The sequence below is a fragment of the Coenobita brevimanus genome, chromosome 47, assembly GCF_032717465.1.
Source record: "Coenobita brevimanus isolate Jiangsu-jjx chromosome 47, ASM3271746v2, whole genome shotgun sequence".
Taxonomy (NCBI): Eukaryota; Metazoa; Arthropoda; class Malacostraca; order Decapoda; family Coenobitidae; genus Coenobita; species Coenobita brevimanus.
Window position 1 is genome coordinate 8,475,738 of NC_137000.1, and position 72,089 is coordinate 8,547,826.

The following is a 72,089-nucleotide window of genomic DNA, read 5'->3' on the forward strand; positions in this document are numbered from 1 at the left end:
ATACGGTAGTGCTAATCCGTTGTTACACCTGAGCATTCAAGATGGAGAGCTGTCAATTTTAGGCCACGTTAATGTAAGACGGATATAGTAACCAAACAGACTTAAAAAGGCTCATCGCAGTTCATTCACCCACAAAGTAGTACTCAGGTTGTGGAAGTGACCCAGTGCCGTCAGTTGAAGACAAACCGACAGCAATTAAGCAGAAGGAAATCACTTGTGTTAGCAAGATTAAAATATATGTCAGCGTACGGAAGGGGTTAAGTGAGGAGACAGATAATACAATTTTCATTATGTTCTTTCTCGTCCAAAATTAGTGGTTTAAAAAAAAAAAAAAAAAAAATCTGGTTGGCTCATAGGATTCCCTGGCACCTCTTCCATGGCAAAAAATTTTACTTAATACATTTTTTTTCTTTTTTTCTTCACTTTTTTATATCATGCTAGGAACCTCTGGACGATATTATTCAGCACAAGAAGAGCCCTGAGAATGAACGTGTTATAGACAATCTCCACCAACCCCTTCATTACGGTAACCAAATTTCTGTCATATATTTGGTGTCGCTATACGATTTTATTCAACTCAAAAAGCGATTATCGTAAGGAAAGTATTATTATTATTATTATTATTATTATTATTATTATTATTATTATCATCATCATCATCATCATCATCATTATTATTATTATTATTATACTCTGATTGGCCTGTGTTAATTTTTTTTAAATATCGATAATTATGCGTGAATAATATAATGGTGATTAATACTGTGTCATATACGGCAATAAACTAATATAGGAAAGGTGCCGGGGAGCCTCCTAGTGCCACGAGAGTACGGCAGCAAGTTTGATTAGGGACAGAGTACAGCTGACCCAGTTATCACACACACACACACACACACACACACACACACACACACACACACACACACACACACTTAACTCCTTGTACCTAGTGAAAGGGTCTTTGTCAGTATTAAATAACATGCTTTCCAGCCACTTTGATACACCCACCCCACCTCACCCACCACCTCCACCACTATCACCCACTCCCTAGACGCGCCACCCGCTGCCATCCACCTAATCTACCTCTTCACGCCTGTCTCTCACTGGCTCACACCCATTCCCTTATCTCCTACACATTGACCCACCACATCGGGTAGGCAACATAAACCCACCCACACCACAGCCCACACACCCACATACACCACTTCAGTTTAGTCCACCTCTTCCACTCGTGTCTCTCATACACCCACACCCTCACGCACCTTCTCCACTTCATCCATCACTTAGGCTACATACACTTATCTAACCATCCACATCACTCACTTAGAGGTCTTCCATTTCCTCACATGCTTAGAGTTCCACCACTTCAATCCCTTTCACTATCCTTCACTTCATTCATCAGTTCCACCGTCCACCTCCACCGTCCACCTCACCCATCCTTTCATCCTCCTTCTCCATCCACCACCCTAGAATATACCCACCTTCCACACACACCACTTATTTACACTCCTTTTAGAACCACTTTGACTACACTCTTCCTCTCTTAACTTTTTTTTTTTTTTTCCAAGCGTTGGTTAGCCCTTGAGTGTCATTCATTTCACCCCGGTATTTACGCTCGTCATTTACTAATTGGGCTTCAGCTTTCTGTATTTCCTGCATACTAATTTGTACACGCCCACTTACTGTACACCATCCACATCTTCCACTCAATAAACCACGTACACCATCCACATCACCCGCCCCCTCACCCACACACACTCATCATCCCTATCCACCACCTAGACACACACACACCTACACTTATACCTATCCATCACCTTGACACACCCACCTACACTTATACCTGTCCACCACCTAGACACACCCACCTACACTTATACCTGTCCACCACCTAGACACACCCACCTACACTTACACCTATCCACCACCTAGACACACCCACCTACACTTATACCTATCCACCAACCAGACACACCCACCTACACTTACACCTATCCACCACCTAGACACACCCACCTACACTTATACCTGTCCACCACCTAGACACACCCACCTACACTTACACCTATCCACCACCTAGGCACACCCACCTACACTTACACCTATCCACCACCTAGACACACCCACCTACACTTACACCTATCCACCACCTAGACACACCCACCTACACTTACACCTATCCACCACCCACCTACACCTATACCTGTCCACCTCCCGCTGTTTCAGTTTCCATTGTCATCACTTTTCTTACTGTTTTTCACATCGTATATTTAATCATTTCCCCCGAACCCTTCTACTGTCGTCATATAGTCTTATTATGGCGTGGTGTTGGTTCTTCATCATTCTATCCTTCCTTCCTTCACTTACAGCACCTTCCACATACACTATCCTTCCACTCCACATTAGCTTCATCCATCCATCCACCTCACCCTCCACCCACCTACTTCCCTCTAAACCCCCTACCACAACACTCATTTTAAACTCAGTGAAAACCTGACTTCCCCCTCCCCCTTCCTTTCACAACACAACCCCCCTCCTCCCCCGCCTCCAGACTCCCCTCCTTCACCCCCTCCTCCCTCGCCTCCAGACTCCCTCCTTCACCCCCTCCTTCGGGCCCTTCTTCAGGAAAGCCTTCTCGTGTCCCATAAAGCTTGTTCCATTATACAGGGGGGTGTGGGGAATGATTTATACATCTTTCAGGGGTGGTCTGATGGATGGCGGCTAAGGTGGGTGTGGGAGTGTGGGGGTATGGTAATGGTGCTGTGGGAGGGAGAGAGAGAGTTTGGGAAGGAAAAGGTAAACGAGGGAAAAACGGATAGTTGGAGTGAAGGAAAGTCATAGCAACCTACCTTGGAGAGAGACAGACAGACAGAGAAAGGGAGGGTAACAAAGAAAAGTCGTACAATGAAACAGAGAGGGTTTGTACCAGTAGCTTGTTTTTTTTAGTTACACACACACACACACACACACACACACACACACACACACACACACACACACACACACACACACACACACAGCACAATTTGAGAGAGAGAGAGAGAGAGAGAGAGAGAGAGCACCAGGTATAAAGGCACAAAGAAACACGAAAAAGAGAGAATTGTGCGGCAGTAATTTGGTGTATTTTCTCCCTTCATGGTACTAGCAATTGTGTGTGTGTGTGTGTGTGTGTGTGTGTGTGTGTGTGTGTGTGTGTGTGTGTGAGAGAGAGAGATAGAGAGAGAGAGAGAGACAGAATCATATTGGCTGGTTATTGTCGTGGCATTACCTTCAGCAATTTGGAACGTGGTTGTTGTTTGGACCTTACTGATTTTGGTAGCTGGTGGTGGCGATGGTGGTTGAGTCGCCCAAGATTGTGGTAGCAGTAGTCTTAAATTGTGGTGGTAGTGGTGATGGTGGTTGAGTATCCCAGGTTTGTAGTAGTAGGTGTAACAGTATCCGTAGATTGTGGTAGGAGTCTATGTGGTAGTTGTGGTGGTGCGGGTGGTGATAGTAGTGGTAGTAGTTTTGAGGGTACTGTTGGTCATTGTGTGATTTATGGTGGTGATAATGGTAGTGCTGGTAGTTATAGTAGTGATAGTACGAGTAGTAGTAGCAGGTATGGTGATGTTAATGTGTGGTGGAAGTTTTAGTGGTGATAGTGGTAGTAGTGGTGGTAGTTTTAGTGGTAATAGTAGTCGTAGTAGTTTATGTGAAAGCAGTAGTGGTGGTAGTTTTAGTGGTGATAGTGGTTTTAGTGGTAGTTGTGGTAGTTTTATTGATTATAGTGGAAGTGGTGAGTGTAGTTGTAGTGGTGGTAGTTTTAGTGGTGGTAGTTGTGGTAGTTTTAGTGGTGATAGTGGTAGTTTTAGTGGTGATAGTGGTAGTTATGGTAGTTTTAGTGGTAGTTGTGGTAGTTATAGTGGTAGTAGTGGTAGATACATAATTTCAGTAATACATATGCGCCGCCTAACCTACGCTATTCCCTATGGAGCCCATCTACCCTTTGTATACAGATTAAGCTTCGTGTATGTCAGTGTGTGTGTGTGGGATGAGTTTCTGTGGTAGGCGGTGTGGTAGTGTGAGGTGTGGTAGCAGTATGTGGCATGGTAGTGTGAGGTGAAGCAGTGTTAGATGTGGTAGTGTGATGGTGCAGTGTGAGGTATAGTGTGTGGTGGTGCAGTGTGAGGTATGGTGTGTGGTGGTGCAGTGTGAGGTATAGTGTGTGGTGGTGCAGTGTGAGGTATGGTGTGTGGTGGTGCAGTGTGAGGTATGGTGTGTGGTGGTGCAGTGTGAGGTATGGTGTGCGGTGGTGCAGTGTGAGGTATAGTGTGTGGTGGTGCAGTGTGAGGTATGGTGTGTGGTGGTGCGGTGTGAGGTGTAGTAGTGTGAGGTTTGGTTCATAGTGTGGTGGTGTAGTATGTATGATGTTTGGAAAAGTGATGTGTAAAAGTGTGAAGCGTCTAGCGTGGCAGTGTGAAAGGTGACAGTGTGATCTTTGCGGTATGGTACTGTGGGTTGTGACTGTTAAGATGTGTGTGTGTGTGTGTGTGTGTGTAATTAATTCACCGGGTCGGTCAGGATCACTTGATGGTCGTGATCGTCAGCTTTTTACCCTCCCAGAAGGGAGCTGAGAGCTCATATAGTCCGATCTAAGGGTAAGGCTGTGACCTTCACACACGCACACACCCGTCCCCTTGCTCAAGGGGGACAGTAACCACCCACTTCGTCAGTGAAACTTTTCGCAACCTGAGCGAGGCGCAAACTCCCGTCTACCAGATGGCAAGCGAGAACGTTACCACTGCGCCAGCGAGCGGTGTGTGTGTGTGTGTGTGTGTGTGTGTGAGTGTGTGTGTGTGTGTGTGTGTGTGTGTGTGTGTGTGTGTGTGTGTGTGTGTGTGTGTGTGTGTGTGTGTGTGTGTGTGTGTGTGTGTGTTTGTGTGTGTGTATCGCCTTGTACTGAATAATAAACGCTCTGTCCATTGTGTGTGCTGGATCATACAAATATGTGATTATGTATGTATGAAATGCACGTGTAGTAAGTACGGTTCCGTCAGTCTGTCTGTCTGTGTATCGTGTCCGTCTGTCAATCTGTCTGTCTGTTGTCTGACCCTGCATCATGTGAGAGGTTGCTTAGCGTTTTTCTCCCTATTCAGTTATAACCTCTTCCCATTATGATGTTCGTTCCAGTAAAAAAAATCTTCATTATCTGGAAATTAAGCCAGAACTTTAAGAGAAATTGCTAACTAACCTAACTCCTAATATTCAGTTCTGGTATTCTCAAATCTTACTTACGATATTTCTTTTGGGGGGTGGGGTGGGGGGACACTTTATCCTTCTGGCCAAAATAAAAAAAATGTAATCGTATAATCACTTTTCCTTGCATGACCAAGAGTAGTTTTTGCATAAAGAACAAAGAATATTGAAAAAGAATTGCCCTCTCTCCTTTCCTTGTCGTTCCCGGTAAAACAAAACGCAGTTGCGACAGGAAATCGATCACGAGTGTTTGTGAGTCTGGCGGGTTGGGAGAGTTGGAATTTTGCGTTATTAGTAAGGAAGGTAAATCATGTTGGCAACAACTGTATATAAATAACAGAAAAAAGTATCATTGTTTAATGTGCATCATACATCGCCAAGAAAAATGTATTACGAAGCCTCTATTGTCACCTGGAATAAGGTCCTGTGGCTCAAGGTCCGACTACAGTCACCAGAAAATTTTGCACGAAACCCTAAGAGGCGTGCATGAGGTATACCACAAGGTTCAGCCGTACTTGATGGAAACTTTGCCCGAAACACTGCAAGAGACATGCATCAAACTAGTCATATTCAGTTAGCAGCATTTAACACACGTGACTTTAGCAGTGCCCTAGGCAATGCTGCAGGCAGTCATCAGCGTACTGGAAACAAATGCTAAGTGAACACAGAGTCCATGCATCTGTTAGACACTATCCATCACAATGTCGGCTGGTTATGATGTGCAGATGCCGCTGTGATATTAGGTGAACGAGAGAACCGTTTCATGTACAGTGTGCTTTGTTGGTGTTCAGCATAAAACTCGGACCCCTAAATACTATTCATGTGCTATTTATGTATTTATACTATTTATTTATTATACTATTTATGTATCCGCAGATTCTTCCATCACCAGATTTTGTACTTTCTTTTCCTTGCCTCCCTCCTCAGTTATCATTATATTTCATGTTTCAACGTCGGCTCAGTTGAGTAACAGCACAACTGCTTGTTGTTTCAGGTGTCGGTCATTGTTTTGTCTTCCGTCCATATCCTTAACACCCCAAAGAACCGGGTGTCTATGATGTAGGTCAGATAACATTAAGGCTTCGTCTGTGGACCACTCCATTTTCAGTGGTATACAATAGTTTCACCATTCACCTGTGAGCATATACTTAATAAGCAGTTTTGTACAATCATGTCCACCACACTGTATTTCGTCTACATCTGTGCCACGAACATGACTCAGACATTGAAGCAGTCATGTTCGAGAAATTAGTATGTGCGCCCAAGTGTTCGTGACAAGTGACAATGACCTGAACATGCCTCGAACACATGTTTCAGGCGGGTGAGTTGTCCTGCCCAGTACTATTGAACCAGGTGGAGGGGATGTAATCTGGCATCATTAATTCGCAACAGGGGCGTGTCAAGCCTCATTAGATCTTGTTATAACGACCAGTAATATTCAAGCTGGTGCAAGGGTTCGAATCTCGCGTCATTAATTCTGAAACCAAACTCGTCCAACCAAATGGATTCTAGCTAAGTATCCATTAACCCTTTCAATCCAGTCACTTTCTTTTTTTTTGGTAGGTCCTTTCTGTTTTCAGGCTGTTCTTATTCTGGTTTGGGACGGCCTGTGTTATTGAAGGAGTTAGTGAAACGTTTATCTAATCTGTCGTGTTGAAGAGTAATCGTCTAGAGATGGCAACAATGAAAAAAATATGCTTCATCGGACTGAAAGGGCAATGTTTCTAATGTTTTTATACCCGCATTCACGAAACTAAAGCAGGTATTGTTTTAATTGCCCCCCCACCCCGCGCCTGTGTGTGTGTGTGTGTGTGTGTGTGTGTGTGTGTGTGTGTGTGTGTGTGTGTGTTAAAATAAAACTTTAATTCGAGTTTAATCAAACTTGGTGTAAGGCTTGAGGGTTAGGCACTGATTTGACATTTTGTTTTTTAGAACAATAGGTCATTGGTCAAGAACACAGGGTTAGGTCAGATGATGACCCAGCAGAGTCAACTTTCACCATTTTTATCCGATTTTGACCAAACTTTGCGAAGGGTTGAGGGTATGGCAAGAACGAACTGACGATTGTAAACAAACAGTAAACAGTCAAGGTCACGGGGCAGAGTCAAAGTTCAGACCGTGTGTCTGTCTGTGAACGAAATAGTAACAAGGGTTTTGAACTGTTTTGGACCTTCCTTGGTGGACGAGTTGAGGATCAGCCAAGGAGCTGACCAATTAATTTTTAGAACAAAAGGCCAGAGGCCAAGGTCACCTACCAGAGTCAGCATAAGCATTTGTATGTGATTTTGACTGAAGTTTGTGGAAGGGTTCAGTGTAATGGAAGGACAGAAGGATCTATTTCCATAGCAATCAGTCAGATGTCAAGGTCACAGGGCAGAGTCAACTCAGACAGTATGATCTGTTTGAACCGAACGTGGTGATAGGGTTAAGGATCAGGCAAAATGGCAGTAATTCGATTTTGAGAGCAGCTGGTGGAAGATCAGCGTCACAGGGCAAAGTACAATGAGAGAGAGAGAGAGAGAGGTGAAGAAGAAGAAGCAGAAATAATATCGTCTTTGAAGCTCAGTAGCATCAACAGGCTGTAGCGAGATCAAACCTGCGTCACACATTAAAAGAGGTTGACATGCAGGCGGGTCAGAAGAGGTCAGGTTTCGTCCCATTAATTTGGAAACCCAGAGGTGTAGGAAGACTAGTGACTGAGGCTGTACGTGAGTGAGTGCGTGTGCGTGAGTAAAGGTGCTTGAGTGTGTGTGAGTGTGTTGTATGGTGGGCGAGCGCATGTGAGGGAGTGTGTGTGTGTGTGTTAGGTGCTGTGAGTGTGTTGTGTGGTGAGTGAGTGCATTTGAGTGTGTGTGTGTTAGGTGCTGTGAGTGTTGTTTGGTGAGTGAGTAACTGCATTTGAGTGTGTGAGTGTTAGGTGTTGTGAGAGTGGTGTGTATTGTAAGTGTCTGAGTGTGTTGTGTATTGTGTCTGATTGTGTTGTGTATTGTGAGTGTGTGTGTGTTGTGTATTATGAGTGAGTGTGTGTTGCGTATTGTGAGTATCTGAGTGTGTTGTGTGTTGTCAGTAAGTGTACCTGAGGGAGTGCGTGTCGTGTGCCGTGGGTGTAGCCTGCCTGAGAGAGTGTGTGTGAGTTAGTGTTATGTGCTGTGAAATTTATAGCCCGTGTTTTGATATGCAAGACGTAATCAGTAGTTTTTCTTTCTCTTTTTGGCATACCTCGAGTGGAATGTGCAGTAGTTTTGTTCTTTGGTCTTTGTTGACGGGAAATTACTGAATATTCGGGAAAGTTGTTGTTGTTGTTGTTGTTGTTATTATTATTATTATTGCTGTTGTTGGTGGTGGTGATGGTGGTGGTGGTGGTGGTGTTATTATTATTGTTGTTATTATTATTATTATTATTATTATTATTATTATTATCATCATCGTCATCATCATCATCATCATTTGTGGTAGGTGGGGGCGCTCACCATCCACTTACTCGATGTAGTGCTGCTCTCGGATGACTACCCTTTCCTCTCTTCCGTCCTTCTTTGCTTCCTTCCTCATCTGTCTTCCATTCCTTTAGTCTGTCCTCTTCCTCCTGTCTACGTGTGGCTGTACGCTGAGTGACAAGCCTAATGTTTCCTGTACACCAGGAAACCATTTACCACGCTGGGTTGTAACCATATAACCACATTATGGCGCCTGGTGGTTTAGTGACTAATTAAGGCGCTCCAGTCTGATTGAGCCTGTGTAGGTTTATATCCAAGGGATGGTTGGGGTTTTTTGCTTACATAATACCACTCAGGGATGAGTGAGGCTGGTCACTCATCTTAAATGTCAGGACCAACTTGCCTAGCCCCGGGCTCCTGCGCTCCTCATGGGGCGACACAGTATTGGATGATGAATGAATGAATGAATTGGTTAGTAGTAGTAGTAGTAGTAATAGTAGTAGTAGTAGTAGTAGTATTTATTTATAATTATTATTTTTTAAATTTATTCATTTATTTTTGTGACGCGGGAGCTTCTGTTCGTCCGTCCATCAGTAACATTTTTCGTAAACGTGGTGCGTCACTTCCGTAGACTTCAGCGGCTTTAACGAAGGCCCACTTCTGGCCTTGGAGCTTCTGCTAATGTCAGGTATTTTTTGTACATGGTAATATTCCCTCAGAGAAATATTTTATCTTTGAATGTTGTTTCATTCTTAAGAACAGAATTTTGAAAGGGGAGATAATATTCAAGAAGAAAATGTTTAAGTACTTCCCATGTCTTAAAATAATATGTAAATACCCTTTATAAAAATCCATTCTTCTATAAAATATATTCCTGCTTATCTTCCCCCCCCCCCATTTTGTACTTTGTATCTCCTTTTGGAAAGTACTTTAAAAATCCCTTCGTCTTGAGGAGTTTCTTCTTGTTTTGTGTTGCCCTTTATCGTGAATTCCAACGTTCTTCAAAAAAAGTGCCTAATGCTTCTCACCTTTCAATCTACCCGTTGCTCTGCCCCGGGTCAGATTTATAATTCACGCCCTCACTACCTTCACCTCGTGGGGTACGCGTAATTCTGTGGCTGCTGTGAGTAGTGTTGGAAAAGGACGCCTTCACTTGGTGGCACCGATGTAACTGGGCGGCTCCACTGCCCGGTTATACAAACGTCCCTTAGTTTCCTCCTGTTCCCCCAGAAGGAGATTGATGGGCTGCAGGAGACGGGCAGGTTCATCCTATAGTCCACCGGGTTCACGTCCAAATGAACATGGGGTTGTATCTACTACTACTACTATACTATACTGCTGCTGCTGCTGCAACTACACTACTGCAGGAGAGTTTAATCTCCATAATTGAACATTTTTAAGAACAAATGCATTTACTTGGTCTGGTAATTAAAAAAAAAAAAATGTCTTCAATAATGGTCTTTGATGAATCTAGGAATTCGACGCACGATATCGTCTCTATAAATCAGTGTGAGGGCGTTGTTAGAAGTGTTTAGTTTCAGATAAAAAGGACACTGAATTTAGAGTAAATTCTTTTTATGGAAAAACTTATTTTTAGATATTTAAGATGGTTAACAACGAAACGTTACTGTTTTTGTTTATACTCTATAGGGAGCAGAGCTGGCTCTTGGGTGACATCATGTCATATTCCCTGCACGGTCTTCATAATGTAATCACACAGTTCATCGTGCCGAATGCGCACAAAGCATATCGTCTTGCAAACCGTTTCATGGTTGCATCAAAGACAGTGCCACAGGCATACAAACTGAGTTAGGTTTTCTGTCGGTTATCTGTATATCAAGGCTATGGTGTCTATAAATTCTTGTTTAAGTCGAAGCCTTTTGCCTTGAGAGGCAGGGTGTCAGCCGATTAGAAGCCCCAACCTCGTGTGCCATCTCAACTCTTCTCTGCTGGTCTGGTGTAATTTTCAGTTGTGATGCATCTGGTTCATTTGTCTCGTTTCCCTCTTTTTGTTTACTTATGTCTTTATGCCGTTGATGGTTGACTTCACTTGTCTCACCCTTAGCACAAATCTTCTGCGATATGGGTTCGGCGAGCATAAGTGAATTTTTGTGTCCATAGCCGGCCATGATTGTTGGATTTATAATGTCAAGGCCTTCAGTCCGTGGTGCTAGTGCAAGAAGACTCCTCTCTTTTGGTGTGGGGATGTGGCCATCAGTCAGTGATGGGAGGAATGATTCCCAGATAGTATCCTCCAGTGGTTGTAGCAGCAACTCAGTGTCGGGGATAGTCTGCAACATGAAGGTACATTTGTGCTTTACATCGTGTGAAAATGCAGTAGACTCTTGTGGTGCGTGAGGCTCAGTTTTTGCATAGTTGGACAGTAAATGTGTTTCTTCTACTCATGTCCTTACCTTTATCACTTACATAATTATCTTTTAATTCCTTAGTTCCAACCACCGCACCTAGATGCCTCTGTGTCTCTGAAGGCATCCTGTGCATCTTGATAGTAAACTGGTTTCACGATCAAGATGGACTTAGGCCTACTTGCATTAAGGAAATAACCCATTTCAGGGCCATAAGATGTTACAAGGTCGCACCATTTCCTCATATCCTCCATCTTGCCAGCCCTTGTGAGGCCATCTGCATAGGCTGCCTGGTTTGCATTGGTGGCCTCGAATTTGATCTGTTGTTGCAGCATTGTCATAGCCAAGGCGTGCCAGCTGTGACCACGGTTTCGACATCGTGATCTACTGTATTTCCTCATAATGTAAAGGTTTGCTGATTCTTCGTTGGTGTGTTCCACTTACTGGACAAATGCTGAGCATTTAATTTTTATGTTGTGGACAATTACGTCTCGACTGATTGAGTTAAATGCATTAGAGGCATCAACTAGTAGTGTGCATGAAAATCCTCTTCCACAAAGATTCTCCTCATAGAGTAAACTGCTGCCTCACCTCCTGCCTGCTGGCCTGCACAGTGCGCACACTTTGAGGTTGCCAACTGCCTGCTTTACATCATCTTTCACCACCCAATAATGCATTTTCCTATAATCCTTCTTAAGACTTCTCCCGCCCCGATGGTCCTGCATCCTGGATTCTTATCAAGTGGGATTAGTTTGCAAGGCGTCAGTGCTTCAGTGTTGTTGCACTGACTTGAAACCAGCTGCCTTACCAGTGAGGCAGTGGTGTTACACAGGTCTGTTGCCGCCTCCCCAAACTTGTTATTGGTGAGGATTACTCTCCACGATTTTGCATTCAGGCCTGGCGTTCCCGCCCCTCCTTGTGTGTGCAGTGTGCATTGCCTTCCTCCACACACCACCACCACCACCACCGCAGCGTCTATAGGCTGAGTGAATTCCTCCGTCGCAAGCAGAATAAAACACGAATTTCTTTACGCTGGACCAAGAACGTCAGGTATTATAGATTTTACTGTTTTGTTTCATTTTTTACGCCATAAATTTCCGTTCAGTTAGAAAAAACTGCCTGGCCGTAACAAAAATAAAATGCACAAAAGTAGGTATTTCGCAGTCAGAGGGTTAAAAGGTGTTTGTTTGTTTGTTTGTTTGTTGACCGTGTTGATATATCGGGTTGCCAGCGGATTAGACACGTGGGTTTCCATGACAATTTCGGCTGGATAAAATCGTCTGGGGTAACACCGTCCATTAGAGGGTTAATGGGAACAGCATCAACAAGAAAATCGTCTGGTGTTGGGTGGAATAGAATACTAGAGTTGTTAAGACTTCAGCTACCACAGTTACATTCCTTAACTCTCTCGTTATCCCCGGTTCATTCTGTGTATCGTTCCATTTTATCTCAGTCATTTTGTTGGGATGTGGGTTATAAAGATCTAATCGGATATGGGGTACTTCTGAATTAATGGTTATCTCTAATTGGGTGTGGATTATTTCTGTTCATTCTCTTACTCTTCCCTCTCCAGATCTCTGTGTTATTTTCTTTTATCTCCAATATTTCGTCTAAAGCACACTGTAATATCGCATTCATTCTCTAATCCACTTTCTTCTGTCTCCTGTACATCCTCTTACTTACTCTCTCTCATCACGCTTCTTTATCACAGATTCATTCACTAACTCACTCTTTTATATTATAAGCAATTCATTGTTCACCTCCTCACTGTCCTATGTGTAAGATAATTATCTGTAACTCACTCGTTGATCTGCAATTTATCCTCTCTCTCTCTCTCTCTCTCTCTCTCTCTCTCTCTCTCTCTATATATATATATATATATATATATATATATATATATAAGCACTTCATTCATTGACTCTCCACTCTTTTCTCCCCACGTCATTATCTTATTCACCGGCTTCTATCTCCAGTTAATTTTCCAACTTAATTTCTTTTTCCTTTAACTTACCCTCCTTTATCGCAAGTTAATTTTCATCCTCCGATTCACTGTCTTCCCCAAGTCACCCTCTTTTATTACCAGTTCAGTCCCAGAGTTCAGTCACTCTTTACTCTTCAAAGTCCCAGCAATTCCCACCGAAATCTAAAATGGCAGGCGTGTGGGCGGGAATATGCTGGGCGGCCAGCAAATCAGGCACCCAAGTTTTCCGTTCCGGGTCTTTTTCAGCGAGGGGGGAGGCAGACCCGTCCCCCCACCCCCCATCCCAGACAGGTTGGTGCGCGGTGCCGTAACTTGTGCACGCCCAAGTTTAAATTGTATGCTCTGGCCCTGTGGCTGACTTGGCCCCGGTGTCTGCTGTCACGGAGCATTGTTCTGTTGGGACGGAGATTTTCACGGCTGCTCGAACTTGGTGGGCTAATATATATATATATATATATATATATATATATATATATATATATATATATATATATATATATATGGTCACTCATCTTAAATGTCGGGACCAACTGCCTAGCCCCAGGCTCCTACGCTTCTCATGGGACAATGTAGGATTGGATGACGGATGGATGAAAGGATATATATATATTTATAGATAGATAGATAGATACAGGCGCAGAAAAGGGGCACCCTCATGCTGTACCACAAACATAGCCGGGCATCTCAGCTGCCCTGTTGCACAAACCTCTTTCATCTCCTTCCCTATCGCTCGAAAGGGGGTTGGTGAACTACCAGGGACGGGCACATTCAACCTGCTGTCAATCGGGTTCACGTTTCAGATGAACCTTGTGCAACAACTACTGCTGGTACTACATAATACTGTGTACACTGCTGAAGTCTGATGTCTTAAAGCTGGTCTGCAGTATAAGGACGCCTGTCGGAGACAGTGTAATATGTTTTGAATATCAGTTAAAACACCAGGGAGGCGGTTGGAGGATAATTTATCTATGCCAAGAGTGTCGGCTGGTCACCTACCCTTAAACGCTGCCAAGTCACGGCCACCAACCCTCGCGTGCCTTGATCTGTTGATGGTTCGTGTTAGAAGCAAGTACATTTCCTTCCTATTGCTGGACCTTAGTCATCCCGTATATTACTAGAAAACTGACTTTGGATGATAACGATGCTGATGAGATTATCGATAGATATTGCTCTTGTAGAGAGGTGAGGAGAGAAGTAAGATGGCAAAAGAAGAGAAGAAGAAGAGAAAGGAAGTAGAAGGGAGAGGGAGGTGAAGCAGGAGAGAAAGAGAGACTGGAAAAGGAGAGAGAAAGATGAAAGGGAAAAGTAGAGAAAGAAGATACGAGCAGACGAAGAGAGAGAGAGAGAGAGAGAGAGAGAGAGTCTAATACCTCCAATGCGGTGAGGGGAAGTTTTCAGATAGCGGGAGTAACAAGATGAGGGTCATATATATACAAACGACTCATGGTCAGCACTACCACTTAAAACTGTAAGTCCCTCCATCACATAACTTCACTTGTTGCTGCCACGCTCAGACCGGGGGGAGGGGACAAGCAGGGGAGGAGGATGGGGGGGGGGTGGAAAGTGAGATGAGATGCGTGTGGTGGGTGAAGGTTGGGAGGAGAGTTGATAGGTGTGTGTGTGTGTGTGTGTGTGTGTGTGTGTGTGTGTGTGTGTGTGTGACGGGAGGGAGGTTGATAGAGGTGGGTGACTTAGTGCAGTGGTGACTAGTAAGGGTAATGAGTTGAGGGAGGAACTGTGGGAAGGGGGGCCACAGGAAAGTGGTGGGGGTGTTTATGTGTGGACGTGGGTGAAGGTGGAGACGGATGGAAGGGAACAGCGAAGAACATGGAATGTGTATGAGAGAGAGAGAGAGAGAGGAGGAGGAGGAGGGACTTGAAATATGCATATATGCAAGAGGTGAGGGAATGCATAATACATACCTCATTCCTCTGTTTCCTTGTCAGGGTTTCTGCAAAAGCCTACCTCGTATCTTCTCTTGGAGTTAAGAATGGTAATAGAGAGTTGTGTAATAGGCTTCTTGCTAGCTACTTACAGGTGGATAAGACGGAGGCTGGGAAGTTGTTGATAGTATGCCGTCTGTTATCTTGTTGGGAAGAGAATGGGAAGGCTGAAGTTTGTTTTCTTGAATGGGTGAGAATGGGAACAGGGAAGGAGTTATTGTTCGGGTGAGGGGAGCGAATTCTAGCTATGTTTTTCAGCCGGAGTTTACTGTGAAAAGTTCATGCCCTATATGGCCTTTAAATATTCATGCGTGAGGTACTCCAAAACTTCGGATTTTTCTCAGCAGTTGAGCCAGTTGGGGCGTATCATTTCATTTTGAGGCTAAAGATCCAAATACAGCCGGAAACGCCCAAAACATTTCCGCCAAGCAAGGTAAGGTAAAGGCAAAAGTGGGAGGGGGGGGGGACAGCCTCTCTGACGTACACTTAGTCGCGGTGTTCATCTCCGTTACTTAGGCCTTTGAGCCTGTGGAGGGCGTTTTACCCAATATCCTGAGATACAAGACCACTGCATCATCCAGGTTACTACATTTACCTTCCCTAGGTGTTACCCTTGTTATTCATTTTACCCACCAACCCATAAAGGATAGATGGACAGCTGAGTCGAGTGACGACAGCCGCCCACACCAGAATTCGTACCCTGGCGTTAGTGGGCCGGTGGCTTCGCAGTTAACAACGCTGATCACTCAGCTGTTAAGCTATTCATGGGATGTCCGACCTTTTTGAAACTGGTATGAAAAGTATCTTCTAGTGGTATCATCCCCCCCCCCCCCCCCCCCAAAAAAAAAAAAAAAAAAAAAAAAAAAACATTGGCAGCAAAAAAAGGTGAATTTGGGAGAAAAAAATACAACCTTGTTAGCTGTGACACGCTCCGCACGTGAGATGTGTCCGCGCATTTCTTGGTATATAATGTTCTCCACTCTACTCACCTGAAACCTTGAGAATATAGACAGGATTTATAAGTCATCTGTCTTAATTATTACGGTGAGAATAAGACCACCAGCCTCATAATGTCTTCCATCTGTGCTGTTATTGGGATTTGAAGGGAAGTAGGAGTTACGTAAGAGTATTTCTTGTATCCTTCTGTGGGGTGGGATGGGAAATAATCAGGAATTGCATCACAGTCTCCCCTCTATTCCCCCGTTACGATGAGAATGGGAATACTCGGGAATTATATAACAAGTTTCCCCTTTATTACCTTGTTGGGGTGAGACTGAGAGTACAGTATAGCCATTTTGTACACTTTTGAACACACACACACACACACACACACACACACACACACACACACACACACAGTTTGTAGGCAGAGAAGAGAGTGGGTCTGAAGTAGGCATAGGAAACATATACACATTTATTTTATAGGATAGTAAGAGCCAGTTCCATAATAGTCTCCCCTCTTTCCTTATACTGAAGTTAGAGTGAGACTAAGTTGGGATGTAAATAAAATCTCTCTCTCTCTCTCTCTCTCTCTCTCTCTCTCTCTCTCTCTCTCTCTCCTTTTTGAGTTAATTAAGAGGGAGACTTTTTTTACAATATCCTCCCGACTGTTGTACCCTCGTTATGGAAATGAGGGCCGTGCTATACTGTAGGTGACTTCTGGAGACCTTAACACCATTTCCATAGAGATTTATTCTGATATTACACCTTAACATTCTCGTGTGTTATATATATTATTTATCGACGTAATTTTCACCAGTATCGTACAGGGGAGTTATTAAAGATGAGATGTGCAAAATAAATCGCTAAGGAAGAGGTGTTACGTAATATCCAAACCCACATAAAAGACCGGCCCTGAAACCAAGCGTAGGAATATCGTAACATTTTCTCCTTTGCTCTTTAGGCGACCACTGTGGGGCGTTATATGATAGTGCCCCCCCCCTCTACTGTCACGGGGGGGGGGCCTAATTTACATAGAGATACAGTGGATTAATTTGGTAGTAGGGAAGACCTAAGGGGGCTCAGGGTGTCTTGGCCAGGTTTCTGTTTTCTTGGTTTTTGCTTTTGTTTTCACCCAGTTGATTGTTGTTGTTTGTTGTCGTTGTTGTCATTAGTAGTAGTAGTAGTATTGTAGTGGTAGTAGTAGTAGTAGTATTGTAGTGGTAGTAGTAGTAGTAGTATTGTAGTGGTAGTAGTAGTAGTATTGCTGCTGTCATCAGGGGTGGGGACATTCGCCTCATCGCCAGATATTTACTATTTATTCTTTTATTGGGAATCATCCTGCATTTCCAAGGTACTTTTGTGTGTTTGTCTTCTACCCAAAAAGAAAGAAAGAAAAAGAAACAGTACCCAGTCATGTTGGGTTTTCTTCGACACCTTCCTTGGAGATTCACTTCCTCACCACCTCATATTTCCCCTGCCACCCTCGTTCCTTTCGCATTTCTGTACTTTCCTTGTCAGTGATGCCCTCCCTTCCGTTTTCTACACAGGTGTGAGCGGGTGGAGACACGGTGGGGGCGGCGGGAGTAGGGTCATTCAGCACCACCATCACGAGCCCCACCACCACCAGCAGCAGCACCGGCGAATCACCCCTGACCAGCAGAACAACACTGTGGTGGTGGCGCAGAAGGGCAGCGTGGCCACCATACAATGCTACACACACTTCCTCGGCGATGAGATGGTAGGCACGAGGTTTGGGAGGGGAAGGTCCTGAGTTTTGTTTTGTTACCCCTGATTATCGTGCCTAGAGAGAGAGAGAGAGAGAGTGTGTGTGTGTGTGTGTGTGTGTGTGTGTGTGTGTAAAGACGTAAAATTTAACGAAATCGTCTGAAGATAGAAAGAATAAAGCTGAAAATACGCCATCGGACTGAAGGGTTATTATTTTTATTTATTTATTAATTGGTATTGTTTGGGATGGAGGTTGATTCTTACCCCGTCACTACGGATGATCTCTTCCAAGCTGAATGAAATCGTCTGAATAAAGTTAAAAGAACAGGATGAGTGAAATATTTACTTTTTTCGGTACCCTCTCTCTCTCTCTCTCTCTCTCTCTCTCTCTCTCTCTCTCTCTCTCTCTCTCTCTCTCTCTCGCTTGGAGGTAGAAAACGGCGAAGTAATAACATTTAACAAGAACATTCTCTCTCTCTCTCTCTCTCTCTCTCTCTCTCTCTCTCTCGTCTCATGGTCAGGACAACTCTGATATTCCACTACAGCTAACACCAGACGATTTTATCCATCTGAAGGTGGGCCATAGGATCCTGAAATATACCGAGGACTCTACATACACTGGCATCCCTCCCCTCCCCCTAGATTACCACATATCGCCCTGTCATTGTTAAAGCGGATGTTCAGGTATGATTGCTGTAGTTTGTTCACCTTAAATTGGCTCAGATTTTCGTTCTTCCGCAGCACATTTCACGTAGGAGACACCCTTAACGTCTGTTTAATATGGACGGAGGGTGTTAGTGCAGAAGTGGTGACATGCAATGGTGTGCTGGGCCTAAGGGAACGAGTTATTGAGACTATGTCCAGAATCGGACGCATCAAAAGCTCGTTGGCAGAATACTACTACATCTGTGCCTCCTTTCCACAGCACTTCTTCGTGACAAGCACCATAGAGTACCGTAAATTTTTTTGGTTATCCTACAGCACTGAAAATTGAGAGATGGCGATTTTAGAGCAATTCAAAGTGAGAGTTATATTAATATTCCAAAATGTGAACCCTGTGGACTGCAGGCTGAAGTCGTCCCTCAGCTGCAGTCCACCATCCACCCTTTGAGGGATAGAGAGAGAGAGAGTTGAGGGATAGAAAGTTGAGGGACGTTTGTATAACCGCTCAGCACACACGGCCGGGCCTATCAGTGCCACCACGTGAAGGCGTCCCCCTCCACCACCACAGCAGAGCATAATAGTGAGGGGAAGAGTCGACCACATTCACTTCCACGCCTACCTCCACGTTCGCTTTCACGTTCACTTCCACGTTTACCTTCACTTTATGTTCACTTCCACGTTCCCACGTGCACTTTCACATTCATTTCCACGTTCACGTTCATTTCCACGTTCACGTTCACTTTCACTTTCACTTCCACGTTCACTTCTACGGTCACTTTCACGTTTACTTCCACGATCACGTTCACGTTCACTTCCACGTTCATTTCCACGTTCATTTTCACTTTCACCTCCACGTTCATTTCCACGTTCACGTTCACTTTCACGTTCACTTCCACGTTCACTTCCACGGTCACTTTCACGTTCACTTCCACGTTCATTTCCACGATCACTTTCACGTTCACTTCCACGTTCACTTCCACGATCACTTTCACGTTCACTTCCACGTTCACTTCCACGGTCACTTTCACGTTCACTTCCACGTTCATTTCCACGTTTCATGTTCACTTCCACGTTCACTTCCAGGTTCACTTCACGTTCACGTGCACTTTCACGTCCACTTCCACGTTTTCTGCATTGTCAGTATCTGGTGCATTATTTTTTTGTTCTTTTTCTCTGTTATTGTGAATCCAGCGCAACCCATTAAGACGGTGATATTAAAGTGAGAGAGAGAGAGAGAGAGAGAGAGAGGGAATGTCCGTGTCCAATCTGTTTCTGCTTCATTCTTTTCTCTATCTCCAAACGAGAGAGAGAGAGAGAGCACACACAAGCAGGCTGTATGGTTGAATATTCCGACTCAATAGTAAACATAAGTAAATATCAGCTTTAATATCAAAGGTCTCGGTATGTGAAAATGGTGAAAAGCGCACACACACACACACACACACACACACACACACACACACACACACACACACACACACACCATTATTCACACATCACTTACACACACATACACACTCCATTATTCACACACACACACACACACACACACACACACACACACACACACACACACACACACACACACACACACACACACACACACACACACCATTATTCACACATCACTTACACACACATACACACTCCATTATTCACACACACACACACACACACACACACACACACACACACACACACACACACACACACACACACACACACACTACTGCGCTTCATTATTAACACATCACATAATTGGGAAGTCGGCCACAAAACTAGCATGAAACCCCATGATTTATTTCCACAACATATCCCTGACCACTGACATTCTATTTTTGTCATGACGGCTGCGATGGAATTTGTTGAGAGTTAAATCCTTCAATAAAATATCTATAACTATTGACTTTCTGATCTATCTGTATCACGTTTGTCGCAGGGAACTTTCTTGACAGGTCTCCCCCTCAAACCCTGTGTTTTCATGACAGGAGGTAGGGGTAGGCGGCGATTTGTTTATGGCCACCTCTTACGGGCTTCAGGAGTCTGGCTATAAATAGGTAGACGGATAGGTTAACCACATCATTAGGCCGAAGTTTATATTTTCAGCTCCACAGCCTGGGGGACTTAGGCTGTTGCATTATAATCAGTCCATCCACAAGTTTGGTCTAAATCAGATAAGAACAGCTTAAGTTGACCATTTTTGTGGCCTTTACAATTCACTTGTTATAAAAAAAAGCAATACTCATTGGCTGACCCCTTAACTTTTATACAGTGTTACAGTAAATCAAGATCAGAACTGTCCTAGTTGTATTCTTAACAAATTCTCCCAAGGGTGGAGTTTTGACCTTACCCTGTGGCCTTGACCTTTGACTTTTCTTAAAATTGACCGACTTCGTTCATGCCTTACCCTCAGACCCTTCCAAGTTTGGTCAGAATTTGATTAAAAAAAAAAAAAAATCTAAATAGATCATGGTAAGTTTAACTTCGACCTAACCTTGTGATGTTGTCCATTAACCTGCCGTATGAAAAATATTTTTCAATCGCTGACCTTCACATTTTGACCAAGTTTGGCTAAAATTGGAGAAAGACTTTGAGTTATTTTGACAAAGCACACACACACACACACACACACACACACACACACACACACACCGCTCGCTGGTGCAGTGGTAACGCTTTCGCTTGCCAACTGGTGGGCGGGAGTTCTCGCCTCGCTCAGGTTGCGAAAAGTTTCACTGACGAAGTGGGTGGTTACTGTCCCCCTTGAGCAAGGGGACGGGTGTGTGCGTGTGTGAAGGTCACAGCCTTGCCCTTAGATCGGACTATATGAGCTCTCAGCTCCCTTCCGGGAGGGTAAAAGCTGACGATCACGACCATCAAAGTGATCCTGACCGACCCGGTGAATTACACACACACACACACACACACACACACACACACACTGCGTGGGTGTAATAGTAACGTTATCGTACTAAACAGAACTAGTAATCTCTTGTTGGCACGTCGACATGAGGGTTTTTGGCCGAAGGTGAATCGTTTGGTGTAGCGAGAATTAGTGAACAAAAATTTCGTACCGAAGGAGTTTAGTTCTTATAGGCTCCTGTGACTCACTCTGTGTTCAATAAAATCGTTCTGCGTTAGTTTGAATAGGATAGTAAGAGTTGTCGTGGGCATGAGAGGGTTGTCGATGACGGTATTAGCACCCTGACTGGGATGACTCACTTGAACGTTATCGCTTGGCGTCATTTGTAATAAAGTACTAGAGTTGTCACGACTGTGAGACGGTTAATAATGGCATTATTATCACTCAGGCTCCTATAGCAATTGTAATGGTCTGGCGATAGCTGGAATACAATACTAGAGTTGTATAGACCATGAGAGTGTTAATAGTGACGGAATTAACACTGAGGCTTCTGTAACTCATTCAGCTGAAGACGATTATTATGAAATTGGCAGGATTACGATTCTAGAGTTGTCCCAGCGATGAAAGGGATAATCATTGAGTTGGCCATAGCTGACATACCCCTTTCCATAAGGCCTTTTTTTTGTGTGTGTGTTTTTTGTCTCCACCAAGGAGGTTATGTTTTCACCCCTGTCCGTTTGTTGGTTGGTTGGTTTGTGAGTAAGATTACACAAAAAATACTGGACGGTTTTCCACGAAACTTGATAGAAGAATGGGCCTTGGCCCAAAACAGACTCCATTAAATTTTGGTGCGGATCCGGATGAAGGAATTTGATATTGGATGAGACTTGATTGAATTAAAAGGAACTGCATGTTGGGCCTTGGCGGAGGTATGTGCTCTACTGAGTGCCATTCTAGTTTTTTTGTTTTTGAGTTTTACGCCGTGTCCTCCCCCTCCCCCCTTTTTTTTTTCTTAAGGGCTAAGGCGTTGCCCCTGGGTAAAAGACTTCGGTTTTGAAGCTTGTAGCACATATGACCGAATGCCCTTCCTGTGATGGACTCGAACCTCCACCCTTCGGTCAGAACGCTGTAACCCACTGAGCCACGGCAGCTACAACCAGCTGGGTGACAGGAGAGCGCTACCTCTCCCGGCAAGGCAGCTTACCCGGGCGCGGCGGTAACTCATGACTCTTCGGTCTCTAGTCAGGCGCTCTACCATTCAAATGGATGAAACCATCTGGCGATAGCGAAAATAAAATATGAATTATCATCGTACTGTTGCATGTAGAATAATCCAAAGTTCATGCTCTGACCTCGAAGCACTTAATTAAATTGCAGAGAATGAAAAAGAAAATGTTAGAGTTAAAATAAATACAAGGTGGAGGCGGACCACAGACCACATTAATTAAATGCTAGGAAATTAATTGGATTCTGCCTTAGGATATTTTCGAGTAACTGTGTAAATTATTAGCGAGGGTCATAAATTAGGCTTCAGTAATTTCATCATCATCATCATCATCATCATCGTCGTCATAATCATCATCATCATCATCATCATCATCATGGATCCATTATCATCACACTGAATCATTTTCCTCCACTGACCAAATTTCTGACTTATTTTCTCCTTACCCATTTCCCCCCTGGACCTACTTTCCCACTTGGCCCTATTTTCCTCTTATTTCTCCCTGTAGACTGATTTCTCCCTTGTACCTTCATTCTCCCTTGAACCTATTTCTCCCGTGGACTTTTTTTTTTTTTTTTTACCCCATGGAGATAATTTTTCCTTAGGGACTTATCTTCCCCATGGAATTATTTTACCTCATAGACTTATTCTCACCATGGACCTGTTTCCACCATGGACTTTTTTTTTTTTAAATCATGGATCTAGTTTTTTCTTCCATGGATCTTTTCCCTCTGATGAATTAAGTCCACATTTCCCCCAGATACGTATCCACCATGGACCTATTCCCTCCATGATCCTATTAAAGCCATGGACCTTTTTACCTCATGGATCTTTTAACCAGTGAGTCAGTTTTCCCCCACCCACTCACCCACTCTTTTCGCCCACCCACTCACCCACTCTTTTCCCCCACCCACTCACATACCCGGCCAGCCAGAGTAATAAGCGTGTCTCCTGGTTTGTCCTACGGGAAGCAACCCACCCACCCAAAAAACCCACCCACCCCACCCTTGTCCCCAACCCACGCACCCACCAACCGCACCACTCCATCTACCACAGCCCACCACTCCACCCATTCCGCCTGTCCGCCCCTCTCCCCACCCTTCCGCCCAACAGCCCACCCACTCGGCCTCCAAGCTTGGTCCACCACAAAATGATTGGCAACATTACACACACACACACACACACACACACACACACACACACACACACACACACACACACACACACACACACACACAGTAAAAATCACCACCCTTCAAATCTCTTTCAGTCTCACTATATAATTGTAAAAAAAAAAAAAGTAAATTTGACAAAGACGGTAAAAAGGAAAAGTAAAAAGCTAGGTAAGTCACAGAGAAATGAAAAACCAAATATGCAGAAGGGAAACTGTGGAAATGAAGCTTAGTACCATCAAGATAATAAAAATGTAAATGAAAATGGAATAATAAGAGGTCATATAAAAATAATTTGAGGAAAAAGAGAACAGTTGAGATGAAAAAAAAAAAGATAAAAAAATGAAATCAGGAGGAAAACGTAAAAAGAAACTGACATGAAAACAGAAAACGATGAATAAAGAAACGCCAAAAAATTAACTAAAAGGGGAAGATGAAAATAAATATGGCGGCTAATAAAGAAATACAAACTAATGATAGACGGAAGTAAGAGAAAATGGAAGACGAATATGTGAAAAATAAAACTTGAAGAGGAAAAGCAAAAATAAGATACGAGTGTAATTTGTTTCTTTTGGGGGATTCAGTATCATAAAACAACTCCCTGAAGCCAAAACCCCCCTCTTCTTCCCCAACCCCTCCCCCTCTCCCTTCCCTTCTCTTCTCTCCCCCACCATTCCCCTCCCCTCCCTCCCCTCCGGCCTTCATCTCTCCGTCATGTTCTTTCTCTCCTCCCCCTGCCTTTCTTTTGCCCCCTCAAGCTCTCTCTTTCCTTTCTTCTTCCTCTCTCGTTCCCCCTTCATGTTCACCCTCTCTACTCTTTCTCTTCTCTCCCTCCCCACTTCTCCTTCCCTTCCTCCCTTTCTCCCTCTGTTTTCTCCTTCCTCCAGTCTTTTCCTCTCTCCTCCTCTGTTCCATCTCCAGTTTCTTCCTTTCCTCCCCTCCCCTCTCTCCTTTCTACTTATATTCTCTCTCTCTCTCTCTCTCTCTCTCTCTCTCTCTCTCTCTCTCTCTCTCTCTCTCTCTCTCTCACACACACACACACACACACACACACACACACACACACAAAACCCCTCCTCCTCCTCCTGTCCCCATTTCTCCCCCCTTCCTGTCCCCCTTTCTCCCCCTCCCCCACCCTAGTGACATCGCTTCCTGCTTTCTGTGCCTCGTCTGTATCGTCTTTGAGAATTTGCCTCACTTCTTTATTCGTCTATAATCCGTGATGTAAGACATGGTGTGGACGGGCCGATTTTCTTATTATTATTTTTTATTGGGGGGGGCGAAGAAAAAAAATTCTTAAATATTTCCAAGTGACGTGAATTGTGCTGATGGGAGAATTATACAGTCTGAAAACGTGTCTGTCTGTCTGTCATTATCTTTCTACCTGTCTATCTCTATCTGTATTTCTTGCTATCTCTCTGTCTGTATTTCTTGCTATCTCTCTGTCTGTATTTCTTGCGATCTGTTTGTCTGCGTGCGAAAATTGTCCGTCTGTGTCCTACTGTCGGTCCATCTTCGTGTCTATCTTCTTCTCTGTCTGTTTCTGTCTGTCTTTTTATCTGTCTGTCCCTGCCTGCCTACTTACGTACCTATCTATCTGTCTATCCCTACCTAACTACTTACCTACCTATCTATTTGTCTATCTGTCCGTCTGTCTGTCTATCTGTCTATCTATGTCTGTATGTATCTGTGTTCTGTCTCTGTCCGTCTTTCTACCTGTTTTCATCTGTCTGTCTGTCTATCTGTCTGCATTGCTAGCCAAGCACCTTATGACCCCGGGAGGGGGTGGCCAGAAAAGGAAAACCTCCTTGCAACTCTGTCCTTAGCTATCAGGCTGCCCCTCCTCCACCTCACACCAGCCTCATTCATGTACACCTGCCTCTCCATGCCATCCCTCCACCTCATCGTCGCCGTGCCCCTCCGCCTTACAGAAGGGAAGTGTAATTACTGTGATGAGATAACATTTTTGGCCCTATTTCGACCCTCTCTAGATATGAATTAGACCGAAACATATCAAGTATGTTAAGGTATATATATATGTACAGTATATGCTATACATGGATACACTGTATTCATGTGTGTATGCATGAGGAGGGACAGCTGGCCCGAAGGTCTCTCTCTCTCTCTCTCTCTCTCTCATGTAGATACAGTATAATAATTCCAGAGTGGAGGATATTGCATGCACTTGCTTTAGTCATAGTCTACTTACACACACACACACACACACACACACACACACACGAGCCGTCAGATAATACATGGCAAATCCCTTCCGCGTAATCTTGAACATTTGCGAAACATATTTGATGCATTAATTGCGTTAATCTCCAAATTCATCATCATCATCATCATCATCATTATCATGACCTTGACCCAGTTCCTAGTGGTATTAATGGAATGAGTTGGTCCAGTCATCATCATCATCATCATCATCATCCAAAAAAGGAGTAGGATCTAGGAAGGAAAACAAAATAAAAAACAAAAAACAAAAAAAGAAAAAACATCACCAGAGAGGTCCGTGAAAATGAGCCACACCTCTATTCATTGTGCTAATGTGTATAGGTAGATTTAGCCACGAGAGAGAGAGAGAGAGAGAATTACGCGGCTACTGACTCCTGTGCATCGTAAAATGGACACCTTATGTGACCCTCTTCCTCTAAGTCAGGAAGGAATTTGCCAGGTATAATCTAAAGTATCGTGTGTGTGTGTGTGTGTGTGTGTGTGTGTGTGTGTGTGTGTGTGTGTGTGTGTGTGTGTAAGTGAATGCAATATCCTCCGCTCTGTAATAATTATATCTACATACTGAGATAGATAGATAGTTAGGTAGGTAGGTAGGTAGGTAGAGAGAGAGAGAGAGAGGTGGGGGGGGGTCGGTGTGGGCAGCGATTTGCATATTAGAGTGAGTAATCCCCATAATATAACCCAAAGTAAGGCATTAGTGCAGAGATTTAACGCTAATCCCGTCCCTGGATTTTTACTTTGAGTGCAGAGTTGCAGTTAAGTTTGCATGATCAAAATATATATAGTGGGCTGCCACGTGGGAAATTTGCTGTAGACGCCCTCACGTGGTGGCACCGATGAAGACGGGCGGTGCAGTTGCACGGTTATGCAAACGTCTCACCACCACCACCACCACCACCACTACTACTACTACTACTACTACTACTACTACTACTACTACTACTACCACCACCACCACCACCACCACCACCTAACAACATATAAAAGACGTCATCATACTGAATGGGTGCTAATAGGTGGTGAGGGGAAGCGATTTAGATGGTAACACGCTAGATTCTCCATTGCCTCTCTCTCTCTCTCTCTCTCTCTCTCTCTCTCTCTCTCTCTCTCTCTCTCTCTCTCCTACTCATTTCTTCGTCTTATTTCATCCTCCCACCACAGCCCCATAAATCTAATGGGTTGCAAGATGGGGAATTGCCTCCCATTACTTCTCTCTCTCCTTCCTATTCCTTCGACTCATTCTCCTTGCCCACCGCAAACCCTTAAGTTTAAAGAGAATCTAGGAGTAATTTTTAAAAACACTGTTTAAAAACAGTGACATATTTTAACATTATTCTAACTATTTTCAGACGTTTTTCTTTACGTTGTTATACATATTGTGCACTGAAGGAGTTAGATGTAGAATTAGATATAGCCTCACTTAACCTTTTCACTGCGGTAGGCCCTTAATTCAGTTATATCTACTAGTATTACCAAGATTAGAACACAGAAAATGGCATCGGAGTTAAGAGTAAGCTGGTTTCCTCATTGACTTTTATTCCTTTCCTCCCCATCTCATTTTTGCCTTCCTTCTCCCCACTCTCCTCCATCTTATCTTTCCCCTTCCTCTCCCCACCACTTACTCTTCCCCACTTTTCTCGTCTCCATCAAACGCTGTACCCACATTTGTTCACAAGACAAATGAGAATGGAAACATAAGTGAATTCAAAGACGCAACGACGGCCCACCATGTATAAAAGGCTGTATTATCATTCAGTCTTTGCCAAACCTCGGTTCTTAAATCGATGGCGAGGTTTATATTTTAGTTTTACTACCACAAGATTATTTAACTATATAGGAATGTTATTATTGTTGTGGATGAAGACTATATTATTATCTACCACGTCTAGTTCGAAATGTGCCCTAATGTGAAAAAAAAAAAAAATCGGGGGGTAGCAAAAATAATGACCAAGAAGGAGCACTCAGAATATGCAACACCCAAATCGAATTACTTCATTATTGCCTGACCTTGCACCCTTCCACCAGCTTTGGTTCAAGTCAGATCAGAGTTGTCAAGAGTTGTATTTGTGACCTTGACGTCTGACCTTTCCCAGTGACCTTGTCCTTTGATTGTTCTCAAAATCGAATTTCTTTTTGCTTGTTTTAACCTGAACCCTTCCGTAAATTGTAGTCAGCATCAGATAACTGTGGACATTGACTTTGCCGTATGAGTTTGACTTTTACTCCTCGTTCGACCCTCAACCATTCCACCAAGTCTGGGTAAAATCGGATGAAAACTGTTTGGGCAATTTTGTTGTTACTTACACGGGTCGAAATTTGACCTTGCGTTCTGACCTTAACCTGTGACTGATTGTTTTCTAAATTAAATCACATCATTCATACCTTACCATTAACTGTTTACGGAAGTTTAGTCTAAAATGGACTAAAACTGTGTACGTTGATATTCTTGGCACACACACACACACACACACACACACACACACACACACACACACACACACACACACACACACACACACACACACACACACACACACACACACACACACACACACACACACACACACACACACACACACACACACACACACACACACACACACACACACACACACCGCTCAAAGCATAACACCCATTCTTGCTCTGTGTGACGCTGACATGAAAACTGTGTGGTTGAAATAGCAACAGCTCAGTATTGTGCAGATCTTGATTTTTTTTTTCATTTTTGCTTTGTCTGTTTTGTATTCTTGTCATTTTTTCTATTTTTTGGCGAGAATATTAATTCGAAATGTAATGAATGTGGTTTATACTCTATGCCATGACTGTGTATTTATGCTGGAGGTAAATGATTGACCACGGTAAGCTGGAAGAGAAGAGATTTGGTCAAGATGGTACAGTTGTGGACATAAATACTGATTCACTTCAAAACGATAAACATCACGGTGAACACTGACTTTCAAAACACTGTAATGCTATAACGGGAGCCCAGTAAACCTTTCCAAATATTGTGTAAGAATTTTTAGGAATTATTCCACTGAGAGTTTGAACGATATTATTTTTCGCAGCAACAAATTGAGTTAAACAGAAAGCCATGATGGAGTGTGGCTGTGTGGTGTAAGTTTCAGTAGTGTTGATATTAAGGCCTATTTTTGTTGCCTGATTTAGGGGACGTTGTGGAGAGAGTGGGGAGAGATTAACCTGGAGTGTGTGTATGGCTGAGGTGGAAGAGGAGATGTGGAGAGGGAGATCAAAGATGGATACACGCATGAGGGTGGTGTGGGTTGAAGGTAGGGCAGCCTGATGGTGGAGGACAGGTGCGATGTGGAGGCGTTTTGTTCTTGGCCAGCCCCTCGGGAAGTAGGACGTCTGGCTAGAGATAGGTAAGATAAATAGATAGATGGATGGAAGGATAGATAAACAGATACATACATAGACATACATACATACAGTACATACATACACAGATACATACACACATACCTACATACATAGACAGACACATATATCTAACCCCTTCCATATCACTCAACCCCAACCCCTGCATCTCCTTCACATTCCTCCTCTCCACCCCCTCCCCTCCCCTCCCCCATCCCCACCCTGCACCCCTCGTCATCAGGCCTTGGCACAAACACATCATCAGTTCATTCTCCTTACTGATCATTTTTTGCAGGAAGAACAAAACACGTGAGAAGATTGTACACACTCGCCTTGACCTTCCTGTGATACAAAGAAAAAAGAATAGACGGAGAAGTAATTTTAAGTTTGATTTTCGATCCTGCAAAGAGGTATGGGAAGCCTGTACAGTGGATTCCCGTTTTCTTCTGCAGTAAATAAAACAAAAACAAGTCACCAGTTAGACAGGGAATGGAGCGTTTGGATGTCGTTGTGTGTGTGTGTGTGTGTGTGTGTGTGTGTGTGTGTGTGTGTGTGTGTGTGTGTGTGAGAGAGAGAGAGAGAGAATTCTGACTCTGATCTAATTTGCCCATGTCCTTTGGTTCCTCCTTCAGGTGACGTGGACGAAGCGTGACCAGGAGCAGCTGCTGACGGTGGGAAGGCAGGTGTACTCCTCAGAGGAACGCTACTCCGTCTCCCACTCCAGGCACCAGAAGGTATACCCACCATAACCCCCTTGATTTCTATTAAAACTGAGTGCCCCAGGGTGTAGTCCTCAGAGGCATCGCGTACACTTGAGGCCTTAGAAGGTAAATAATAAAACTGAGTCCGCCAAGGTGTAGACAGGTGTAGTTACGGGACACAGGCTAATAATTGTTAGGTGTGACGAGACCGCATCCTACGTAGAAAATAGTCAGCAGGGATATTGTTAGTTAGACATGTCCTACCATCGTCACAGTCATCAGGAATTATCATGAAAATATGTTGATTTTTGTCACACGTTCCTCCCAGTTTTTATAATGTGACGCTTAACTTCAGTAACTCCCTTCTGTTCAGCTTTTTGCCTCCGCCCGACGATTTTATTCAGCTTAGGAGAGAGCCCACGGAAATTCAGATCCTACAACCACTCTGTTAAGCCACTTTCTCAGTTAACTATTTCATTCCTTTCACGTGTCGCTGTCTCTCACTTCATTATTTTCACGTCTCACTGGTTTTCACTCTGCCTTTTCTGTCTGAAGCTACACTGTTATCTAATTATACTCTTCATTTTGGGGGGGTCTCTCAGTCCTCCTTCTTGTCTCTACCTACACACTCTTTCATCTGTTTGATTCATCACGTTGCGTCTGCAGTTTCAGCCTTTGTTTGTAGTTTGTGTAAGTGAAAGTGTGTGTGTGTGTGTGTGTGTGTGTGTGTGTGTGCGCGCACGAGGACGACTACATTAACCCCTTCTGTCCCATGACCTTTTTTCAAGTTATTCATGGTACTACAGAAAATTTGATTCAGTACAGGAGTGTATTCAGACTGGAGGGGTTAGTTACAGCCTTCATTAACCCCTTCACTACAAGATATCTCTCATGAATAAAATCGTCTGGAGATGGCAGGAATAAAATATACGTCTTGGGATTGAGGGTGTTAATATGCCCTTCCACCAGACGATTTTATTCAGCATAGAGGCGTGTTTCCTGATCCATTTTCCCCTCAAACGTTCACCCTTTCTTTCCCCTCACTTCGGAGGCCCTATATTGCCCTCAGTTAATCTGTAGCTGTAATTTGTCATCCCTCCCCTCACTCATGCACCTCCCCTCATCCTTCCCTCCTACCTTATCTCGCTCATGCACTTCCCCTCATCCTTCCCTCGTACCCTATCTCACTCTAACACCTCCTCTCATCCTCCTCTCCTTCTCTGTTCTACTCTTCCCTCACTCTCCCCTCATCCTTTCGTTTCTCTTCTACCCTCTTCCCACTCTTGCACCTCCCATCATCCGTAATTCTCTCCTACACTCCCCTCACTCTTATAATCCCTTCCCCTTTACACCTCCCCTCATCCCTGCCACTCTCCTCCCCTCCCCTCACTCTTATGATCCCATCCTCTTTACACCTCAACTCCCCTCATCCTTCCCTCTCACCTACCCTCTCTTCAGTCTTACAATCTTTGCTTCCTCATACCTTATACTGGCAGCTCTCCCCTCTTCCGTCCCCTCTCCTCCACTCCCCTCATTTTATTTTTGACTTTAAGGGCGGTCAGCACGAGAAGAGCTCAAAACTTTTATCCCCTCACACTAATATCATCCCTTTCCCCTCTTTTATCTGCCTCCGTTCCCCTCACTCTGCAGATCATAATATCCACTTTTTATGTCCCTCCCACCCACGTTCCCCTCCCTTTCCCCTTCCACCCTGCTCTCCCCTTACACACCCCTGCTCTTGTCTCCCTTCCCCTGCCCTTTTTTTTTTTCCTCCCTCCACTCAGCCTTTCCTTTTTCTTCATTCCTTAATTCCTCCCTCTCCCTCCCTTCTAGTCCTTCCCTTCCCTCACCTTCCACACCCCCTCCCTTCTCTTTCCTTTCCCATCCTTCCCCTTCCACCCACTTTTCCCTTTCCTTCCCTCTTTAAGCCCCTTCCCCTCCCTCGTTTTCTTTTCGCTCCCATCCCCCTCAATCCACCTCTCTCCCCCACCAAAACCTTTTCCTTCCCTGCCTTCCCATTCCTTTCTTTCCCTCCCTTTATCATCTACCCACCTTTCTCTTTCCCTCCCCTTTTAATCCCCTCTCCCTCTCTCCCTTTCCTTTCCATCCATTTTCTTGCTATCCACATTTCCCCTTCCCTCCCCGTCCAGACCTCTTCCCCCCTCCTTTTTTTTCTATGTCCTCCTTTCCCTCTTGCATTCACCTTTCCCCTTCCTTCCCCATCCAAACCTCTTCCCCCCCCTTTCCTTTCTCTCTCCCACCTTTCCCCTTCCACCCACGTTTCCTCTTCCCTTCAGCTCCCTCCTTTTCCTTTTCCTCCCTTCCTCTTGCCCATGGCTCTCCAGTTTCCCCTGCTTCCAGACCCCTTCATCTTTCCTTTACGTGGCAAAATTCTGCTCCCGCTGTCTTCACCTCCTCTTCCAATATTGTCTCCTTCCACTTCATCTGCCTTTCCTTACGTGCCTTCCTTTCAACTCTTAGACCCTCTTCTTCCCTTTCTTTTCATCTTCTTTCCCTTCCCTGCCAGTCTTCGTCTTACTTAGTCATCTCTCATCCCTTCGGTTCATTTTCCTTACTTTTCCCTATCCTTTCTTCCTTCTCCAAGCCTTCCCCTCTCTCCCTTTTTTCCATCCCTGTCCTTCTCATCCTTTCTAAGACCCTCTTCCTCTCTCTTCCTACTCATGTTCCTTTCCTGTCTCTGCCTTTCCTTTCCCTTCCCTCCTTCCTCTTCCTGCTCATTTTTCTTCATTTATTTTCTTCCTCCTCCCTCGTCCTTCCTTACTCCTTCAACGCATTTTCCTTCCCTTCCGTGTCCTTCTCCCTCTTTCCGCGTCGTCCCATTCCCCCACTCCCTTTCCACTCATCTTAATTTCCTTCCCTATTATTTCTTCCATTTTTGGCCCCCTCATCCTTTTCAATTCGTCATTTTGTTCATATTCTGTCCAAGCGTATCCTGCTCTTTCTCTGGTCTCCCCCTCCATCCCTCATCCTTCGTATCATTCTCTTCCTTCCCCGCTCCTCCTTCTCTCTAGTTCCTCCTCCTCTCTCCTGTTACTCCTTTTCTCTCCCACTTTCCCCATCTAGATCCTCTCCCGGTTTCCTTGCCCTTTCCTCACGTCAGAGAGAGAGAGAGAGAGAGAGAGAGTGGGGAAAAGGGGGTTCACTGCCCCTGGATGCCTGCAGGGGGGCTTGTTTCACCATACTGCCTGTGTATGCATTCTTCATTTGTTTTGTAGTTTTGTTTATTTATTTAGGTCACCTCACAACACTTTTACGTGGCAAGAAAAAGATGATGATGATGATGTATTAGTTTTTGTTATGGTTAAATTATGTGTTTAAGGATGCACCATAAACATCGGTGCTGTAGGAAACCATTCGATGTAGATGGTGTTTATAGTAATGTTTATTTAGAAGACGCCAGTGTAGATATTTCAGGCTAATTATTATTGACTCTTGACTCTCCCCTCCAGCCAATGTTTACACTAATATTGACTTACATGATACGAAGGAAGAGCTATTAAAATGACTCCTCCTTCTCCTCCTCCTCCTCCTCCTCCTCCTCCTCCTCCTCCTCCTCCTCCTCCCCCCTCCTCCTCCCCCTCCTTCTCACTCTCATTGTCTGTTCGCCCTCCTCCTGCAGATGTGGCAGCTGTCAGTGCGGGATGTGAGGCAGAGTGACGCCGGCTTGTATGAGTGCCAGCTCACTGCTCACCCTCCAGCCTCACTCTTCTTCACGCTCGAGGTGGTTGGTGAGTGGCACAGTGGTTATGAAGGTTGTGGGTGTTGTGATCTTAGGCTAAGGTAGGTTAGAAAGGATTAGATTAGGTCGTCCATAAGTGGTTGTGATTGTTGTTGGGGTAAGGGTTGTAATTTTGGTTAGGTTAGGTTAGGCTAAGGTAGGTTAGACTTGACTGTGTTATGGCAGGTTAGGTTAGGTTTGTAGATGAATGGTTGTGGTCGTGGGTTAGGTTGGATTAGTTCAGGTTAGGTTAGTGGTCGGGCTAGTGACTGAGAGTGGTTGGGTTGGCTGAATTATGACTCAGTGAAACAACTCTAAATTTCCTACAAGATTTAGACTGAAGTAATGCCCTTCCTCTGTGTGTGTGTGTGTGTGTGTGTGTGTGTGTGTGTGTGTGTGTGTGTGTGTGTGTTTACTCATGCATCCATAGGTGAGCGTAGGGGAGGGTGGCCGGGCTCATGCATTGAATTTACCACCTTTACCACACTCTGTCCACTTTAACTTGGCCTTAAATTGCGATCGCTCCATCTTAAATGCTGAGTTGAGTTGTACGAAGGGACTGGCGGTAGAACACATCGCTAGTCACGAAGAAGTGCTGTGGAAAGGATAGACAGCCCTAATATAGGGTGGCGTCGTATATTTACTCCTAATCAGGCTGCCAATAAACTGTTTTTATATATAGATTATGAAGGTCCAGTAGTAACGATTTGATTAACATTCACACGGTCGGAGCAACTCGTTTTTTTTAACTCTTGCCAACGCCAGACGATTTTACGCAGCTGAGTGATTCATAAGAGCCTGAGAGTGTTAATGGAGGCTCTATATAACGTTTGTGGTTCGAAAAGCTTGTCTAAAGATGAAGTGAGTCGTCTTGAGGTTTCCAGAATAAAACAAAGACGCTTGCAGTAAAGGATTTCAGTAGTTACAACCCCGCGGCCCTATAAACACAGGGTTCCAGGTAGATAAACAAAGGTGAAATGATGAAGGCAGTGTGTGTGTGTGTGTGTGTGTGTGTGTGTGTGTGGCGATGGTAGGGTTGGTGGCGGTATTTTCACCTTAATATGATAACCACTGTGCGGGCCTTTCACGGGGCATCCTCCGGTCTACGGGGTTATACCAAAGCACGCAAAATTGTGGACCGACGTTTTGGGAGGCCAGGATTAAATAATGTATATGTTTTTTTCTTTTTTACACAAACAGGTGCTGGTACTTTCACAACGATGACGCACTATTCTTATCGCTACCTTCAGGCAAGTTTAAACCCCTTCGACACAATGACGCACTTTTTTAACCCCCGCCATTACCAAGGCGGAGCGATAATGTTTTTGCCCGCCTGTGTGTGTGTGTGTGTGTGTGTGTGTGTGTGTGTGTGTGTGTGTGTGTGTGTGTTCCCATTATATATCATAAACGGCAAAAGCTATCAACATGAAACCTTCAGGGTATTAAGATATGGCCAAAATCTTCCGGTCCCCCCCGCCGGCGGCCCCCCGAGGGGGGCGCCGCCCCACGGCCCCAACCTGGGGGGTGGGGGCCGCGCTTGTTACTTGGCCAGCGGCATATTCTGGCAGGCGATGAGCATTCGGCATTCACTTATTACGGTACTGTCTTTAGGTGAGGTTATTTTTCTTAGGAGACTTTTCAAAGTGGAAGAGTTAAATGCAGCCTTCATTAACCCCGTCGCAACGACGTTTCCTTCTGTCAGCTGAATAAAATCGTCTGGTAACAGCGAATAAACTCAGATCGGATCTAAGAAAGTGTGCAGAGATGGCAACCCTTTACTGTTTTCTGTTGCGTCCCAAAAGTACCGTTTGGGGCATTTACCAAAGTTAATGAAGGAGGGAACCCTAAAGTTTGGACCCGTGACTAGTGCGACCATGAGCTAGTAGGCAAAGGGTAGTAGGTTAAGGGTTGTATTCTCTGTGGCTTTGGGGATTTCTTTAACACCTCTTGCTTAGCGATGTATTCTGGACGTTTTACCTGAATATCCTGTTGTATGAGGTGCAGTGGATGTTATTTATACGGTCAGAGTTTTCATTACACACCAGAAGTTATTAGGTGTTACGTGCAAAATAAATCGCTGTGGAAGAGACCTTACGACATCTCCAAACCAGAAATACGGCCCTCCGTTTGATTGAAATTCCCAGCCATTCTACGCAGCACCCGTCTACCAACACACGCTCTCACCTTTTTTTCTGTCCAGTTCCCTAATACAGTAGTTAACCGATACTCTCAAGTCTTACGTGTATGCCGCTGGTCAACTCGGGGATTGCCTTGGTCAGTCCGTCTTTCCTCTTCGGTCTTTTATATGCAGTGTTTCCTGTTAGCTTAAAATGTACGAATTTTGTTATTGTTTTTCCTTTTGTTCAGCATAAATGGAAAGGAGAGGTTTGCAGGCTTCCAACTTGGATTCGTTTTTCTTTCGTTCTTTTTACACTTTTTTTTTTTTTTCATAGGGAGATATTTAGAGGAAAATAATTGTGCATCTTCATTTATACTAAAGAAGGAAATGACGCCGCACAACGCCGTAGGTTATTTCAGCGAGACTGCTACACAGACGACCAGTTATATTTGTTGTTTTTGTAGCGGCGATAAGAAGTAATTATATATGTGTAAGCAGATGTTCTTGCTGTCGGCTTGCACGTGCCTGACATCGTACAGCTCTGCCAACGCGTACAGTCGGCATCAAAAGTCTTGTAATCATCAGCCTCTTTTTTTTTTTTTTTTTTTTTTTTTTTTTTTTTTATGTCGACTGTACATGTCCTGTTCTGCCCCCTAAAGAGCAAATGATCTTCTAAGAAAAGTGACCCGCCCCTAACCAATACTTCACGCACAGGTATAGATATGGAGGGGTTGGGGGGGGTGTAGGGTTAAATAAATAAATAAATAAATAATAATAAAGTCAATGTATATCAACAGCTGTAGAAATATGTGCAATAGATTAGTGGAAAATGCAAGTTTTTTTTAGGAGTCTGGGCTAGATTGATTAATGAGAATAAAGTCTGTGGTTATTTACAAGAGCAGAATGGTGTGCTACAGTTTGGTGGAAAATAAAATACATCTCGTGCCACCATCATCTATTACTCCTCCGCGTTCTCCATCTCACTTACTAGGGATCAGGTGGTGTCTGTGTCTGGCTCCACCTGTGCCAGCCTCAAAATTATATTCCCTCCCCCCCCCCCTCCCTCCCGTGGCCAGAAATTGCATGCGACTGTTCGAGGTTATAGTGCCGTATTTTCCTTGACTTAGATTTCATTTCGTAACGCCTCTATTTGTCACCTAACACCTTAATGTTATTTAGTATGTTCTCATTTTTCTACATATAAACAACACACTAAGGAATATTAGGGTGTAATCAAATCGGCATGAAAGAGGTGCTACAAAATACAAAATCAACGAAACTGGGGCTTATTAATACACAAGAGATTATTAAGGTGTAATAATAAAAATAAATTGCCATGAAGGAGGTGCTAAGAAGACGAAGAAAAAAAAGTCTTGGGGTTGCCAGGTAGCTGAGAAACCATCTGCCCCATTTATAACAGGTAATTAACATCAACGAACAGTTAATGTGTAAGGGTTGTTAATGGGTAAGATTTGTATTTGCAGGAGGGACGAGGAATATGGAAAGGATCTGCACTCACCTGTCCTTGTCCTTCCTCCAATAAATATATAAAGAAGTGAAAGGAAATTAATGTAAGTTTATTTGTAATCTTTGCACTGTAAATCAACTTTTCCCTTTTCGCATTCTAGGAGAACGTTTGGGTGTTTTCCATGTCACTTACGCGGTGATAGAGGAGTGCCATTCCAGTGAAGAGACTGACTAGGAGAGCGTATGAGAGTAATGTGGGTGGAAAGAGAAGGAGGGAAAGATCGAGAATGAGGTGGAGTGATGAGGTGTCAGGGTGTGTAAGGGAGGCGGGTGTCCGGGGAAGAGGGGTCGTTCCTGAGGAGAGAGAGAGAGAGAGAGAGAATCTTGCACTTATTTCAACAACAAAATAAAGTAAGAGGAAAAAAGAAATCTGCTGTTTTATCAATATTTTTATATAAACAAATCAGCAACCAAGTTCAACATATTTTCAGATATGGACGAAACGCGGCCATTTTACGATAATTACTGGCTCTGTGCATCGGCCATTACGTTTATTATCACGGTGAAGCAAGATAATGAGGACGAATGATAAACGAACATTAACCCTTTCAGTACGGTGACGGCCTTTGTATTATAGTATTTACAGTGTGCAGTGAGAGTGGGATGATGGACTGCAGGAGGGGGAAAGCTTCAGCCTGCAGTCCACTGGGTTCATATTTCACTCAGGAAGAGAGAGATTTCCCTGTTGACACTCAAGGCCGCATTCTAGGTGACGTAAGAGGCTTGGTAGCGCCTTTTCCATACCGAATTAACCTGCATATTTTAACTTGACATTCTTTTGTATGCTATTTATGTTGCTTTATTTATCAACATAGGATGCATCATAAACATACCAGAAGATACTGAGATGTACAAAATAAATCGCTAATGAAGTGGTGTTAACGAAATGTCCAAAGCAATTTAGAAAACGAGGCACTAGTAATGTAGGTCACCATTGTCACTTATTCCCGTCAGTGCGAGGACTTGTGCATCGTGGTGGCTGGCTGTAGGCGATTTTGTCAAGGGCTCCTCGTACTGAAGAGGTTGGGTTATGCACGTGAAGGTTATACACGTTAGGGTTGTACACGAAGATTATACACGTGAACAGGTAAGGTTATATAGGTACACAGTGAAGATTATACACGTGAAGCTTATGCACGTGCAGAGTGACGATGACGATGAAAATGGAAATATTTACGCAGACATCTCATTAAGTATCGCTCATTGTAATTCGAGTACGTAACATTTTTCCAGCAGCTACTTTGTCTTTCATGTTTGGATTTCAGTGAGATTTATTTATTTATTTATTTATTTATTTATTTTTTCAACACGAACATGATAATTAAGTTCCATTGCCGATGATGATACCCTGTTTCCAAAAGTGAGTGTATAAAGAATGAAGCGAGTTTATAATTTTCGCTTTTTTGTATCATGGAAAATCTACCACATCAGTAGCTTTGTTTGTCTATCTATGTATCTGTCTTTCTCTCTATCTATCTCTATCAATCAGGGTCGACGACTGCTACATGTAATTCGCACCAATATGCTTTAACCCTAGACTGAAATACAGATCTCGATTGAAAATTTGACGGTTGCCCTGAGGGAGATTAACACCCGTATTCTTGTCAGTTAAAGCTCCCTAACATTTCTTCTTAAACGATTTATTTTGCTTAGTACACCTTGTCGTCCTCTTCTGTGTTACTTAAATCATTCTAATATCACCATACACAGCATAAATAACGAACAAAACGATATTAACCAGTTATATGCAAAAATAAATCGGTAAGGAAGAGGTGTTGGGGAACTTCCTAAAAACGGTAATACGAGCCCAACTCTTGAGCAAAAATTTAATATCAGTCTTAATTTCCCTCGTGTAGAAGTTAATTTAATCCTCTTTTTTCGCTCTATAAGCTTCATGTTAGGGCAGTGTGGCAACGCTGTGTTTGTTTATGGTCGACTGGATGCACCTCTGTGTACGAGATGCACTGTGGAATCTAAGTGACTAAAGAAATTATTGTTGTTGTTATTATGTTGTTATTATTATGTACCGACTGCATTATATGGGGCTGAAACATGGAATATGGGTGTAGCAGAGAGGAAAAGTTTGAATGTAATGGAGATGAGATGTCTGAGGAGTATGTGTGGAGTGACGCGTATGGATCGGGTGCGAAATGATGAAGTGCGAAGGAGAACTGGAGTTGTTCGGGAGATGGCTGGCAGAGTTGAGCAGAGGGTGTTGCAATGGTTTGGGCATATGGAGAGAATGGATAATGAGCGATTGGTGAAAAAGATAACTAGATCTGATGTGAGAGGTGTAAGGCTGAGAGGAAGACCACGAATAGGATGGATGGACAGTGTGAAGAGAGCGCTGGATGCGAGAGGGATGTCTGTTGAGCAAGGAAGAGTGGCTGTGCGTGACAGAAATAAATGGAGAGAAATTGTGAATGAATAAGTGATGACGCAGCCCTGAGGGGATATTCTCCCGCATTTGGTCTGATCAGCTAGTCAGGTCAGGTGCGGGTAAGGGGATGGGTCTGTTATGATGTGGCAGGGGTAAACCAGTTCTGCTGTCGGGCCCTGCTGCGGATGTCACTGATTGCATTGCCCAGTTGACCCTTGTGCGGTGTGGTGCGGTGAGGATCTGTCCGTTCTCCCCTTTGGGGCTAAGATGCGAATGAATGTGTTTGAATGGATGAGTAAATGGAGAGTGAGTCGTCCTGTCTCGGCTGCCTCCCTTTCCTTGGGGGAAGCAGCCTAGGTATATAGATAGATAGATAGATTATTATTATTATTGTTGTTGTTCTTGCTCTTGTTGTTATTTGTTATTTTTATCGTCGTCGTTATTATTATTATTATTATTATTATTATTATTATTATTATTATTATAAGTCCCCTACCGGTGAAACCGGTCGGTGACTCTAGGTTTGCGCGATTCCGTCAGTACGTCAGTCCGTCTGCAATTCCGTGTCCGCTCTGTAACTTCCACATGCATGAACAGATTTTGATATAACTTCACACAGTTGTTCCCCACACCATGGCGGTGTGTCGCACGCAACAGCCATCAGTTGCAAAGATCAGTTGCATGTGTATGGTTATCATCTAGAAGGGGAGTTTGTATTGCATACAACACTGAATGCACTTATCATTATCATTAGTGCGAAGCAGGATGGTATCATTTTCGGCAGCCCGCCCAATACCGTTGTGCTAGACTCAGGATGTGTGTGTGTGTGTGTGTGTGTGTGTGTGTGTGTGTGTGTGTGTGTGTGTGTGTGAGTGTGTGTGTCCTTGAACTCCTTTTAGGCCACTTGATGGATGTGAATGAAACACTCCAGGTGAGTTCATCTGGTTAATCCCAGTGTCTTCCACTATATGCAGTTTTCCAACCCTGGCTTTGAGGGGGGTCAGCCCTCATCACCTAATTTAAATTTCTCAGAAAGAGTGAAAGGAGGGCAGATATGGCTGTGGTATCGTAGTACAAGTTGTACAAAGGAATCTCATTCACAATGCGATATTTGGAGAGTGTGCCCCCAATTATTCTTGGGGGGGTTAGCCCCTTCCCAAAAATACAATCAGAATAGAGGAAAGTGAGCACATGGATTTCAGCGAAATCGGTATACGTATCGCAGAATTAGGTATGCATTTCCATGTTTTTGTCTGAATGCCCAAAATGAAACTGAACATCAATATTTTGGGAGCATGACTCCCCCCCCCCTCCCTTGAGTTATGAGGTTGTTAGCCTCTAACGAGAAAAAAAAAAATGATCAGATGCTAGAGAAAGATTTGAATGAAATCTCCCAGGTGAGTTCATTAGGTTAATGGAAAGGTCATTCAGTATTTTCAGCTATGATTTTTTGGGGGGAGGCAGCTCATTTCACCAGCTAAATAATTCTTAGAAATAGTGAAAGGAGAGCAGAGGTGGCTGTAGTACCTTAGGATATGTTGTACAATGGACCCTCATCTGTAATGCGACATTGGGGACCGTGACCCCCCAGTGATTTTGGAGAGGTCATATCCCCTTCCAGAAATAAAAACGAATGCACGGAAAGAAATTGCGCATCTACTTTATTATTATTATTATTATTATTATTATGCTTTTTGGGGAACTCCACCAGTATTAAAACTTTCTCGAGTTAAAGACGTCGCTTGAACCTCGAAATCTACCTTTAAACACAAAAGGGCAGACTATGCCTTGAAGCCAGTACATCATACCTGTGTTTTAAGTATTAACCCTTTGCCCTGGTGGTGGTGGGTGTTGGCAGAGGCACGTGCAGGGTGAGCCGGATGAGCACGTAACCTTGAATGGACGCTAATTGCATTTTTTAAACTATATATTTTTCTATAGTTAGTTCACCTTAAGTTGACCCAGATTTTCTTTCTTTTGCAACTTATTTTACGCACCTCAGTGGCAAAAAAGGTGCTACGATTCTGCCTACTTTCCGTAAAATATGTTCGTACGGAGCATCATATTCTACTGTTATGGAGTTAGAGGCACGGTATGCGAGGTGAAGAGATGGCATTTTTAGGCCAAGTTGAAGTGAAAAGAATATAGTACCATAAGTAACCTTCGTGCCTTCTCATTGCACGTATTTAAAGTGAAAAATGTATAGCGTCAAAAGTCACTGTCGTGCCTTCTCATATTACGTGTTGCAAGGGACGTGCTCTGGTGCATGGCGGGCCAGACTTGCACGTTCATGAGAGTGACCACTGTTTCTAAGTTTTAAACAGTCATGCATATCCTAATACTGTGTAGTCTTTTTTACTCTAACTTGTACTAAAATTATCATCCCGCCATCTTGAATGCTGAGTTGTGACAATAGATCAACAATAGAATATGATACTAGTCACGAAGAATGCTATGGAAAGGATGTAGAGTTGATAGTATTGTCTTTTCTGCCACCGACGTATGTGAAATAAGCTGCGAAAGGATAAAAATCATGGCAAAGATGAGATGAAAGAACTCTTGTAGCACTAATGCTTTCTCATTGCACGTGTTTGCAGAGGCACATGCTGTGGTGCACGGGGGGCCAGATGTGCACGTCCACACGGGAGGGCACCTGCGTCTGCACTGCGAGGTTGAGCTAGCCACTGAGCCTCCCGTGTTTATCTTCTGGTACCACAATGGAACCATGATCAACTACTCGCCGCGCCGCCCCCTTCAGGTGATGCGGCAGCCACTCTCCAGCTCCCTCCTCATCTCCAACGTCACCTGGGATGATGCTGGATGGTACACCTGCGAGCCAGCTAAAGCCACGCCTGCTAATCTCACGCTGCATGTTGTCGAAGGTATACATTGCCGTCATCAGCATTATTATTCCCAGCTAAAGTCAGACCTGCCAATTTCGTAGTGGATGTTGATAGTGTACAGTAAGTTATGCAGTATATTTGATCATCATCATCATCATCAATACTTTCCACTTACCCGCTAGCTTTCTTCATCTCAACATCACAAGTCCTACGTTTCACATACAGATGCTTCATAATTCCTGTGAAGTAGAGAGCTTCCGTTGTTTGCAGAGTTCAGGAAAAAAGAAGATATATAAAGTAGACAACAATACAAGCAGAGCAGGAACATTCAGGGATCGCATACCTCCATCAAGGCAGCTTCATCCCTCACCCTTTTTATATTTTATGGTCTTGCCCTTTCAGTTTTTCCAACCAAAATTTTTCTCAGTTTTTCCTCTGATGGTCACCTGCCAGTACTTCAAATTTAATGAAGTCCATGTAATAGTTGGTACATATATTTGGCAAGACATACAAACAGAGACACAAACCGAGCCAAAAATAATACCTCTTGGGGGAGCGAGAAAGTAGTAAAGAAAAAAAATAGTTAATACAGTAGCAGTAGTAGTAACAGTAGTAGTAGTAGTAGTAGTAGTAGTAGTTGTTGTTGTTGTTGTTGTTGTTTTTGTTTTTGTTGCAATCCCAGGGCCGTCTGAACGTGGGCCCGATGGACTGCAGGAGTTGCCTTCCCCCCTGGCCCACCATCCTGCTTTTAGGAGATAGGAAGGGGACTGAGGAACCTTTGTACACCCGGGAAGCCCCACCGCCTGGTTATGTCGGTGCCACCACGTACAGGTGTCCCTCTATATACAACAGCTGATTTTTTAGATATATCGTATTAAGGTTGCCATTGTATTGCCTTCAGGGGGTTGGAGGTGCAGGGTAGGGATGCCTTCATGTGGTGGCGCTGATATACCTGGACGGTGACTCTGCCCGGGTACATAAACACCCCGTAGTTCCCTCCGTATCCCCAGGAAGGAGGATGGTGAACTGCAGTAGACGGGTAACTTCAGCCTGCAGTGCACCGAGTTTACGTTCAGATGAGCATAGGGTCGCAACTACTACTACTACTACTACTACGGGTGTTGTGGTACGCGGTTATCTTTTAGTCTGGTAAGGGAGGAGTAAATTGAGGTTGAATTTTACGACGCTTGGGAGAGGTGTGTGAGATCAGGGCCTGGGAACACAGGCGCTACCAAGTTGAGGCCTTCTTTATGGTGCCTCAGCCTGGCTTTATGGTGTGTGTGTGTGTGTGTGTGTGTGTGTGTGTCGCTAACAGCTACACAGAACACTTTTTTACTCATTTCAACGCATTTTGTGGATTTTTTTAAACGTTTTCTTCAGACTTTTGCATTTTTTTATTGTTTATTTTTTATTTGCGTCATGCCCTTTCAACTCATTATCATTTTCTGTTTTTCACCAGCGTGGGCGAGGCTTTTTTTTTTTTTTTTAATTTTTTTTTTTAGATGGACGTGAATGAGGAGCCTTTAATGAAAACCGTCGCCCACCAACCGATTTCAGAAAACGATTTTAGGAGTAACTATGATATTCGTCTTTTCTGTGAGCCTTTGTTTGTCACTTATGCTTGTTACGTTTTCTTTTTTATTTTCTGCTTGTTACTTTTCCCCATTATATTCCTTTTTTGAGCTTTCATTCATTTTTTCCTCTCCACTGTTATTTTTTTATTTACATTCTTTCCCCCCTTTTTAATATTGAGCCAGTCTGTCTGTTAGTCTCGCTATTTTATCAGTCCATTTGTCTGACTACCTGTATTTATTCGTCAATTATCCACTTTGTAGTTCCATCGGGGGCGTAGGGACCCGGGGCTAGTCTTATTCCAGTGGTATTGCAGTAGGTGAGCTGTCAACCTCGGTCACTTCGTCGATGGTAGCCTGTATGGGTCACATCTGGCCATGCAATTAGTTATATGGTTACTTCCCAGCGTAGTAAATGGTTTCCTGGACCACAAAAAATGATTTAGCTTGTCTTTCAGTGTATTGCAGTTGTTCCTCAAGTGGGGGCCGTGGGACATTCTTCTTAAGGATCTGAAGTCACACACTGGTAATAGAATTTTATAATCATTTACCGAAGGCAGAATTTGGGAGGATGCTTTTGTGTGTGTGTGTGTGTGTGTGTGTGTGAACCATTTTGTGGAGGACATTCTTAGAGGCAGGGCAAGATCAGTTCCTCAAACGCAGACGTGGCTCATTTGCCATAAGATCCTTTGTAAGAAAAATGTTGACCGACTTTGGCGTAAGAATGGGACGCTACCCTGGTTTCGGCAAAATGGATTTTTTTTTTTTTTTTACCTGTTTAAACATCACAGTGAAAAAGCATAATCGCGTCCTGATGAAAAATGACCCCTTTTGTAACCTTTCAATGTCTGTCACTGATACCCCACCTGGTAGGAAAAATGCAGTTTCAGTCGTACCACTAAGTTTTTAATTAACTTCCTAAATGTTCTTTTAGGTGCATGCACATTTTTATTTTTAATCACTCAAGTTACTTGCTCATGCAGGTAATGTTGCTTTGCTTCTTGAAATGAAAATATGTATGGAGCCACAGAGGTTATCCTATTTAGTCCATTTGGGAAAAAGTTTGGGAACCACTGGTATAGAGCCACCTAAAGGTACCACTACAGCAAGTGAGTGGATAGTGGGCACTCCTACCTGCATTTACAATTTTTTCTTTATTATTATTGTTATATTTTTTTAATTTGCCCTTCTCACGGATATTGCTTCTTAACTACTTTTTCAGTTTGCCTCTGCCTCTTACTCTTTGTTTTTTCTTTCATTCTTTACTTCTTTGTTTCTCTCTCTTCTCCTCATTTTTCTTCCGTTTTCATTTTCTTTTTTTTCTTGTGTGTGTGTTTGTGTTTTACCTGCCTGGTTCCGGTCCACCTCCATCTACTGATTTTCGTTATGCTTTTTTCCTCCCTGGTTTCAGTCTTTACTCCCTTTTCTTTTTTTCTTTTTTCTTTTTTTTTCTTTTTTTTTGTGTCAACTTGGCTCTGACTCTGCCTATCCTTTTTCTTTTTGCCTTTTTTATTTTTTCTTTCCCTCTTTACTTTTTCACTTGCATACGCACACCCACTTTGCCTTCCTTTTTTTTAGCCTTTTCCCCCTTTTTCCTTTTCCTTTGTTACTTTCTTCCTTTTCTTTTTTTACCCTGTTTTTTTTTTACTCTTTTTTTCTTTTTCCTTTTTTACTCTTTTTCACCTACCAAGGCTCAGACATCTTGCTTCCTTATATCTCATTTTAACACCTTTTTCTTTTTTTAACTTTTTTTTTCACCTGTTTGGACTCGACAACATGCTTCCTCATATATATTTTTTTTCTTTTTTTCTCATTTCTGTTCCTTTTTACTCATCTTTTTACCTGCCTGTTTTTGGCCACCTTGCCTTTTTTTCTTTGCCTTTGTTGACGTTTTCTTTTTCTTTTTCACTCTTACTTTCGCCTGCAGGCCCTCGACCACCTTGCCTCCCCCCTTCTTTTTATTTTTTTCTCTTCTTTTCTTTCCCATTTTCCCTCCTTTTCACCTGCCTGCGATCGGCCACATTGCTCTCTCTCTCTCTCTCTCTCTCTCTCTCTCTCTCTCTCTCTCTCTCTCTCTCTCTCTCTCTCTCTCTCTCTCGGTCCAGCCGCTGACAGACGAGGAACTAAAAATCCAATTTAAGTTTTACCCAAGACGCGTACAGAAAGTTGATTGTCTTTTGTCTGATTCAGCTCCACTTTTGCCCCCTCCCCCTCCCCTTACCCCTTTTTTGGAAGCCCCTCGAGGTTAAATGATTGATTGGCGACTTATCTGGGAATTATCACAGCTCACTTGGAGTTCAGAAGTGGCCTGTTTGGGGGAGGAAAGAAAAAAATAAAAAGGAATTATGGCAACTTGTTTGAATGAGGAATTGTGACCTTTTGTGTTTTAGGGCTGGGTGGATGGTTGTATGGGTGGGCAGATAACAACTTCCCGCACTTATGAATGGGAGAATATTCACTTTGTCTCATTTTGTACGTGGCAAAAGATGAGTGTGGGTGTGGGAGTGGGTTTGGGTGTGGCTGGCAGCATAACAACTCTGTCTTGTATTAATGGAGATATACGGTGTTTACTTTTTTTTTTTCACAAAGGGTGGGTGTGGGTGTGAGTGGGTGTTGGTGGTGGTATGGATGTGGGTGTGGATGAGGGTATGGGTGTGGTTGGTGGATATATGGGTGGCAAGAGAACAAATACAGCCAGTTGTTGATGGGGGAATATTCATTGTCTCTCTCTCGTTTTTTCATAATGGGAGAATAATGGAGCTTTGATTAATTACTGAGGCACTCATTGTGATTGCCAAAAGGGAATATCGCTGTATAATGCAGTTACAATGTAGGGTTTTACGACTGAGAGAGAGAGAGAGAGAGAGAGAGAGACCAATCCCATATCAACCCTCAGATTCGGAAACTTCTAAGCTGAATAAAATCGTCTGAAGGCATACGTGTTCGGGAGCCAAGGGGATTTAGCCACTTCACTTCGATGACCCATTTCCTCCAGTTTCTTCATGCCTTTTACAGACGATTTTGTTCAGGTTGACGGAGGGTTTTTCTTCTGCAGTTAAGGGGTTTGTTTGACTGTTCAGCTGAAGAAAATCGTCTGGAGGGAGAAAGAATAAACCTAAGCAGCCGTGTCGGGAATTAAGAGATTAAAAGGATGGCAGTGTTTTGGATTTTTTTCCTTCTTTTTTCGTCTTTTTTTTTTGGGGGGGGGGAGTAACTTTTGGGACGCTCTTCCAAGAACTGGGCCAATACATTTATGTAGTCTCTCTTTCTCTCTCTCTCTCTCTCTCTCTCACACACACACACACACACACACACACACACACACACACACACACACACACACACACACACGCACGCACGCACGCACACACGCGCACACACGCGCACACGCACGCACGCGCCACGGCACACACTCATAGTACTTAATTTCATCTCTTTATCCCCGCTTCAGAGTAGAAAGGAAAGACTGTTTTTTGTTATTGACTCGTTAATAGTTCTCTAACATTATCAGTCACTTTGTTTTGATACGTAAATACGTCACAGTCGAGGCAGTCTTATTTTTAGACAATCATATTCGATCCCTGGTGTGCAGAATTACCGAGTGTGAGGATGAAGTCCGCCATTGCCTGCGACGATAGCCCCTGCCGTTTATTTCTTCATTATACGCATAACATAATTAATAGATATGATTCCTAGGTCTTCATCTTCCTGAGGTTTTTTCGTTGCTTATGCTGGGGTAAGGCAGAGTCCAGATAACAAGGAATGAGAAACGCGAAGGACGGAAAACTACCAATGACATACCCAGTGACATGGACGAGACAGTCATTCGCACACAGTTCCAGCCCCTGGAATTCTGGCTCCACCTCACAGGTCGAAGCGTCAGCATGTTTTTAATACATTTTTCTTTATCCATGAGATTTCTTGTTACATGATATGAAAAAAAAAAATAATACAAGCTGTTGTGTTATAGAAACTGCTTACTTGTGTGTGCGGCTCTGTAGGTTACTTTTTTTTTTTTTTTTTTTTTTTTATGCGTCCAACTCTGGGCATAGACTTAACCATCTGTTCCCAAGGGACCAGCAGCTCTCCTACGTACCACACACCTCTACGTGTCACTTTTATGCTTCACTTAGTATTGATATTGGTACTCTGTTAAGACCAACCCAAGTTATGGAACAGACCTAGGATGAAAAGAGGAGAGACGGCTAAATGCAACGTGGATAGCATTGCCAGGTCACCTATGTTTCATCCCAACCAGCCGAGTTACCCCTAGCAGTAGTCCAAGTTACTTCAGGGTGGCTGGTCACTTCGGTTGAAAAGCATTTATTTGCCGTGTGCCTTTTTTTTTTTTTTTTTTTGTGGGGGGGGGGGAGCTGTAGGGAAAAGTTAAAAGCTTCCAGTAACAAACATGCAAATGTATTTTAGGTGACATTAATTGAGTCTAACGTTACCTTTCAGACAGATGATGCAAAAAGCCTTTCAGTAACCTCCACCTCAATTCTTTCCAGGTGAGAAGCACGCGGCCCTGCACAAGAGCCATAAAGAAGGCAGTGAACAGGACGCCCCCAGCGCCGAGAACTCTGCCCAGCCCTCCCCCTCTCCGCACCTCACCGCACCCCTCTGCCTCCTGGCGTTCATCCTTTGGTGCGAGAGTTACCACAGTTCCAGCGCCCACAGTTGATCCACACACGCCATTGCCCGACACAGAACCTTTCGCTCTTCCACCCATGACGCATTTCTCGTTCCTGATGCTTTTAGGCGCACGTATTCAGTTCGGGAGAGACTTTGAACTGGAGGGGTGAGATGCATCCTTAGTTATCCCCTCACTACAACAGTTCAGTAAAATCGTCGACCAAAATCGTCTGGCGAAGCGTAGTTAGTAAAAAATACGTCGTCGGTTTGAAGGGATGAAGGCTTTTGAATCCGGTGACGTTGTTTATAGTTTGTTCTTGCTACCACCAGACGATTGTATTCAGCTTGAGACATCGCTTTTAGTGAAGGGGTTAAGAAAAGCTATATCCAAACCCTCCAGTTCGAATAGTCTTTCATATAAGCGCCTGAAAAATACCAGGAATAAAGTAAGAAAGACGTCGCCGTATCGAAGGGCTTAACATCACCCGACATCCCCTCGTGAAAAAGGACACTTCATTAAAAGTTGGAGACCCGAGTTTTTAGGAGTCTGCAAAAAGGAGGAGGATGGATAGAGGAGGCGGTACTTTGCCACTCAAGTACCGGGTGATACGCAGGTGATTCGCTGGAGTGTGACAGTGCCCGAGAAAATAGTCATGCCGTATTCGTGGACGGGATGTGTGGCTGGATTTTAAGTGCTTTCCGATTCAGTTGTGGGGTGTAGGATGGGACAGTCACCATTTGCAGACGTGCGTGTAGAAAATTCACATCGGTATTAAGCTCCGGGGAAACATTGCGCAGTGTATGGTATGAGGGACTCTCTTTAAGAACCGGAACTTCTTGGATTGGTTCTGGAGTGTGATGAAGAGCGAGTCCCAAGTTTCCAGACGCATTTACCTGTGGAACTCAGTAATCAGGTTGGGGCTCTGAGGAAAAGACGAGCAGCGAAGAATCAAGAAGGGGATGTGCGTTTGTGTGTGTGACTAGTACTGCCCGGCTTTGGAGTCTGACGAGGAGAAGTTCTAGTATTCCAGAGGTATATGTATGTAGAAAATTATAATCAGGTTCAAGCTCTGAGGAAATATTGCGCATTATGTGGGACGTGTGACTCCATTTAAGTGCTTCCTGGTTCTAGATTTTAATGAAGAGATAGTTCCAGTCTGCAGACATACGTACATGTAAACGAAATTCCTGTTAGTTTTAAGCTCTGAGGAAAAGTTGTGCAGTCCTAAGGAACTTCATATGCTTGTAGGTGGATGTGAGTACTTCTTGGTTTCTGGAGTGCAATGGGGAGCAGTTCCAATGTTCCAGACACCTCATAAAAAATCGTAATCAGGTTGAAGCTCCAAGAAAAGGTGTCACTTTGTATGGGATATGTGACTGGATATAGTTACTCCCCACTCGTGAATGTAATGAAGAGATAGTCCCAGTGTCCAGACGTATGTATAGATAATCTCAGTCAAGTAAGAGCTCTGAAGAAAATTTATATAGAAAAGATTTAAGAACGGGATGCGTATGTGTGGATGTGGGACTGGATTCAATGGATTTCGATAAAAATTTCAGTTTTCGAGACGTAACCTAGCCCTGTAGACATTCCTAATCGTTTTAAACTCTGGAAAAGTGAAGCAGTATTGAGGAACAGGAAGTGTGGCTGGGCGAAGTAGCTCCCGTTTTGCAGTTTATGCAAGAGCCAATTCACTTTCCAGTTAGACTTAAGCTCTGAGGAAAATATTACAAAATGAACATAAGGTACGAGGTGTATGATTGGGCTAAAATTCTCCCATTCAGCTGTTTGAGCTAAATAGCCGCCCAAAAAATATCTGTGGACATTCAAGTGAGATTAAGCCTCTGAGAAAACTATTAAGCCGTGCACGGGATGTATGGCTGGATCAAATCTTTCCCGTGCTGCAGCTTAAGCCAGATTAGGGTCCTTGTAAATGCCTGTATAAATCCAAATCAGGTTTAAGCTTTGGGAAAGTGTTTGACAGAGTACGGATTGTGTTCTGGATTAATTTTTCTGTTCGCCAGGATAATTCAGAGTCAGTTCAATTTCCCAGATATACGTGTGAAAATATTAAGCAAATTTAAAGCGCCATGACGATGAGGGGTAAGCGCTCTATCTTTCTTAGCTGCAAAGTCAGGTTTCAAGACTCACGAGAAACTTACGGTATATTTCCCCTCTTAGCTGTGTTTTGGCAGGAAGGGCAAGAGATAGTGGAAGATTCTGCACTCCCCTTCCTGGTCCTTCCTGCAGAGAGAAATTATAGTTACGAGAGGGAATGGGTCGTAAGTCTCATCGTGAAACCGGGTCCATATTAACCTCGTGAAATCTCTTGGTTCCATATACACGCGTTGGCTAATATGTGGCTGGATCTTCCCTTGTGTGTCATGGGGCCAAGTTCTTGTGTAATTAGGAGACTCTTTTGCACATTTTCCTTTGCGATTTCCTTTACATAATACGTCTTTATTTACTCTTCCTTGTTTTTACCATTTGTCTTTTTTGATGTCCACGTGGATTGAATAGCCAAAGTGGAAGAGAATATTAACCGTGATGCCGAAACAGATTACATAAATAATACACAAAGAGTATTAACCCTTGCGGTGTGATGACGTCTCTCATTAATATTTTCTCGTCATACACAGACGGTTTCATCAGCTTGGAGACACTTTTCCGACCAGAAGGGGTTAGGTGTATCCTCCGTAAATCCCCTTAATTCACCAGTTCTTTCCCAAGTTCATTAAAATCGTCTGCTATTGTCAAGACTAAAAACTGAAAAGACGCCATCGTAGTGAAGGAATGAACGTGCCCTAAAAAGAAGTCATTCAACCGTGGGACATTATATTTCATTCATACAATCTCCAGACGATTTTATTCAGTTCAGGGTAGATTTTTGGAGTTAAGGGGAATAGATTATAGCCTTGTAAACCCCATCAAGACGAGAGGTCATTCCTAAGTTGAACATAATCGTCTGGTAAGGGGCGTGAACAAACCCACACCGTTGTCACCCGGCTCCAGAGGATTGAGCAAGTTAGAAAGGGGTGTTAGAGAGGCTCCTAAGACCACGAGATCGCGGCCCTTGACCCCTTCAGCACGAGGCTTTCATTTGTATCTCATTCTTGATGTCCCCTCAGTTTATTCAGCCTGGGGGAGCAAGAAGATAATAAAAGGGGTGTTCATATTCAAGGGGTACAACTGTGGTAGTGGCGTAGGGATCTGTGACTACAACTGTGCGATGCAGTGTGTGGGGCGTATTACAAGTGACGTGAGAAGCCTCGTAGCACAGCCTCCTAAGCGATTTATTCTGCTCATAACACTTCAGTATCCTCTTTTGTGTTATGTATGGATTTTTAATATCGACAGAGTTTGCTTCAAGAGAGTAGTGAGGTGTAATGAACAGGATAAATCGCTAAGGAAAAGGTGCAACGAAATTTCCAGAGCTCTTTATAATACGACCCTGTACACTAATCTAGAGCACTGATCTCACACAGAACCCGAGCCATTGTGGTGGAGTGGCCAGCCGCTGTTGTTACCAGGAATGTACAATTGCGGACAAAAATATCGTTCCATTATTTTATCGAACCAGTATGAATCTCCGACGTGATATTCTGAAGAGGTTATTGGGCCCATAAAGTCACCTCACTGGGTTTCAAAAGTCCTGGCTCATTACCTCGGTATTTATCGTTATGGAGTGGATCAGTATTTATGTCCGCAACCGTACACTCAAGCCGAAGTGTCTGCTTACCCTCTACCCCTCAACCAGGCTGATCGTAGCCAGGGTTGTGCGCCGAACGAAGGCCCCGTTGTCGGCAGTTTGGAGGTTTTCTAGACTACAGGGTCAACACTGTCATCTCCAACTGTTCCTCGCACAGTGTAGCCAAGCATGGAACTACCACCCCAACACTGGACAACAGGGCTTTGTTCGTTGTGAAAGCTAGGCTGTTTCATACCCATCCAGGGGTAAGATCAGAGGGTGAGCAGGAACTACGACTCGCAAGTGCACAATTGGAAAAAAGATCCATGCGAACACCGTAAACGTCATACAGCAGAACACAGTTGACGAAAAATTCTGGACGTTGCAGTCTGTGAGCATAATTTTGAAAGATTATGGTGATATATATATATATATATATATATATATATATATATATATATATATATATATATATATATATAATATAAACCTAGATGAAGATCAGCATTATAATGCAAAACAGTTACATTATGCCAACACAGGTAAGTTCTAAGTTCATCATGAATGAAAAGTTTGGTAATTTTTGGTGTAACATCTTTTCCTTAGTTATATTTTACCCACATATCCTCCTCGTTAAGTACCAGATACCTAAAGTGAACTGTTATAATTGTACCGCATAATTACAATTCTCAGGTGAAAACAGGGCCCACATCCACAAACATACTAGCAGTTGTATAGATCGAGGAAGAACAAGAGACATGGGTGGCTTCTGCACTGGCCTCTCATTAGTCTTCCTGTGAAAAATATGAGTTATGGCCGGAAGCTGACTATGAGGTTTGTTTGTGAATATGGGCTCAGATGCTGACGCTTTTAGTGAGCTTTTGCATTTGGATATTTTATTCAGGCTAACACAAAGAGATTTCCTTCAGCTGTGAGATATTTTGCCAATAAGAGGTATCAGCAATGATACCGAGTATCTCTTTTTCTGCTATTGGTGCTCTTCACGTCTTTATTACGCTGTTTGCAAGCAAAAATTTTTAGTGGTAAAAAATCAAAGGTATGTACTATAATTTACTACACACACACACACACACACACACACTAACCTAACAGCCTTCTCGTGCTAAAACAGCGGCTGGTTCGTCTCTCAAGGCTCGGTGTTATATTACTCTTAATGTCCCGGGATACACTGTGTTATCGTGGACTTAGTGAGGCAGTGCTGAGCTGTTGTGTAGGGTGGTATATCGTAGACGGAAATAAATCTGTACTCCCGTCACCCAAAGTTTCCTTCTAGCTTAAGAGTTTCAGTGATCCCAAAGCTTCCTTGTAGTGTACAAATTTCAGTGATTATTGTCCTACTAGCATAAGAGTTTCACTGATGTTATTCCCTTCAACTCCTTTCTCCGTCTGTAAGATTTCCCGTCTCTTCTGTTTATAGGTAAGATCTTTGGGTATTGGTATTTGTGGTGGACGTAGCAGCAGATTTCACCGAGGGACCCAAGGTAAGTCACAGAATAGGAGATCGGGCAGCAGTATTACGAGCATTAAGGAGTGTCTGGATGGAAAGAACTGTGTCTGTTGAGGCGAAGATGGGTGTGTATGAAGGCATGATGATTCTATGAGTGTTGTATGGAAGCGAGTTGTGGGCTTTAAATGCTAGGGACAGGAAAGTGTTGAAAATACGAGAGATGAAGTGCCTGAGGTCTTGGTGTTGGGTGGGATTGTTTGACACGGAGAGACGTGGCATCGTGAGAGAGAGTTGTGGAAGCAGACGAAATAATTATGATCAGAAAGATAAACCCTGTTAGGGATATATAAAAAACGGGTGAATTATGAGGGAGACTTCACCCACCATGTCATCAGTAATTGTAGAGCCGTAACTCTTCAATTTTGACTCCCCCCCCCCCCTCAGTATTAGCCCCCAAATCGCCTGAATTTTCGTATATCACGCACCCTGCATATTGTACAGTACTGTCGTTTATTGAGGCACCCGTAACGCTATTCTATATACTTCGGATTTTCCTTATTCGTGTCAAGGGTCTCTCTCCGATTTTGCACAGCTCAGGAGTGATTATCGCACAGGAGTGGTTAGATATAGCCATCATTATCCCCTTAACGAGGGTAGTCTCTTACTCGGAATAAAATCGTCAAAAAACAGTAAAAATTAAATATTAAAAAAAAAGAAAAGACTTTCTGGAAGAAGGGGATAAACATTGCTTATATGAGTGTAGTAGTTCTGTCCACCATCATCATAATCACCATCATCATCATCATTACGAGTATTACCAGTGTAGTAGATCTGTCCACCATCATCATAATCACCACCATCATCATCATCATCGTTACTATTATCATCATCCTTGTCACCATCATCATCATCGTCACACAGCACCATACTAATACACAGGGTAGTCACTGCGCTTATTGTCATGCAAGCATAATTCTGAAAATGGACTTGACATCCCTTCATAACTTGTGTATTTACGCCTCTAAAGTTTAATTAAGCCCTCAGGCAAATCCCCTGTTATGAAGTGGCAGCAACAAGGACGGATGTTACAAGGCTGGATGGATATAAAACCTTTAGTACGGGAAACTTTTCTGAACCTTTCTGTTCTGATGATGTACCAGTATTTTCTATTATTTTTATCTAGACTTTTTTTTTCTTTTTTAGGTTTAGGCCACTGGATTCACACTTCAGATGAACTTGGGACTACTACAGCAAGAACAACGACAACCACTACTACTACTTTTACTACTACTATACTATGGTGAGAAAATGAAGAATTGAATAATGTACAAGAGAATAATATGGAGTTCTTGTTGTTGTGGCCCTAGGTTTATCGTGATGTGAACGGGGTGGATAGCCGACTTTAAAGTTTTCCTTGTTCCGCAGTCCACCATCCTCTTCTGGGGGAACAGGGAGGGAGAAATGGGGGAAATGGCGTTCCCCCGAGCTAGACCCTGTATTGGATCATATAGCCCCGCTAGGTTACAGGAGCGCGCTACCACTCCCGGCATGGCAGTCCTGGGCGAGGCTCGAACTCGCAATTTCCCGATTACGAGCTTGATGCTCTACCACTGAGCCACCGTGCCCCCCGGGAACAGGAAGGGAGTTGGGGGACTTGAGGGACTTTTGTATAACCGGGCAGTGGATGCGTCCAGCCATATCGGTGCCACCACGTGAAGGCGTCCCTCTCCAACAACACAATGAGTTACATCCAAATAAAAAAGGACAAAAGAAGAGATCCTATGACCCTTCTAAATCAACGAGTATAAGGTTCTCCATCCTTTCCTTGGCACTGCTTGGTGACTAGCATACTCTAGTGTTAATCTATTGATACCGCGGCATTCAAAACGGAATTATGGCAATTTTAGTCCAAGTTAAAGTGAGAAGATTATAGTGAGACAAAACAACCCAGTACTGAGCATGGTAATAGGACACAGACCCCTATACTCATAAGAGTAGAACATGTTCTTAAGTCCCGGGGTTGTCTGGGTAAAAGCTGGATATCAGGTTGTGCTTCTGGAAAGTAGAGCCTAGGGGCGATAGTTTGGTCCGGCCACTAGCCAATAGGACGCTGCAACTGAAACTCCTGTGTTTACGCTTTACCGCTCAGCCAATCAGCACCCGCGTAGCATCGCCTGTAGTCAGTCTCCCCGCCACTCTCGTGTGTTAGATTGATTACTGATGTTGTGCTTTATTTTGCCTTATTATGCGATTTATGCGCATTAACATGTCTTCTAGTGACACTGAAAGTGAAGTGCAGTTACCAAAGGTAACAAGGAAGAGGCGGAGGAACCCTGAGAACTGGAAACAAGCCGTAGTTAAGAAGAAAAGATACTGGTGAGGCTTACTGTGGTCGCCACTGGCGCCTTACTCTGCATTTTGAAGACGTAAGTGTTCCAGATAATTAAATTTATTTTTTTTGTTTATTAACTGCTTCCATTTTATTCTGGAAATACAGTACCGATACATGCGTGTTGTATCCATTAAATAATGGTTGGAACTGTTTTTGCATAAGTAATTTCAAAAAATTCGTTATATCTATATATATATATATATATATATATATATATATATATATATATATATTAGCTTTGATGGCAATAGTTCATACCATAGTTTTGGTACACTGAAGTTTAGAAAAATTAACACACTTTGATTTTACCTTTGTGTGCCATTTAAAAATTGGAGGGTAGAATTTATACAAAAAATCGTTTATATCAACAAAACTTTATTACTGGTATTTTTATATTTGAAATCTACAAGAAAGACGAGTACATTGAGTATAAACATGTACACAATACCCACTACAAAAAAAAAAAAAAAAAAAAACGTTAGGTAAACTTTGAAATGAAATTACTCGAACTTGTTGTTTGGTGTTGTCGCCCCTCTACCTCCGGACGCCCCTGAAATGAAAAGGAATAATTTCCAGAGAGCAAGATAACGTGTGTACTTTAAGAAGAGGAGACATGTTATCTAGGGAAATTATAATGCGTCAACACTCACCTTCACTCAGCTGAATAAAACCGTCAGGTGTTAGCTGCAATTGAATACTAGAATTGTCCCGACGATGAGAGTGGGTAAAATAAGAAACAAATGCACAATTGTTTACTACTACTACTACTACTACTACTGCATCATGATCGGGTACTTATACATATCTTCTCGTAACTTAAATTTGCTTTCCGTACAGTTAAACGACTGCCACCTTTCAGATAACATCATGACTCCCTCGTAGGATATAGGTCACAGCAATTCATCACGATAAGGGTGATAACGACGACAGGGTGATTAAGGGAGCATTTATATTCGCATAAGGAAGATTTGCGTCGTATTGAAGGCATTTGAAGGTCTCTCCATCCATTACTTCTGCTTCTACCCCTTCCGTGCGATTGTCATTCTTAACCCCTCCACTCTGATGACCTGTTTTTCAAGTTAGGCCTCTACCAGACGATTTTATTCAGCTTAAAGGAAGATCTCTTGTTGCATAAGGGATTAATGAAGGTTACCTAACCCCTTTAACTCGGTAAATCACTTCACCATGCGGAATAAAATCGTCTGGTAGCAGTGGGAATATAATAATTGAACTGAAGAGGCTGATTTATTGTTCCAACTCCCAGACGATTTTACTCATCTTAGGAAGGAGCCCTGGTGGTGAAATTGTCAACCCCTTTGTTATATTCAATGCCTCCAGTTTGAAAATGCTATCCTAAGCTGGATGAAATCGTCTGGAAATAGCATGAATGAAATACTTATATAAGGCAGAGAGGGGGAGGTGGTTGTGGTGGGTGTGGCTGTGATGGTAGTGGTAGATGTGGTGGTCCTGGTTGCCCTCCTCCTCCTCCTCCTCCTCCTCCTCCTCAATTAAGTTCAGCCTCTTTTTCAACTTGCCACATCAGACAGCCTAACAAGAGACCTAATCTATTCAAGACCCCAAACAATTTCAACGATGAACATGTCTTCCAAATATTTAAGTATTATCACATGTCTTGTTTTCATTCCGCCCCCCCCCCTCTCTCTCTCTCTCTTTCTTTAATATTCACTCTTCTCTACTTATAAACTCTTTTGGCGACTGTCGAATGAAGACGAACGTATATGATGTAGTAATAGTTGTAGTTGTAGCCCCAGGTTCATCTTAACGTGAACCTAATGGACCGCAGGCTCAAGCTGATACTTCCTGCAGTTCACCATCCTCCTTTTGGCGAATAGGGAAGTAAGTGAGGGACATTCGGATAACCAGGCAGTTGAGGGACCTGGTTATATCAGTGCCACTACGTGAAGGCGTCCCACTCCAGCACCAACGTTCTGTATATACAAACTTATTTACAACTTTGGCTTTAAAGATTACCAGCCACGGGAGAGAGAGAGAGAGAGAGAGAGAGAATTAGGAACACCACGCTAGTTGCTAAGTATTCGGGAAAAGAAAAACCTTGATAAAGAACACAGTAAGATCCTAAATTCCATAGTTCATTCATTTCAACTTGGCGATGTTCGTCCTTTTATACCCAATTTCCTGTAGCTCAGTGACAGGATAGGACAATATTTCGGCCCTGCATCCTCGCGCCAGCACTTCTTCGTGACCAGTACCATATTCCAGCGTAAATCTCTTGCCACAGCTCAGCATTCAAGATGGAGAGATGACAGTTTTACGTCCAGTTAAAGTGAACATAGTATAGCAGTGGGATAACAAAATGGATAAGGAGGTGGAGGGAAAGACGCTGAAGGAAAACAAGAGGAAGAGAAACATCGGAAGAAAATTTTACTGGGATTAAAAAAAAAAAATGGGTAAGAGGAAAAGGCGATGCAAGGAAAAGTATGACAAAAAAGATCAAAGGGCGGGACTCAAAGCAGAGAGAGAGAGAGAGAGAGAGAGAGCTTAGTTTTTACTAACCATATATGACTGGATGGATAAAGAAGATGAGGGGAAGATGCTGCAAGGAAAGATATGAAAGGAAAATCTACGGGAGTGACTCGAATTTATTGGGAAAGTTGTGAAATAAACCAAGAAACGTCATCCAAGTTTGTATTTATCTGACGGGATGCATAGGGAGTTGGGAGAAAGGATCCTGGGTGAAGGAAGGAGAGAATTTTAACCTCAAAACAATAGTTGAAGAGAAAAAAGTACTAAAGATAAACAAGCAAGGAAACAATATTTTTTCTGTTTTTTGACAGGATGAACTTCTTTAATCCAGGTAACGTTCTTTTATCATTAATTCAGGTAAAGTTTTATATTCTTGCTGCCAGAATGGCGTCCTGGGGCTGAAGGGCCAAGCACGAAAGGCCTAATTGACCTTCTAAATATTTGGTTACACATGCTGTCATTCGACGTCAGGGACCTGGATGGATTCTGCCGGATATGTCAAATTTGTGTGTGTGTGTGTGTGTGTGTGTGTGTGTGTGTGTGTGTGTGTGTGTGTGTGTGTGTGTGTGTGTTCTGTAGGCTACCTGTTGTGTGTACTTTAGAGTTGTGTGGTGTGGTTGTGTTGGATTTTATTGGTATGTGTTATTTAGTTTTTTTTACAGGTGGGTGTTTACACGTATGTTTGTTTGTGTGCGTGTGTGTGAAAACCGGGATTTGGTAATTTTTTTCGTTTCAGTCCATAATCAACTTTGCGATAAATATGTGGTTTTCCCTTTTTTGTCATTCATTCGATTTTTACCTTCATTTCCATCGGAAATTATCAGTTTTTGAGATATCCCCTGCCCCCCTCGAATGAGTGAATTCAAGCCATTTTAAGCATTGACCTACCCTGACCCCACTCAACCTTACCTACACCTTGAGCAGTTCAGTACTAAAACAAATTCCAATTTACCTCAGTTATCGGCCCCACATTCCTGAAATAAGAGCGGGAGTGGGTGAGTCTGTTACAGAGTCCACGGTAAAACTGAGTTACCAGGCAGCAAATCAGCCGGTGTTTGGCTCAAGTAAATCACAGGGCTCATTCTGGGCGCCAACAGGCCTAATAAAAAGAAAAAATATATATATCTCCGATAGTACTGATTTCCGACGAAGAGTCATAAATGAAAATAACTTGCACAGATAAAACCTAACTATAGAACACCCTAAAAATAACAGGATCGATTATAGGTTGAAATGAGAATAATACTTGTCATTGTACTAGGCAGTTTTGTGCGGTCTAATTCTCTTGTAATAATCTTGGATGTAATGCTCTCTCTAATATTTAAGTAATTTCTGGGGTGTTACTGATAAATGCGTTACTAGATCAGTATTTCCTGTAATTATACTAGGCCACTTCATTGACTGAATTGGAAACCATAGTATGTGTGAGGATGGTGTGGTTGGAGAGAAGGCGAACTGATGACGAAGGAGAGGGTGACTTTGAGGTGGTTTCATTTGTGGCCACCCCTTCTGGGATTAAGGCGTTTTGGCTGTAGACAGACTGATAGAAAGATAGACAGACAGTCATATAGAGTATTTTCTGATTACAAAGATTGGTGAGTGAAACGAGTTGTTATTTCTGCTTTAGTTCTCTTTTTCGACTGTGAATTCTGCCTTCGCCATTATACGCTTAGAGAAATAAGGCGATGATGATATTTCTCCCTTTTCTCATCTCTGAATTTAACACCATAAGTAGAAGGGTAGAACTAGGGGTGCAATATGAGGGTGGTAGCAATGCTCCTTTTTTTTTTCTCTCTCTCTCTCGTTCCTATTTCTGACCCCCACCACAGTATTTATGACAGTGGGGATGGGGTGAAGACAGTGAAGGTCATTGAGTACGAAACTATTAGAGATTATGCAACGGAGATCTCGTTTTCTTCTGACTGTCGACGTCCGCACACACTTTCGGGGAGACGCCGATAGAAAAAAATATATATATTAGCATTAGTAGTAGAGTAGTAGGGGTAGCAGAGTGGTAGTAGTAGTCGTAGGTGTTGTTGCTGTAGTAGTAATAGTTGTAGTAGTGGTAGTAGTAGTCTTGAATCGGGTGACATTTTAGGTGACTGTTACTGACATTAGAGAAGTTTATTGCCGTATGTTTAAAAGCGACTTACCCACCTGAATGGGACAGATTTAGTCTTAATTAACCCTTGACTACGAAGTGGCTTTCTTAAATTTTAAAGAACAGAAGTTACTGCATCATCCAAAAATATTACGTAATCGGAATGGAGGGATTATGCAACAGGGATCTCGTTTTCTTTGAGCTGTCCACTCTCTCTCTCTCTCTCTCTCACACACACACACACACACACACACTGCTCGCCGGCTTAGTGGTAACGCTCTCGCCTAGCGTCTGCTAAGATGGGGGTTCTCGCCTTGCTCGGGATGCGAAAAGTTTCACTGACGAAGCGGTTGGGTACTGTCCTCCTCGAGCAAGAGGATGGGTGTGTGCATGTGTTAAGGTCAAGGCTTTGCCCTTAGATCGGACAATATGGGCTCTCAACTTCCTTCCGGGAGGGTGAAATGCTGATAATCACAACCAAACATTACGGCTCTACATCCTTTCTATAGCACTGCTTCGTGACCAGCGCCATAGTCTAATGTTTAAATCTACTGTATTGTTGCACTTTTAGCATTCAAGATGGAGAGATGGCAATTTTAAGCCAAGTTAGAATAAAACCAGTACCGGGTACAGTTAAAGCAAACAGAGTATAGTTTGTGTCCATACTTCACCGCCCAGCCTGATTTGTTGAGGGACATTCTTGTGTTGCCCTTAGCTCCGTGTAGTCAACTAAAAGGAGTCTTTGTCTCCAGTCTTTCCTTCCTGTTCTCTTCTCTTCTGTTCATCTTTTTCCTGTCCTCATTTTCTGTCCACCTTTCTGTCCTCCCTCTGCTCATCTTCTTCTATCCACTTTCCTTCCTGTCCTTTTCATCTCCTCTGTCCACCTTTCTTTCCTTCCTGTCGTCCTCTTCTCTAGCTGCCCCCCTTTATCTCCTCCCTGTCCTCGTCCCTTCCGCCCACCATTCTCTCCTTGTTATTTTCATCTCTTCTGTCCATCTTTCCCTCCTCCCTTTCCTCCTCTTCTCTTCTATCCATCCTCTCTTCTTGATTTCCGTGTGTCTGGCCTTCATTTTCCCTCTGTTTCTGTCAGGCTGGATCTTCGGTTTCACGGCATGGATGGTTTAAGGATCCCCCCCCCCCTCTCCCCATCAATGTCGCCTTTCCTCCATTCCTATAACCAACGAACCAGTCAAGCCATCAAGCCAAGACGCCATCATGATGAAAGCGTTAACCAGGCTCCTATGGCTCACGTTCAGCAGAATAAAAACATCTGGCGTTAGCTGGAATAGAATGACCCGAGTCGAGCATGAGTGATAATGTTTACGTGCCATATTCCACCCACTCCTGCCAGGCCTTCAGCGGCGTCTTTCCCCACTTGTGTCTAGCTGAGGCGTGAAATGCAGTGTAAATAATGTAACTAAATGTACTCGTAAGTCACAAGTCTCCGTGCTTTCAAGGATCTTCATTCTCTGGGCCTTGAAGTTTCCTTACCACCTTTTCCCTGACGGAGTGAATTGCTCTGCGGCAACAAGAGACGTAACTGCAATAGTGAAGGCCGTGGTTGTTGCTGAGTAACCCCGGTCTGTCTGGTCGAGCAGACTCATCAACTGCAGGCAAGCAACCGCCCCTGCAAGGCCGTACCGTGCAGTGAACCTATGTTCCCTTGCGGCAGACAGCGTGGTGAAGAATGTGGAGGGTTGGTTCCCTTCCCCTAGTTAACAGGGGCATCATAGTAGGCTACGCACAACATCACCCGGTTATTAGGTTATATGAGTACTATTATATTCAGCACTGCAAATGTTCTGAGTTACAGGAAACTATTAAGCTTATCACTTAGCATACAGGTCGTGGTTGCAACATCAAGTCATAGTTGCAGCAGTGAGTAGCACGTGCACAAGTTGGGGTCGTGTTGCAGCAGTAAGTCGCATTTGCAGTAGTAAAGTTCCTGCTTGTAGTAGTAAGGATCCTAGATGTAGTGATGGGCCACTGCTGCACACGCAAAGGTCGTACGTGCAGTAGTAATGATCGTAGTCGCAGTAACACTCGAATTACATCCAGATTCTCATTTATACTGCTGGGTGGAGAGGGACAAATGGGAAACAGGCTTTACGAGGGAGGAGACAAAGCCTTCATCACGTGACCTCCTCAGCTGAACACATTATGAGGGAACACAGGGGTTAGGTCTCTCTTCACGTTCCTTCTCTTATAAAGCACCAATTTATTCAACAAGTTACCCATATCTATTATACAATCTACAGCTGTGGAGTTATTTAAGGAACAGCTCAAAACTTTTATTTTCTGGAAGACTTATGATAGTTTTTACAGCTTTGACAGTCGACTATAGGGTTTAATGGAGGCCACTGTATGAATGCAATACTACTTATGATCTGAAAGTCCGAGGTTTAGATCGCTTGTGAGTTCCTTGAAGAAATGGCACTTTTGAGAATAAAACAAAAATGTCATTATTATTGATATTGTTATTATTATTATTATTATTATTATTATTATTATTATTGTTATTATTATTAGTGGTAGATGGGGGCGCTCACCAGCCACTCACTCTATGTAGGGCTGCTCTCGGGTCCATGCCCTTTCTTCCTTCCTTCATTCCTTCCTTCCCCTTCTGTCTTTCTTTCCTTCATTCCTTCCACTTCCTTCTGCCTACGGGTGACTTTACACTCCCTCTTCTGTCTTTCTTTCCTTCACGCTTTCCTCTTCCTTCTGCTTATGGGTGACTCTACACTGAGTGACAAGCCAAATGATTTCCTGCACTCCAGGAAACCATTTACTACGCTGGATGGTTACCATATAACCAAATTATGGCGCCTGGTGGTTTAGTGGGTGATTGCGGCGCTTCAATCGGATTGAGCCTGTGTAGGTTTATATCCAAGGGGTGGTTGGGGTTTGTTGCTCACGTAGTGTCACTCAGGGATGAGTGAGGCTGGTCACTCTAATCTTAAATGGCAGGACCAACTTGCCTAGCCCCGGGTTCCTGCGCTCTTCACGGGGCAGCGCTGGATGATGATGATGATGATGGTGATTGTTGTTGTTATTATTATTATTATTATTATTATTATTATTATTATGTGGAGTGACATGGAGGGACAGACTGACGAATGAAAAGTGAAAGAACGTTGTGGGGTGGATATGGATGTCATTGAGAGAATTAGGAGATATACACTGAGATGGTTTGGACACGTGGAGAGATTGGAGAATGAAAGACTGACTGAGAGGGTGTATGTAGGTGAAGTGAAGAGAGGGAGAGGGAGACCGAGGATGAAGTGGAGGGATGGAGTTGAGAGGTAGGCTATATGAGGAAAGGGGGAGTGAGCTGGGGGAGGGCAGTCAAATGGTGGGTAACAGAGCGATTTGGAGTCGTTTTGCCTGCGGCCACCCTTTGCGGGATTAGGGGGTCAGGTTATAGATAGATTATTATTATTATTTATTATTATTATGAGCAGCAGCAGCATCGTCTTAGTATTATTAGTAGCAGTATAAATGTTACCTATTTACTGACTTGAATACAGGCTGGTCACAGCTCATTCCCACGGGTATTAAAAAATAAAAAGCAAGTATCTGTCGGTCTTATCCTCCTTGGGCAGTATTATCTATAGTATACCGGCAATAAAGTCTTATCTTGCAGGACAGCACCCAACAAGAAGGCTTAAAGTAAGTAAAATCACTAATGCGTACCGACTGCACGAGAATTAAGACAGATTAAGACAGACAAAATATTCCCATCAGTATAAACACGACCCTCAACTGCTGATGTTATACCCAAGTCCCTAAATAGGGACGGGGGAAGAAACGGAATGCTTCCAACAGTCAGACCGGCGAGAGAAATCCACACGACGATCTCGGTTTTAGTACTGCCGCCTATAAACTGTTATCTGGCGGGACAGCAGAGTTGAGTGAGGCAGGGGAAGCGGGGGCAGGGAGAGTTGAGACAGGGAGGGACGGGGGGGTTGGGGTAGGGAGACTGGAGAAAAGGAAAATCGTGGCAGGAAGAGTGGGGGGGAAGGGAGACGAGCCAGACGAGTGGGGGCAGGGAGACTGGGGGAAGGGAACATTGAGGCAGGTTGATCGAGGGAGAATTGGAGCAGGGAGAGTGGAAGCAGGGAAAGTTTAGTCAAAGAGGGACAGGCAGAGTGGATGCAGGAAGAGTGGAGGAATGGGAAACGGAAGCAGATTAGTCGCGGTAGGGAGAGTTGGGGCAGGGAGAGCTGAGGCAGAGAGAGTGGAAACAGTCGTGGCCAAGATTTAATTTCACTAAAGACAATGAAAGGCAGGTACAGCATCTTCCTATTTCACTTGGTCATCCTGCAAAAAACAGTCTCAGTACGAAAGGAAAAAATTTGTACAAATAATATGTATCTTTGCACCAAGGGAAAAAAGTACAATCTTGCCATGACCTCCCTATTTATCCTTCGTAAACGAAACAGGTACACGCAGGAACCGATTCTCTCTATGAAACCGAGACACAGGGTCGTATGCCGTGTGTGTGTGTGTGTGTGTGTGTGTGTGTGTGTGTGTGTGTGTGTGTGTGTGTGTGTGTGTGTGTGTGTGCGCGCGCGTGCGTGCGTGCGCGCGCGCATTAAGGAGGGAGGACTCATCACATACAGTTCTTCATAACAGGGTCGAGGCAAAGGCTCTTCATCTTATCAGCTCCCCTCCTCTTACTTCAGTCTAACTCTCTTTTCGCTGCAGAACTGTATCTCTTTCCCTCTGCTATCGCTATTTTAATGGACACTGCTCTTCTGAAATGTCTGCTCGTATCTTTCCCCAATTAAGGCGGACGCACAGCGTCCATCTAGTAATGCACTCTCACTCATTTCCTGTCCAGCTCTCTAATGGAAGAGTTAACTGAATGTCCTTCGCGTATGTATCTAGTCAAATCTGGAGCTGTCTTCCTTGCTTTTTTCCCCTTATAATCTCGGCTCCTTTAAAGGCAGTTTATCCAGGCATCTTGAAATGAACAAATCTTAATTTGACTCAGAGTTTTACGAGGAATAGCTTTTTTTTTTTTTTTTTAAGCTTCTTGCCCTTGGCTCTTTTTTGCTTATAAGATAATTAATCCTCAGTGTTCATTTATACGATATATCATTTTAATATTGGCGTGGTTTGTATAAGTAACAAACAGAAGGATATTAAAGTGTAATGTGCAAAATAAACCGACTAGGAACAGATGTTAACAAAATATATCTTGTTCGCAGGAAAAAGAACACCAGATGCAGATATTAACATTTAGTGGCAGATTTCGATGCCCAGCTGAATTAAATTTGGCAACATTCTGGAGCTTTAGGTTTAGCTATGTTTTAAAGATGATAACATTTCTTTTAGCGAATTCTGGAGTTTCTTTTACCAAGCGGCATTCTAGCGCGTTTAGATTTATCGGACCCAGTTATGTTGTTGGCTCCGGACCTTGGTACATCTAAATAAGTCTACACAAAATTGTAGTCACAGTCTACTCTGTCCATATTTTTGCAGTATTATAGATATTTTGGCCTTTTTCTAGTGATTTAAGGAGTTTTGTTTACTTGGAGACATTTAGCACCTAATGATTTCGCAATTCTGCTACAGTTATGATTTTTTTTTTTTTTTTAATTCTATCATTGTCCATATATTCTATCGTTCCAACTCCCGTGTGTTCCTTTTCCTTCCAGTCATCACTAAACTGCGACCAACACCACCACAACCCAGCCTCCGTTTGGCTATAGAAGCATTTCGCACCTCCCTTTTTGCCTCAAGCCTGCTTGTGGATGCTGGGGTAATGGGGCTGGAGCTACGGCGTCGGTTCCATACAGTGAAGTGTTGGTACAGAATGCAGAGGCAACCTGTGACCCCAGCATATGACCGTGTTTTTAGTTCTGCCCAGCACACTTTTTGTGACCTCCATCCGTGTTTTCCTCGCCTCTCTAGTTATCAGGCAAAGGAAGTGATACCTGAAGTCAGATTTTGCCAGTATATCACGGCCCCTAAGTCTGTGACATCAGGCGTGATGATTTGCACCTAATTTTTAGCTCCTGTTACCCTCCATCCTGGATCCGTCTCAGTTTTTACAGATGGTTCAAAGTCTGATATTGGTGTTGGATTTGGGGTTTCCTTCTCTAATTTTAGCCGGATAAAAACGAATCCAGCGCTTTTGCCACTCGATCACTATTTTACCATTGGAAGAGAACACTTATGATGTTTTGCTGGTGGATATTTTATGATAACCCCTTTAACTCCAAGATGTTCTTTTATTATTCATTCTTGTTGTACTAGACTACTTCAGAGAGCACCCAAGTAGTAGAAGGGTCACCAGAGGTTATAATTATAGAACCTCTCCAGTCCGAAAAGCCTTTCATGTTCTGAGTATATATAACTATGTGGAGATAGCAAGAACAAAGTGAATAAGCACAGCAAGACTCTGCAGCCCCACCACACAGAAGACAAACCAACAGGCTCACAGCAAACGAAAACACAACCATAGTTACCCCTACAAGATTTCTGTAACAATACCATAGTTAGTCTTAAAATGGTTATGTAATGCTTTATGATCATCGTCATCTAACATCACATAATGTAGAGGCGTCCGGAGGTAGAGGAGTGACCTCGCCAAACATTGGAGTTTCTGTTCTCATTTGGCGAGGTAAATTTGACCCATTTTCAATGACTTGGTGTGTAAAGGCAGACGAAACTCACCCTTATCACATGCATTCTGAGGGTCTGAAGTACCGGGGTTGTCTGGGCAGAAGCTGGCTATCAGGTTGTACTTCTGGAAGGTAGAGGGGCGATATTATGGTCCGGCCACTAGCCAATAGGACGCTGTAACTGAAACTCCTGTGTTTACACCCTGCCGCTCAGCCAATCAGCACCCGCGTAGCATCGTCTTTAGTCAGTCTCCCCGCCACTCTCTCGTGTGTTGGAAAGATTACTGATGTTGTGCTGCATTTTGCCTTATTATATGATTTATACGCATCAACATGTCTTGCATCGATGCTGAAAGTGAAGTGCAGTTACCAAAGGTAATGAGGAAGAGGCAGAGGACCTCAGAACCGGAAACAAGCTGTAGCTAAGAAAAAATAGTGGTGAGGCTTACTTTAGTCGCCACTGGCGCCTTACTCTGCATTTTGAAGACGTGTTCCTAATAATTAAATTTTTATATATTTTTGTTTATGAACTGCTTTCATTTTATACTGGAATTACAGTACCGATACATGCATTTTGTATCCATTAAATAATGGTTGGAACAGTTTTTGCATAATAAATAATTAAAAAAATAATTTATTTATTTATTTTTTTTTTAGCTTTGATGGAAATAGTTCATACCATAGTTTTGGTTTACACTGAAGTTTAGACAAATTACCAAACTTTGATTTTTCCTTTATTTGTGTGCCATTTAAAAATGGAGGGTAGAATTTTATGCAACAAAAAATCGTTTATATCAACCTAACTTGATTATTTTTGTATTTTATTTGGAATCTACAAGGAAAGACGAATACATTGAGTATAAACATGTACACAGTACCACCACCACCCCAAAAAAAAAAAAAAAAAAAAAAAAAAAAAAAAAATGCGGAACCGTCAGGTAAACTTTGAACTGAAATTGAAACTACGATTTGATGATGTTGCCCCTGTACCTCCGGACGCCTCTTATCACATTATCACATCACATCACATCACCACCGTCATCACCCGCCTGGAGGTGCACCGCGTCTTAACCTCATCAAGCAGTGGAGGGGGGAAAATTAATCATCGGACTGAAGATGTTAAATGCTGCAGGGGCTCCGATAATTAACCTGATGCCATAATTATAGAATGTGGATTACAACAGGTGAGGGGAGGATATCGAGGGGAAGGGAGGGGGGTACCGGCAGTTTTTAATCCCGTCGGTCATTAATCACAGGCTCTCTCACTATATTACAAAACCAATCCATCAAACCACTACTGTATATCATTTTAATTAAGTAGAAAAGGTATATTAACAAAACGAAATATCCATCATCGTGTAATTAATGGTTTTAGTCAAACGCAGCAATTTTCTTTTTTTGGTGGGGGGGGGGAAGGAGACCTAAATTTTGGACCTATGACCAACTAAACATCAACTGACAGACAGTTTTTCGTTTAATGGCGTGAATTTCAGACGACAGAATTGTAGGCTAGCTGATATAAATAAATGTATGTAAAGTGAAGTTCAGACGACAGAAGCGTAACCTAGCTGATATAAATAATTGCTGGTAAAATGAAGGTCAAACGACAGAAGGTTTGTTCAACTGAGGTAGACAATTACTAGTTTACTTAAGTTCATATGACAGAGGGGTATTGATGTAAACAACTATTTCAGCGGGGTGAAGTTCAAACTCCAGTCCTCTCCCGGCCGCATGTGTCCAAACCGAGCCTTGAACTCCAGCTGGTCTCGGCCCGGCACACAGCTCAACTCAAAATTCAGCAGGATCTTGGTCAGGGCTATCTTGGTCTCCATCAGGGCAAACCGCATACCTGGGGTGAGAAAGATCTGGTGACGAGAACCCCAGGCCGTGCAAAGATAAATAACCTGACTCCCACACTTACCTGACCCCCACACCAACGACTTTCACACTAACATGAGTCACACTGACCTGGCTCCCACACTGATCTGATTCCCACACTGACCTGGCTCCCACACTGACCGGACTCCCATACTGACCTGACTCCCACACTGGCCTGTCTCCCGCACTGAGCTGGCTCCAACACTGACCTGACTCCCACACTACTGTCTCCTACACTGATTTCACTTCATGTTCCAGTAGGCTTAATGACCCGACTCCCACACTGACCTCACACCGTGTTCCAGTAGGCTCTGTGACCTGACTCACACATTATTCACCGACGTCTCCCATAACTATATGACTTGACTCACAAATTATCCCATATTGTCACCGACCTCACATCCAGTCCCAGTACATGCCCCAATTCCCACATCCATCCCTAGACTCACTCACCTCACACTTGCCTCCCACATTAACCTCTGTAATTATCATTTACCTGATAATAATTACTTCAACTTAATTTAGGCTTTCTTAAACTCGTCCCTAACTTCTCACCCATGCAGTTCCTGGGGCCGAGGCCGAAGGGAAGGTATGTGCCGTTCTTGATCTTGTCTCTGTTGTGTGGTAGGAAGCGGTCAAGACTGAACACCTCGGGGTCAGACCAAATGCGGGGGTCGCGATGAAGACTCCACACAGGGAAGTTGATCATTGTCCCGGGTGAGATGATCAGGTCGAAGCCAGGCACTCTGTCACAAAGATCGGTATTCACAATGTTATCCTTTAGACACTTGAACCCTAAATGCCCCTGGGCCATAGGTAAGAGTATTTCGCCATTGTAAATGAAGATGTATATTCGACTTCAAAAATTTCTTTCAAGCATCCCGATATGAACCTGCTAGTGTGTTATATGCCAAAAGTTAATAAGCTAGTCAATAAATAACAATAATGTGTGTCCGTCAGCTCTTTGCCATATAATGTAACCAGATCACTGGGTCATAACAAGGAGGGTTGAAGCGAATTTTTGCTGTCGACTGAACACCACCAAACCCTAATGACTCACTTGTATTGCCTGGTGCACTGACGCTCGATGAAATTCGCTGGTGGGTGCATCCTCAGTGTTTCTGAAATGCCAGATGCCAAATGTCGTACAGAGTGCTCACTCAGATTTTTCAGCCACATATACATTCACAACCCCTTCAGTCCGATGCCGTATTTTGAATTTCGTTCTTGCTACTACCGGACGATTTTATCCAGCTTTCTGTAGAGGTCATGTAATGAAGTGGTTGATGGTGGCTATATCTAACCATTTCATATCGAAATATCTCCCCAAAACAGAGTCGCCTGGTTATAGTAAGAATAAAGCAAAAAATACATCATCGGACTGAAGCTGTTAAATGACTCACGAGTACAATACTGTATAGCGACAGTGGAAGTCCGATAAAGTAGTCTCACTCTTACGTACAAGGAAAATAGCCTACCTACCTGAGACAAAGGCATCGAGAAAGTTGGCCTCCATGATGTCTTGATAGGTGAGTGCTCCGTGCTCCTTGATGATGCTCTGCAGTTCCTGGCGCACCCGCTGCTGCTCCTTGGGGTGGCGGGCCAACTCGAAGGCCACAAAGCACAGTGTGATGGCCGTGGTCTCATAACCGGCCAGAATGAACAAAATTGAGTTGGCCACCACTGTGCTGTCCTTCATGGCTGAGTGACAGAAATAATAACCCATCAGTCTGCATGAGGCATGTGGTAAAATATTTCATAACATATGTGAGCAACTACTGACAGCCTCCCCTCCAATTCAGGGGTATTTTCTGATATATCATAACTTTTTTCTTTCATCTGGTAGTGTGAATCGGGAGGCAATAACACATTAGCTTTACTGGTATTGATAGCTGTGGGACTTTAATCAGCAGTCTTTCTTCAGTTTACTGTGGGCTTAGGAGCAGCAACAAGAAAGAAATGTGTCAGCAACAGAGACATCTATTGAGAACTAACGATACTGCCTTACATCACCTAAGGAATAACTCACGGTACTTGGAGGCTTTTGAAGGTTCTTTGGCTTGCTCATCTCTGGCCTCCATCATCAAGTCAAGGAAGTCTCCCCTCTTGAGCCCCTTCTCACGCTGCTTCATAGCCTCTCCCACCACCTCCTTGAAGAATTCCATCTCAGGTTGCGTGTAGTTGATTCTGAGTGCTTCACAGAGACGGGGAAGCAGTCTGAATAACATAAGCTTGAGTATTAATTCTTTGCTGGGCTTGAACATCTTTTGCACCATCTGGTTGAAGACAGTATCCTCCACGTTCATGGAGTTCGTTTCCATTCCAAAGGCACAGGACGAAATAACCTCCAGTGAATAGAGGTTGAATGCCTGCTTGAGAGAAACACTGGACTGGGATTTGGTTTTCACGCGTATGTATTCCTTCAACGCATCCGCCTTGGCCTCAACCAGGGGGAACATGCCTTTCAGCTTCCCAGACGTGAAGATCGGGGAAAGCATCGCTCTGAGGGCCTTCCAATGCTCCCCTGTTGCCCGATTCACAAGCTGGTTAAATATTTCGTCCCTGTCCGTGGTGAGCCTGTATGTTGAATTGCCAGTTTAGTTATATATTTCATAGGCAGATCGGTGATACTTTACAATGCGGTCAATCGAGCTGGAGTTGATCAGCCGTGATATTTACACTAAAACGTGCAGTCTACCTAATCGTCTACTTAGTCTGGATTGTTGTTGCCTAACCCCCATTCTGTC

At 43.4% G+C, this 72,089-nt stretch overlaps 2 protein-coding genes across 2 annotated transcripts in view; one reads left to right on the forward strand and one right to left on the reverse strand.

The window, feature by feature from the left end:
- The first annotated feature begins 13,183 nt into the window (after nt 1-13,183).
- On the forward strand, nt 13,184-48,726 carry LOC145399011 (uncharacterized). The gene is made up of 6 exons (XM_080271739.1): nt 13,184-13,307; nt 17,449-17,639; nt 29,798-29,899; nt 33,507-33,615; nt 42,229-42,513; nt 48,554-48,726. The coding sequence occupies exons 1-6, from the start codon at nt 13,184-13,186 to the stop codon at nt 48,724-48,726; spliced, it is 984 nt and encodes a 327-aa protein (XP_080127865.1).
- Nucleotides 48,727-69,149: 20,423 nt separating this feature from the next.
- The window catches only part of LOC145399012 (cytochrome P450 3A9-like), a 43,598-nt gene continuing 40,658 nt past the window's right edge, over nt 69,150-72,089 (reverse strand). Inside the window, exons 4-8 of the mRNA XM_080271740.1 lie at nt 71,372-71,919; nt 70,825-71,043; nt 70,403-70,463; nt 69,898-70,088; nt 69,150-69,313 (exon numbers count right to left, since the gene is read on the reverse strand). Coding sequence (XP_080127866.1) covers nt 69,150-69,313; nt 69,898-70,088; nt 70,403-70,463; nt 70,825-71,043; nt 71,372-71,919 — 1,183 coding nt within the window. The remainder of the gene's footprint in view (nt 69,314-69,897; nt 70,089-70,402; nt 70,464-70,824; nt 71,044-71,371; nt 71,920-72,089) is intronic.

Excerpts from the sequence above, each read along its gene's own strand:
- LOC145399011 (XM_080271739.1), top strand. The coding sequence starts at position 13,184 with ATGGCAGGCGTGTGGGCGGGAATATGCTGGGCGGCCAGCAAATCAGGC. Across the intron at positions 29,900-33,506 it reads CCCACTCCAGGCACCAGAAG|ATGTGGCAGCTGTCAGTGCG; the intron begins GTATACCCACCA and ends CTCCTCCTGCAG. Across the intron at positions 33,616-42,228 it reads CTTCACGCTCGAGGTGGTTG|AGGCACATGCTGTGGTGCAC; the intron begins GTGAGTGGCACA and ends ACGTGTTTGCAG.